This window comes from Theropithecus gelada, chromosome 11 (genome assembly GCF_003255815.1).
Source record: "Theropithecus gelada isolate Dixy chromosome 11, Tgel_1.0, whole genome shotgun sequence".
NCBI lineage: Eukaryota > Metazoa > Chordata > Mammalia > Primates > Cercopithecidae > Theropithecus > Theropithecus gelada.
In genome coordinates this window covers 113,765,776-113,837,864 of record NC_037679.1, presented here as the reverse complement: position 1 = coordinate 113,837,864, position 72,089 = coordinate 113,765,776, and the positions used below count along the sequence as shown (strand labels likewise).

Genomic DNA, 72,089 nt, shown 5'->3' with positions numbered 1-72,089 from the left:
ACATACCACTAAATAATTCAAGAAAAAAAAATAGTTCCAGTGCTATACTTTCAACTTTTCTATAAGTTTGTGCTTATTCCAAAATGTTTAAAATATAAGACTGTGTATGAAAGTCTATCCAGGCATTTCAGTAAAACTGTATTCAAAATATTTGTATAAAATATATTCAAAACCAAGTTTCTATGTCCATTTTATGAATGTACTGTTTGGAAAATTTATCACCCTATAACTATTTAGCAAGTAGTACAATTTTTTTTTTCTATTTGACATGATTCACTTAACGAAGAGTCAGTGAGTACATTTCAGAGCAGATATGGTCATAGCAGAGAATAAGGTAGATAATGCCTTCATCTTATTGGGTTTACATTCTTTTGAGGGGATGGGCAATAAACAAGTAAATAATTTCAGGCTGGGAATGATGGCTCACCTCTCTAATCTCATACTTTGGGTGGTGGAGACAGGAGGATTGCTTGAGCCCGAGAGTTTGAGACCAGCCAATGCAACATAGTGAGACCCCATATCTATAAAAAAAAAAATTTTTTTTTAAATTAGCCAGGCATGGCAGCATAAGTCTGTAGTCCCAGCTACTCAGGAGCCTGAGGTGCAAGGATCACTTGAGCCTGGGAAGTTGAGGCTGCAGTGAGTCATGATTGTGCCACAACACTCCAGCCTGGGTGATAAAGTAAGACCTTGTTTCCAAAAGAAAGAATTTCAGGTGACGTTGTGATATGAAGAAAATAAAACAGGTAATATGAGAGAAAGTAAATAGGGTAGAAGGGAAGTAAATAGGGTAAAGAGGGTGACTTCAGGGAAAGTAGTCAGAGAGGGCTTCACTGGGAAGATGATATTAAAATGATGAGAACTAGCCCTGAGAAAATCTGGACAAAGATGGCCCAGACAAGGGAAACATTGTACAAAGACCCTGAACAAGAATGAGCATGGTGCTTTGCAGGAAGAGAAGGGCAGCCATTGTGGCTGGAAAGAACAAACAATGGGAGTTGATAAGAAACGATGTATTAAAACCATCTTCATAAAATTAATAAAAGACCACAAGATCGGAATCATGGTAAGGGCCTAAATTTTGAACTATATTCCCTTCTCACTGACTTTTTCTTCCTCCATATATGATTGCTTGCACAAGTCATTTCAATAAACGGTAGTCACTAATAACTGATAATCTTCCTATCCTAGCCTCTGGGCAGGCTGCCTGCAAGATTAATGAACTTATTTTTCTTTTAAAGAACAATGATTCTTGGGTCATGCAGACCCCCTTCATGTCTTCCAGAAGTCAGATTGGCCAAGGAACCAAGCAGCTGTGACCACTAGGGATTTCACCTCTTGCAAACCTCTCTGCTAAACTACAGGCATAGTTAACAATAGCCTGTCATTGTTTCCTACCTTGCTTTTTCATAGTAATCGAGATCACAAACACTACTGTGAAACCTAAGACTGGTCTTTGAGATATTTTTCAGATTCTGCATGCAAGTGGACCAACTGACACCAACCAGACCAGTGACTTATAATCCCAACTAAGGAACTAACTCCACTGGTCTCGTGACCACCACCCCAACCCAGGAACTGACTCAGCACATGAAGACAGCTTCAACACTCCTATGATTTCATCCCCAATCTTCCCGCCAAACCATCCTTTAAAAACCTTAGCCTCTGGATTCTCAGGGAGACACATTTGAGAAATAGCTCCTGTTCTCCTCATTCAATTGCCTTGTGACAATTAAACTGTTTCTTTGTTGCAATACCTGCTGTCTCCATGTTTGGCTATATCTGCGTTGGGGGTAAGAACTTTAGTCAGACAACAACAGTCTGAGATAAGATGTAGGGGCAAAATCATACAGGGCCTTGTGGGTCATGTTGAGAAGTTACGGTTTGGTGCTAAGGGCACTGGATAACCATGAAAGGGTTTTAACCTTTAACTATCTCTCTTGCCTTTTAAAAAACCACATTGTCAATACTACTAGACAAATGACTTGAAAGAAAGGTAGCAGAGTGATAAATTAGGAAATTATCACAGTACAAATGGAATTTATTTTGTAAAAAACAAAAACATAATAGTTGTGACATAAGAAGTAGACAGATTGAGGATATAGTTTGGACTTTTATAAGATATATTTTATACTTCTATAAGATATGTATTATCTAAGATATGGATTTTTGGTTGAGAAAATTCTGTGTATTTGAACTAACTTCTTTCTATTTTAGTACTCAACTCTCTAATCTTGGCAAGAATAATGTAATTGGAGCCTGTGAGCCTAGTTAGACCAAAAACAAAAGAAATTAGGACAAAGTAAAAGTGAAAAAAGAAAGGACTTATTTTGATGTGCACTTCTTTCAACAAAAATTATCACTATATGTGGTATAAGAAGTGCTAAGTAGTATTAATTTTTATTCAAAAGACGTATTGGCCAGGCGCAGTAGCTCATGCATATAATCCCAGCACTGTGGGAGGCCAAGATGGGTGGATCACTTGAAGTCATAAGTTCAAGGTCAGCCTAGCCAACATGGTGAAACCCCACCTCTACTAAAAATACAAAAATTGGCCAGGCGCAATGGCTCACGCCTGTAATCTCAGCATTTTGGGAGGCCAAGGTGGGCAGATCACAAGGTCAGGAGTTTGAGACCAGCCTAGCCAATATAGTTAAACCCCATCTCTACTAAAAATACAAAAATTACCTAGGCATGGTGGTGGGCACCTGTAGTCCCAGCTGCTTGGGAGGCCGAGGCAGGAGAATCGCTTGAACCCGGGAAGCAGAGGTTGCAGTGAGCCGAGATTGTGCCACTGCACTCCAGCCTGGGTGACAGAGTGAGACTACATCTCTCTAAAAAAAAAAAAAAAATAGCCAGGCGTGGTAGCATATGCCTTTGGTCCCAGCTACTCAAGAGGCCAAGACATGAGAATTGCTTGAACCTGGGAGGTGGAGGTTGCAGTGAGTAGAGATCATGTCACTGCACTCCAGTCTGGTTGACAGAGCAAGACTCCATCCCCTCAACAAAAAGTATCAATTGACACAAAATAAGCACAAATTTGTCATTTGAAAGAAGAAAAAAGAACGCATTTACAGTTGAGGAAAAAACAAAACAGGAAATGAGATGCCAGGAAATACCATAACCCTGAAAGTTTAAATGGTGAGTTGGAGACAGAAAGTTTTAAGAAATCAGAATGTCAGCCCAGCACTCTGGAAATTTAATTAGGGAATACATCATTACTAACTAAGAGAAGGATGTGTCAAGCTATTAAATTTAACTAAAATTTAGAGAAATACATTTCTGGAACCCACTCTAACCCACAACCAAATTTTGCAATGTCCAGTGGTTTACCCAGATGAACGTACCCTCCCAAGAGCAGTTTCTTCAGAAATGAAGGTACCCGGAATATACCAGAGTTGGGTTTGCTTGTTTGTTTCCCCTGAACTCCCCTTATCTGCCTAAAAGAAGAACATTCCAACAGAATTTAGCTGTCATAAATGCCCTCCCTGAGGAGTTTCACAACCAGGGAAGATTGACTTCTACAACCACAAATGAGAGAAGCCAGCACAAAGATAAGAACTTGCCTAAACAGACATCGTCACAAACTGTCATATCTCCCATCTAGTCTCCTAAGTGTTCATTTATCTTTCCTAAAAATCATTTGTTTTCCCATAAGTGCCATTCTCCCTCCTCTTTCTCCTGTTAATACTGTATATAGGCCTCTAAATCTAATCTCATCTTTGAGGCACATGATTCTGTGAACTCCAGCATAGGTATAGGAATGAAAATCTGCCTTTTCATTCATTGATTGATTTTGCTAATCAGTTTTGTCAGTTTAATTCACAGGTCCCCAGTAACTAAAATTAAAAGTATAAAGAACAAGATTTTTCTCACTGACAGAAGAAGAAAAGGAATTCCTTTCATAAAAGAAGTCTGGCCTCAAAAATTTATCCAAATAAAGAACAAAACTCATTCCTTACCCGGTTGTTATTCTTGCAGCAAATTAGATCTATAGAGTGTTTTGTACCCCAACCAAATCCTACAAAGAATTTTAAGCAACATGCAACAAAAATGCACATAGCAAAATAATAAAATATCAATAATAATACATTCTTGGAAAGCTTTAAGGCATGAGTAGGCAGGGAAAAAGCAAATATTCAGATCGTAAGTGTCAATATAATTCATTTTTCTCTCTAAGGTAGTCAAAGAGAAATGGAAGTTGTGGTTGATTTATGTTGTTAAAATGAGGAATAAAGATATAATCACTTCTCAGAGAAAGCAGAACTTTTCTTATCTCTCAGAGCTACATGGAAATTTCTCACTTGGGACTTTCCTAATGGAGCACTGAGCCATGCTGTAGGAAACATCCTTGACAGCATTTCTACTGCCAATCGAGCATCAGATTTCGTAAGACTATTTCTTGTAATATTCCTCCAAAAATATAAGAATAACAGCTCAGTGGAGGCAATACTTTACAAGGAAGCAAAGTGGGGTGAATTAGCTAATTAACATTCCCATTTTCAAACCTTTCTCTTTCCTGTCTTGCTAGTGTGACTCGGCTTCTTAATCTTTATCATCCCTGGAGATACTGATCAAGAGTTCAACAGAAACCAGAGCAGGAGTTCCACAGTTCCTGAGAACATAGCAGAACTTATATTTCGTACATTTTCAAATATAGATATAAATGATAAGCCCTCAAAGAGACAGAACACTTCAAAGCACAGTTTTTGCTTGACTAGTATCTACAATGATTAAAGTGCAATTTAGATGAGAGAGGAAGATAAATTTAGCTGGAAGTGGTCTACGCTAAGAAAGTGACTCCAGCTCTGCCTTTCTAAATACATGAGCTTTGAAAAGTCATGTACCTTCTATACATTCAAAGTATCTAAAGCATCTAAAATATGCTATGGGGAAACTTAAATTTACACACAAAAAAATTTCAAAAACTAGAGGAAGTAAACTCTTCTTATCATTAGCCACTACTAATCCACTTTTTGCCCTCTGAGGAGGAGCACAGTTACATTCTAACACAGAGCCCATGAACAATGAGCAACCAATTGGAACAATTCATTTGAGAATTTGTCACTTCCTAGAGTGTTACAAGTGTGAACTAGAAAAAAAGAATGAACACATTCTTGAGACTCAATGAATTATTTTCATAAGAATGCAGTAAGGTAAAAAGTATGGGCTATGTAAAAGCTTCTTAAGCAGATAACCAACTTCAGCAAAGTCCCAAGATACAAAATCAACGTACAAAAATTACCATACACCTGTAAAAAATCCTATACACCTACAGGCAAGCCAAGAGCCAAATCATGAATGAACTCCCATTCACAATGGCCACAAAAAGAATAAAATACCTAGAAACATGGCTAAAAAGGAAAGTGAAGAACCTCTTCAGGGAGAACTACAAGCCACAGCTCAAAGAAATCAGAGATGACACAAACAAATGGAAAAATATTCCATGCTCATGGATACGAGGAAACAATATTGTGAAAATGACCATACTGCCCAAAGCAATTTATAGATTCAGTGCTCTTTCCATTAAATTACCATTGACATTCTTCACAGAATTAGACAAAACTACTTTAAAATTCATATGGAACCAAAAAAAAAGCGCAAATAGCCAAGGCAATCCTAAGCAAAAAGAACAAAGCTGGAGGCATCACTCTACCTGACTTCAGACTATACTACAGGGCTACAATAACCAAAACAGCATGGTACTGGTACAAGAACAGACACATAGACCAATGGAACAGAATAGAGAATCCAGAAAAATAAGGCCACAAACCTATAACCATCAGATCTTCAAAAAAGCTGACCAAAAAAAAAAAAAAAAAAAAAAAAAAACAGAAAAATAAAAAAAACAAGCAATGGGGAAAGGACAAGCAATGGGGAAAGGACTCCCTATTTCATAAATGGTGCTGGGAGAACTGACTAGCCATATGCAGAAAATAGAAACTGGACCCCTTCTTTACACCATATACAGAAATCAACTCAAGATGGATCAAAGACTTAAATATAAAACCAAAAACCATAAAAACCCTAGAAGAAAATCTAAGCAATACCATTCAGGACATAGGCACAGGTAAAGATTCCATGACAAAGATGCCAAAAGCAATTGCAACAAAAGCAAAAATTAACAAATGGAATCTAATTAAACTTAAAAGCTTCTAACCGCAAAAGAGACTATCAACAGAGTAAACAGACAATCTGTAGAATGGTAAAAAAAATGTTTGCAATCTCTCTGACAAAGGTCTAACATCCAGTACCTATAAGCAACTTAAACAAATTTACAAGAAAAAAACAACCCCATTAAAAAGTGGAAAAAGAACAAGAACAGACACTTCTTGAAAGAAGACAAACATGCAGCCAACAGGCATATGAAAAAAAGCTCAACATCACTGATCATTAAAGAAATGCAAATCAAAACCACAATGAGATACCATCTCACACCAGTCATAATGGCCATTATTAAAAAGTCAAAAAACTGCAGATACTGGTGAGGTTATGGAGAAAAAGAAATGCTTTATACACTGTTGGTGGGAGTATAAATTGGTTCAACCATTGTAGAAGACAGTGTGGCAATTCCTCAAAGATGTGAAAGCAGAAACACCATTTGACCCAGCAATCCCATTACTGGGTATATACCCAAAGAAATATAAATTCTTCTTCCATAAAGACACATGCACGGGTATGTTCATTGCAGCACTATTCACAATAGCAAAGACATAGAATCAACCTAAATGTCCATCAGTGAGAGACTGGATAAAGAAAACGTGGTGCGTATACACCATGGAATTTTATGCAGCCACAAAAAAATAATGAAATGGCCAGGCGCGGTGGCTCATGCCTATAATCCCAGCACTTTGGGAGGCCGAGGCAGGCAGATCACGAGGTCAGGAGATCGAGACCATCCTGGCGAACACGGTGAAATCCCGTCTCTACTAAAAATACAAAAAAATTAGCCGGGCGTGGTGGCGGGCGCCTGTAGTCCCAGCTGCTCGGGAGGCTGAGGCAGGAGAATGGCGTGAGCCCGGGAGGCGGGGCTTGCAGTGAGCCAAGATTGCGCCACTGCACTCCAGCCTGGGCGACAGAACGAGACTCCATCTCAAAAAAAAAAAAAGAATGAAATCATGCCCTTTGCAGGGACAAGGATGGAGCTGGATGCCATTATCCTTAGCAAACTAACACAGGAACAGGAAACAAAATTCTGCATGTCCTCACTTATAAGTGAGAGCTAAATGATGAAAATACATGGACACACGGAGAGGAACAACACACACTGGGGACATTTGGGGGAGGGAGAGGATCAGGAATAATAGCTAATGGATGCTGGGATTAATATCTGGGTGATGGGATGATCTGTGCTTCAAACCACCATGGCACACGTTTACCTATGTACCAAATCTGCACATCCTGCACATGTACCCCTGAACTTAAAATAAAAGCTGGAAATTTTTTTTAAAGCATGGAATATGGAATTTTCATCAGATGGCTCTATTTTTGAGCACATGCAAAGTGAAAGTGTCTCAACAAACAAGAAATGAAAGAAAAAAATCAACTGTCAATTTTGCCCACATGTTTTAAATAGAGCTACAAAACTTATTTATCTTTCTCTAATTGTTTCCAAGAAATGATTTCTTCTGGTCTGACTTTTGGTAATGAGGTAAGGAAAACAGTCATTGTCATTTGAAGGCTGGTTGACTAGTTGACCAGTTAGTTGTTGACCAGTTAGTAGGTTGATCAGTTAGTGGTTCCAAAAAAGAAGAGGTCACTTAAAGACCAATGAAACGGGTCACTTTCTTTTGAAGGATGGTAATACAGCATCAGGGTTAAAAGTATAGATCTGGAGTAACAAATCCTAGGTTTACATACTAGCTCGCTAGGTGACAACAAGCAATTTGCTCACCTCTCTATACCTTTGTCTCCTTATCCACAAAATGGGATGGTAACTATAAGCACACCATCAGGTCATCTTGAAGGCTAAATAGCGCAACTAATATAAAGCACTTGGAATAGGCTCTGCTTTAACCCAAGTGCTCATAAATGTTCATTGCAATGATTATATCTTCAGCAGAATGACTGGTGGTTACTAAGTTATACACTTACCCAATAGGTCATCTCACTAAGTAACTGCTGAGAAAAACTGGAGGGGAAGCTCCGGTGCCAACATAGCCTAAGCTAGACTCAGAAATTCAATCATTTCTATCTTCAAAGAACATTGTTTATTCTAAATAAATTTTCTCGCCAAAATGGTTCCCCTCAAAAAATTTATTTCATTTCAAATGTAGCATAAATTTATTTTAACTAGCTAAAGAACATGTCATCTTACATAAACACATTTTTTTAAAAAAAATAATTAAAAGAAACAATGAGATTCCATATGGAAAAAGAAGACAATGAAAATGTGTTCACAATCTGAACTTTATAAATTATAGTTGGAATGTTTGTCCAGCTGTGTTATTTAATTGGTTTACTATCTGCCCAGAATTATGAGCAATACAAAGGGACTACTGCTAGACTATTCTTTTTATCCTGTGGGAAGTTTGTGGAAAGCTTGTCGCAGAAGCAGTTTAGCTTGTACATGGAGGTAGTTTGTTTATCTTGAATTTAATGGACTGGGGGAAAGATCAGAAAGCTCCAGAACACAGAAGAACACTTCTGTACATTCAGTGCATATTAAGAATGTGGCTACTGTATCCAGAAAAGGATGCAACAAAATTTCATAAAAACAGACAATAAAAAATATATAGGAATAAAATAGGAGTGTGCCTTCTGCTCCCATAATTAAACCAAATTCCTATTGATGGGTAAACTTAAGCCATTTAACCCATATTAAATCTTCCCAAGCGAGAATTGCTTGGGAAGAAATTAGACTCTAATATCCCAAGACAAAACTTCCCTCCCTTGAACTCAACAATTCACAAACTTCACCTACCTTCAAGATATAAGAACAGAAACCCACAATTCCCCATATAGGTTAGATTGGCATGTATACCAAGTTGCTGTTGCTCCTAGGGATAATACCACATTATCCTCTTCTCAATCCTGTGTCTCTGTAGCCAAGTAAGAAGTAAACAATGAAATTCCAAATCAGAAAGACCATTCACAAATAGAGGTATTTCAAAAAGGACACTGGATTCTGAGCCTGACTCACTGGAATCAACTCCTACTTCTGTTACCAATTGGATAATCCTGGGCAAATAGTAAATTCTATCTAAACCTTAATCTCCTCTATTGTAAAGTAAGAATAATAATAATGCCTTACCTCAGAGTTTTTTGAGAGGATAAAATATATAATAGATGTCAAAATTCTTTGTAAACTCTAACATGCTATAAGAGTTTGTTACAATGATTGTTTGACAAGGTTTCCAAAAACTGCGTAATCTCCCTCAAAGAAATTGTGACTTCTTTGGAAGCATGTATTGCTTTCCCATTTCTTTTTTGCTCACCAATTTCTTTTTTTGTTTGTTTCTATCTATTTTTAATAAATTCTATTGTGCATATTTGAGGTTAATAATATTATATTATGGAAAACACATAAGTAGTAAAATGGTGCATTGATATTGTGGCAAATGGCAGGATCTCAGTTTTCAAGGTTGAATAATATTCAACTTTAAATCTGATTTTTAAGGTTGAACAATAACCTTAAATTCTCATTTTTTAAGATTGAATAATATTCCATTGTGTGTGTATGTATGCACACATCTCACATTTTCTTTATCTGTTCCTCCATCAATGAACACTTAGGTTCTTTTCATATTTTGGCTATTGTGAATCATCCTGCAATGAACATGGGAGCACAAAGAAAGAAAAGGTGTTCAAATCAGAAAGGATGAAGTAAAATTATCTATTTCCAGATGACATGATTCTACATGTAGAATATCCTAAAGACTCCACAAAAAAACTGTTAAAACTGATAAATTAATTTAGTAAAGTTGCAGAATACAAAATCAACATACAAAAATAGCACTTCTCTCTTTTTTTTTTAAATGAAAACAAGACTCAGTTCAATCAACAGCATTTCTATATACAAATAACAACATAGCTGAAAAAGGAATCAAGAAAACAATCTCATTTTTTTAAATAAAATTCTTAGGAATAAATTTAACCAGAGAGGTGAAAGACCTATACACAATAAAATATCGATAAAAGGGCCGGGCATGGTGGCTCACACCTGTAATCCCAGCACTTTGGGAGGCCAAGGCGGGTAGATCACAAGGTCAAGAGATCAAGACCATCCTGGCCAACAAGGTGAAACCCCATTTATACTAAAAATACAAAAATTAGCTGGGCATGGTGGCATGTGCCTGTAGTCCCAGCTACTTGGGAGGCTGAGGCAGGAGAATCGCTTGAACCCAGGAGGCGGAGGTTGCAGTGAGCCAAGATCACGCCACTGCACTCCAGTCTGGCAACAGAGCAAGACTCCATCTCAAAAAAGATAGATAGATGGATGGATGGATAGATGGATGGATGGATGGATGGATGGATGGATGGATGGATGGATGGATGGATTGATAGATAGAGAGAGAGAGATAGAGAGAGAGAGAGATAGAGAGATAGATGAAAGTTAAGAAAAAACAAATAAATGAAAGATATCCTGTGTTCACAGATTAGAAGAATTAATATGGTACAATGTCCATACTATCCAAAGCAATATACAGATTCAATGTAATCTCTATCGAATTGAAACAGCATTCTTCATAGAAACAGACAAAAATAATCCTAAAATTTACATAAAATCCCCAAAACCTAGAATAGCCAAAGCAATATTGAGAAAGAAAAAAATAAACTTAGAGGCCTCATACTTCCTAATTTAAAATTACACCACAATGCTATAGTAATCAAAACAGTATAGTACTGATATAAAACAGAAGCATAGAGCAATGGCAAAAATGGAGACCCCAGAAATAGGTCTAAACACATACGGTCAACTAGTTTTCAACAAAGGCACCAAGAGGACAAAATGGGGAAAGGATAGTCTTTCAATAAATGGTGCTAGTAGAAAACAATTTTCACATGCAAAAGAATTAAACTGGGCCCTTATCTTACACCAGACAGAAAAATCAACTTAAAATGGATAAAAGACCTAAATGTAAGATCCCAAACTACAAAACTCTTAGAAGAGAACACAGGGGGAAAAAATCCTTGACACTGGCCTTAGCAATGCTTTTTTGGATGTCACATCAAAAACTCAGGTTACAAAAGCAAAAATAAATGGGATTATATCAAACTAAAAAGATTCATCATAGCAAGAAAGCAGTCAACAAAATGAAAAGGCAACCTATGAACTGGGAAAAAAATATTTGTAAATCATGTATTTGATAAGGGGTTAATATCCAAAAATTTATAAAGATCTCTCTCAACTCAATAGCATAAAAATAAATAATTCAATTAAAAGGACTTGACAGATATTTCTCCAAAGAAGACATTAAAAAGGCCAACAGGGGTGAGAATGTAGAATAGGACAGCCATTATGGAAAATAGTGTAGAAATTCCTCAAAAATTAAAAATAGAACTACCATACAAGCCAGCAATTCCACTGCTGGGTATCCATCCAAAGGAATTGAAATCAGTATGTCAAAAACATATCTGCACTCCCACATTTACTGCAGCACTATTCACAGTAGCCAAGAGTCAACCTAAATGTCCATCAACAGATGAATATATAAGGAAAATGTGGTATAATTACACAGTGGTATACTATTCAGTTATAAAAAGGAATTAAATTCTGTCATTTGTGGCACATGGATGAACCTGAAGGTTATGATGTTAAGTGAAATAAACCAGGCAAAGAAAGACGAATGCTCTATGATCTCATTTATATGTGGATCTAGGAAAGTGGATCTCATAGAAGCAGACTTGAATGGTGGTTACCAGAGGATAGAGAGAGGTGAAAAGTTAGTCAATGGATACAAACTTACTGTTAGATAGGAAGAATAAATTCTTGTGTTTTATTGCAAAGCAGGGTGACTATAGCTAATAACAATGTATTGCAGGAAGTCCTTGCTAGAGCAGCCAGGCAAAAGAAAGAAATAAAAGGCATCCAAATTGGAAAGGAAGAAGTCAAATTATCCTTGTTGGCAGATGATATGATTTTATATTTGGCAAAACCTAAAGATGCCACCAAAAAGCTATTAGAACTGATAAATTCAGTAAAGTTGAAGGACACAAAATCAACATACAAAACTCAGCAACATTTCCATATGCCAACAGTGACACATATGAAAAAGAAATCAAGAAAGTAATCCCATTTACAGTAGCTACAAATAAAATAAAATACTAGGAATTAACTTAACCAAAGAAGTGAAAGATCTCTACAATAAAAACAGTAAAACATTGATGCAAGAAATTCAACAGCACATTAAAAAATGGAAAGATATTTTCATGTTCGTAAGTTGGAAGAATCAATATTGTTAAGATGACCATACTACCCAAAGCAATCTACAAATGTAATACAATCCCTATCAAAATACCAATGACATTCTTCACAGATAGAAGAAAAACTATCCTAAAATTTATAAGGAACCACTATAGAACCACAAAAGACCCAGAATAGCCAAAGCTATCTTGAGCAAAAAGAACAAAACTGGAGGAATCACATTACCTGACTTCAAATTATACTACAGAGATATAGTTACCAAAACGGCATGGTACCAGCATAGAAACAGACACGCAGACCAACAGAAGAGAATAGAGAACCCAGAAGTAAATCCATACATCTACAGGGAACTCACTTTAGACAAACAAGCCAAGAACATATATTGGGGAAAGGACAGTCTCTCCAATAAATAGTGTTGGGAAAATTAGATAACCCTATGCAGAAGAATGAAACTAGAATCTCTCACTGTATACAAAAATCAACTCAAAATAGATTAAACACTTAAGTCTAAGATCTCAAATTATAAAACTCCTAAAACTTTGGGGAAAATCTCAGAGACATTGGACTGGGCAAAGACTTCTTCAGTAATACCCCAGAAGCACAGGCAAACAAAGAAAAAAAAAATGGACAAATGGGATCACATCAAGTTAAAAAACTTCCACACAGCAAAAGAAACAATTCATGAAATGAAGAGACAGCCCACAGAATGGGAAAAAATATTTGAAAACTACCCATCTGACAAGGGATTAATGACCAGAATATATAAGGAGCTCAAACAACTCCATAGGAAAAAAATCTAATAATCTGATTTTAAAATGGGCAAAAGATCTAAGTAGACATTTCTTAAAAGAAGACATACTAATGGCAAAGTATATGAAAAGGTACTCAATATCACTGATCATCAGAGAAATGCAAATCAAAACTACAATGAGATATTATCTTACCCCAGTTAGAATGTCTTTTATCTAAAAGACAGGCAAAAACAACTGCTGGCAAAGATGTGGAGAAAAGGGCACCCCCATACACTGTTGGTGGTAATGCAAATTAGTACAACCACTATGGAGAACAGTTTGGAGGTTCCTCAGAAAACCAAAAATAGGGCTACCACATGATGCAGCAATCCCATTGCTAGGTATATACCCAAAAGAAAGGAAATCACTGTATTGAATTGATATCTGCAATCCCATGTTTATTACAGCATTATTCACAATAGCCAAGATTTGGAAGCAACCGAAGTGTCCACCAACAGACAAATGGATAAAGAAAATGTGGCACATATACACAATGAAGTACTATTCAGCCATTTAAAAAGAATTATATCCTATCATTTGCAACAACATGAATGAAACTGGAGGACATTATGTTAAGTGAAATGAGCCAGGCACAGAAAGACAAACTTTGCATGTTCTCATTTATGTGTAGGATCTAAAAATCAAAACAATTGAACTCATGAAGATAGAGACTAGAAAGATGGGAAGGGTAGTTGTGAGGGTCTGGGGAAATGGGGATAAATGGGTAAAAATATGCACTGAAATAGAATGAATAAGATCTAGTATCTGATAGCACAACAGGGTGACTACAGTCAACAATAATTTATTGTACATTTAAAAATAAGTAAAAGAGTATAATTGGATTGTTTGTAACACACAAAGTATAAATGCTTGAGGTGATGGATACCCCATTTACCCTGATGTGATGATTATGCATTGTATCCCTGTATCAAAATATCTCACCTACCCTACAATATATACACCTACTATGTACTCATAAAAATTAAAAATAATAAATAAAAATAAAAAGAATGGGGAAAAGCCAATGAATTGTGTATTTCAAGATAGCTAGTAAAAAGGATCTTGGAAGTTTTTACCACAAAGAAATGATAAAAGGTTTGAGGTGATGGACAGGCTAACTATCCTGATTTAATCTTCGTACAGTGTACACACATATTGAAATGTCACACTGTCCCTCATAAAAATGTGCAATTATTGTCAATTATAAATACAATTTTTAAAAATGAAAAATATTTAATTAGTGTGTACCATAAAAAAATGGCCTACAGGTATATTAAAAGGGGCTTAACCTCACCAACCGTCAGGTAAATAAAAATTAAAGCCACTATGAGATATTACCTCACACCTGTTTGGATGGCTATTATCAAAAAGATAAGTGGTAACAAAGGTTAGTGAGGATGTAAATAAAAGGGAACTCTAGTATGTTATTCTTAGGAATGTAGAATGTTAATGGCCAGTAAGAAAAACAGTATGGAGGTTCGTAAAGACATTAAAATACAATCACCATATGACTCAGCAATTCCACTTCTGGGTATATACCCAAAGCAGATGAAATCTCACCAATTTTTTTGACAGGTATCTTCATAGACTGCACAGAAACAACACTGAACTGTAAGACTTAAGTTTTAGTTTCCTCCATGTGTCATTTAATCCCTTTGATCCCAGTTTCTTCAGCTCAGAAATTTATTTTCTTAAATAACAAGAAGTCCAGAGGTAGGGCAAATTTAAAGGTTAATTGATTCAATGGCTAGAGATGTCAACAGAGAGCATTCTTTCTGCTTTCTTGTCCAAAGCATCAATTTCTTCTTAAGGATGGTCATGAGATAAGAGTCATCAGCAACTTGGACCACGTATATTCACTTTGCCCTCAAGTGTGAATGTGCATCCTTACTTAAGGAGTAAACCAATCACAGCCAGTAGGGTAATTGTCAGAGTACATTGACAGACTGAGGCGTAATGATTCTCCATTACTACTGCACTTTAGAATTGCCTAGGAAGTATTTTTTAAAACACCCAGTTCCCATACCCACAAAGACTCCAATTCAGTATGTCTGGGGTGGGCCTGGAACTTCTTTATGTTTTTAAGGCTCTCCAGATGATCTGAGTGTATAACCATGAATCAAAAATACTACTTTAAAGTAGACTGTACCCCAAAAGCTAGAGATTGGAGTGATTAGAAGGCAGCCAAGTAGTAGATGCTGTAGTAGGTGCAGCTACATAGTATATACCCATTTTAACAGTCAAAGTGTACATCTGCATGTCAAATGTTCAACAGTAAAGAAAGTTAACACTGTTTTTGCTGGCTACTTAACAAAGAAAGATCATAGAAAACAGAATAAAGGGAAGAGCTAATTGCTGAGGGGAGCACCAATGACAAAAGCTCCTTTTAGTAATGCCAGATATTCATCTAGAAATTTCTGAGATAGATTACACACAGATAAGCTACAACCAAGATAAAATGGGGTTGTTTACCATGGTTGTGGCTCATCTATAAAATAGGGTGTTTTATCCTGTTTTAAGGAGCATATAGCCCAGAGGCTAAGGTTAAGGCTATCATTCAGGAATCTGAACAGACAGGAAAGTCGATACCAGGACCTAGGGGACCATGAGGTGATCTGAGACAGAAGCTATTTCCCTTAAGAAAGTAACCAATTCCAGAAAGTAGGAAGCTCACATCCCATAGAAGAGACCATTGTGGAAATGAAATTAGCTAGAATTGGTAAAACAAAAAAAACTTCAACTGTGGATATTCAAGTCTAACTGGCTGTGTTTATTTTATAGAATAGAAGGACAGAGAAGAAAAGTGACTCTTCCCGACATAACACTGAGGGAGGGAAGTGAACTACATGAGACCTTTGGAGAGACAATATTTCTCTCATTATGGTGCCTTAAACAGAATTTTTCTTGTCAAGGTGCAACGCTTATGACCTGGCATATCAAACATTTGGGTTCTAGCCAGAAGGATTAAAAGTACAGAACACTAACAACTTGTAAAACACCGCATCAAACAAATATGTGGTAAATGAAGGATGTGGGGAAATGTAGAACAGATATTCCAATATGCGTCAAAAACAAGATATAAGAGAAGCAATGATGTAAACGTTTTATCAAAATGGCATTAATGAGGTCACTAATGATGTCTGAATGTTGGCAACTCAGTAAGTCTAGGGTGTGTAATCGGAATCACGCAGAACACAATTCTGGCAAAGTTACAAATAGGAAGCACTTGTGTAAACATTGTGTGACAATGTCCCTTTGGGAAAGGCATGAATGGATTCCAAAAAGGAGTGTATTTGTCCAGTCTAAAGAAGCAGTTAGCTGATTCCTGACCACTTACTTCTACAGACACTTCTTTTAATTCTTTCAGAGTCAAATCATCAGCAGATTCTCTCTGGCAGCCATTGATAGAACGACTATTCAATACATACCACTTAAACACAAATGAATATCAGAAAGCCCTTCTGTCTAAATTGAACCCTTCATCTTTCAAGACAGTCCCATCTCCTGTCTTAGAATTGTATCCACTGCAAGTCTTGGAAGGAATAGTTGCTAGTAATGCTTCCTACCAATCTCACTAAGAGCTCAATTTTATATATTTTCCGTGTTTGCAAGGGAAGGGATGGAGGGAGGGAGTTTGGAATGAGGTTTGATTAATGAAAATGAAGTGGCTGTGAAAACAAGAAAGACAATTGTAGACAAAAATGAAACAATCATTAGAATTTATTCAACCAATGTCTGTAAGAGCCTCTTGATAAGCCAGACATTATAAGGACTAAGATCATGAAGGTTTTCTGTTAACAGACAGAAGAGGCAACTTATATGGATTTGTAAACCTAAGCTTGGGAAGCTGATGATGGGAAGGTTTTTGAGTTGAAATGACAATTCATGAATATTTTCTCAGTGGTGTTTTGGTGGACTGGAGAGATGAAGGAATGGGAATTGGAGGTAAATTACTTGTGCTGTAAATTTAACTTAGTACATGTGGCATCTACTCCTTACAAAATTTTAACTGATTTTCAAATTTGTAAATCTATGTACTTTAAATTGTTAATATAATCTATAGCATTGAACCATAGGATCATATGTCAAAATTTGGCTCCAAATGTGCCTTTCAAGAAGTCTTTTCTCCTCAGATCATTCTGCAGCTCTTCCGTCGGTGCCCGTTTACACTATATTTTGTATAGTGTGACAGTTGTATTGTGGGGGTTAAACCCTTAGACTCAGTCCAGTTATACTAATAGGCTGACCCTAAAATTTATAAGATGTGTGATCCCAGATTTTCTTAATGAAAAATCCCTTCAAAGCCCTTATCACAGTTCCTGGCACAGGAAAAGCAGATAGTAAATGTGAGACACTTTTATTTCTAGCTTGTTTTAAATTTTTTTGTTTCATATACATATATTTGGCCCCAAGAAATGTCTATTGAATAACTCTCCTCATAAATAAACTTCAATGCATGGGCATAGCATAATCAAGCTTGAATATCTTCACTTACAAATGATCAAATGTCTAAAATTCAGAGCATTCTTTTTATAGTGTTTCAGAAATCTGGAGCATGTTTTAAATATGGTGTAGGTTTACTAAGATCAGATTTGAGGGTTATACTGACTATAGCAATGTGTGCCTACTTCCATGAACTTTAATATCTGACATGCAGAGATTCAAATCCAGTCACTCATGTGCCTCTTACCCTCAAACATCGAAAATCTCCCTCCAAATAAGAGATAAGAAATTGAGGGATAACTTCTGTATAACCATTTTAAGGCTAGAAGGCACAAGAATAGAAGACAACGAAGTAGAAACATTATGATAAATTTTCAGTACTCTAGCCAGACTCCATACCAGGCCATCTCTTCCCTTGAGGGTCAGAAGAGGGGATTCAGCCATGTCTGTAGAGGTGTGTGTTTGAGAACCAAATGCAGAGAAGTATCTCCCTCTCCGATATTGAAGCTTGGGACCCTAGTTCATCTGTGGTTCGTGATGGATCCTGAGATATCTGACAAAGTCAACGTGAGATGCTCCTAAAGTTAGAAGGCTTTATGGCTGACTTCTTGAGGGATTTGGAGGTATTGTTTTGTGATTCTACAGCTGTGTAGTTGACAATCCTTGAAGTGTGAACGTTAGCAACTGCAGAGACAACAGAATCAGCAATGATTCAGGGCTCCTTATCTTAAAGAAAGCCTCCTACCATTCGTACCTTTTTTTTTTTTTTTTTTTTTTTTTGCTTTTCAAACTAATACTTGATACCTAAGCTTCCTGAAGGCTTAACAGAATCCTTGACTTATATATAAGTTGTTTAACAATCCTGCATTGCAATATGTATGTGACAGCACTATACCAAAAATAATGTCTTTGCTATTCACCATGGTTCTAATGAAAATAAAGTCAGACTTGATACTGATAAAACATTGAGTTATACAAACAGGTTGTTCTTGTTCATGGACATGGTGATTTTGGGGGAAGAAAGGGGCTTTTTCTTCAACAACACATTTTGTAGTCACTAATATATTATTTCATTTAATCTAGTTGCTTCCCTAAGGCTTACCACAACATTCCTTGAAATCTGTGATAATTGTCAAAGTAATTTAGGTTTAACAGGAGTTATCTCTGGCAAAGCTTAGGGGTGAAGCAATGAGGGTTAAGGTACAAATAACTTCCTAAAAATATCACCTGCAATAGCATTCAGATGGTAGTCTTTATTATCTCTCCACCTACTTCTTTAAACATTAACTCAAAAGACTTTCTTGCTCATTTTCTTATATTTTTCTTTGAAGGGAGCAAAGTTGTGGCATGCTCTAAAGATATGTTATCATTGGTACACAGGCAATTAATTTTTATTAAACAAAAGTGGTGCTGGAATTTTAAAATTATAATTAATATATGATGAAGCAGAAGGAATGAATAGCCTTCCCATTATGAATGACCCAAACTCTCTCTCTAGGTATTCTCTTCATACAAAGTTGAAATGAAAATCCTTTAGGTCCTTGCAGTTGGTTTTTTTAATAAATTATTCAAAAAGCTGGTTCAAATGTGATTTTTTAGGAATAGTGTGCTGGTTTATCAACCAGCTATTATTTGTAGTCTTTGCCCCTCTTTATAAATAATTCCACCATGGCAGATTTCAAGCTACAACATGATGCCGCCAACATGCTGCTGGGGAGAGAGTCACCCAATCAGTTCTCACGAGCAGGTATGAACCCATCGGGGCGGAGTTAGAAGAGGAAGCACAAGTCCAAGTTTCAGCTGTTCTACCACCACGTGGAGAAATGGGCAGGCATGTCAGAAATAACCTTTTTCTTCTGCCTTACAAACCTGACAAGCTTTGCTCACTGGGATATTTTCTAGGAGTTTACAGTTATCTCAGGTCCTAGTCTAGGAGATACATCAAAAACAACTAAAAAAAGGTCGTTGGGTGGGGGGAGGGACATTCACTTGTCTAGACGATGCCTTAATAGCCCTGATTAGTATGATTATTGACTAGAATAAAGCACCTAGCATAAATTAACCTAGGGAATTGTCAAGGATCCCTAAGGAGTAAGTAGACAGTAAGTGTGGATTCTATTTTATAGGAAATTAAGGGTTTCTGAGAAGAAAAGAAATCAAGTTTGGCTACAGAACATTAAACAGCAACAAACATTTTTGGCTGCATAGTAGAAGAGGCCTGCTCCTCTGGGGCAGAAAAAAAAAAGAAAAAAAAAAAATCGCTGCTCTTTATTCCCCCCACGTACTCCAGTCTTTGTACTTTTAACAGTTGTTCCACTTAAAAGCAACCTACTTTCTACCCAGCAAGAGCTCAGGGACCTGGTTAGGATCAACACTTAGAAGCAGCAGCTTCTGTGAATTTGGATCTTCCTTTCACCTCCTCCTGTATTGTCACTCATCATAAAAACATATTGCTAGAATAAAGTGTAACCTTATGAAATAGGCCACATTATTGAGAAATTAAAATTTGTTCTATCCTTCCTGAAAACTCACTGTCCAAAAAAAAAAGAGAGAGAGAGATTTTTTTTTCTTCTCTCAGACTTCTTTTTGTGTTCAAAATTCCCCAGGAGAAGAGGAACCATTTTTGGCTTCAGACCCGTTGGAACAAATTAAGCAACAGAGTCCCAAAGGGCCTGGAGGGTTTTGCCCCACTAGACCCTGAAATGAGCTGGATATCCAAAGACTGGAAGCTTGGGGTGGTGGACTCTGGAGCAGTGGTGGTACGTTGGGAGTAGAAGACACGCTGATCCTCCACAGCACCTAAGAAGTAGCAGAGCTTCTGTGTGAGTGTCTAGAATTCTGCACAGCTTGAAGGTTCTGGGTCAATGCCCCATGGAGGCAGTGAATGGTAAAGGGGAAACGCCTCCAAAGGACCATACAAGCTTAAACAACGAACATCTCAGCGACTATCAACAAAGGCAGAGAATAGAGGCCCTGGTCCAATTTTCCTGGTTCATTTAAGCCCCTTGGGTCTTTTCCCATTCTGAGTGAAGTAGGGAAGTTCTCCTTAAAAAAACAAACAAAAAAAAAAACAAAACTGGAGTTTGGATGTACGGCTAGCCTGCTAGCCAGGCAAATGGAATAATCCATATTTAATTTGATTCATAACAATAAAGAAATGAGATGCTTTTTGTACACTGATATTCTTGAACACCAACTGGATACCCTATCCTACTAATCCCATACTGCTTATGAATATTCCCTGGTTCCACAAATATCTGCACTGCAAATGAAGTAACTACTCAGTTAACTAATTCAGGGATTGGACATGTTATACCTGCAACATGTAGATTACCCTAGTCTTGGTATGCCCCTTTTTTATTAAATTAAATTTTATTTAAAATGTATGCATCCCTCTTTAAATTTGTAATTACCATGAAAAAAGATTCCTACCATATGTTTTTTGCCTGATTTGGATATTTAGATACATCTGAGGGGCATTTCTGAATTCTTAGCTGCTTTGTGAAGTTTTATGAAAAAAAGCAAAAGCAGAAGAAGCATGACAAATGTATTGATCTCCACCAATAAGTCAAGAGGCCAAAGCTCCCTTGCCTTCCATGCCATCAGAGAATAACAGAGCACGATGCAATTATAAAGCAAAGGTTCTTGTGCAGCTTTGCTCTGCAGACAGTAAGTCCTGTTTTCTGCTTTTAACCAAAAGCAGGTATTTCTACCTTCAAATTGGACAAGTCATTTCACCTCTGTGGGCCTTGGTTTCCTCACCCAAAAGTTTGCATGTTCAACTAAATGATCTCCAAGGTTCTTTATAGCACTAAAATCCTGATTTCAATATATTATATGAAATCCCAGAAACAAAGGACAAGAGGAGCATTGTTCTCATTCTATTGTTCATCCAGCTGCATTTATCAGATTAAGATTCTGAGTTTATAAATAAGAAAGAAAAGACACTGATACAATATAGAACGCATTTGCAGGAATAGCAATTTTCATCCATATGGATCTTAACTATTTCACGTGCTAACAAATAATTGAACAGACTATAGAAATGGTTTTGTCTATTCATCCACTTTTCTCTATAAACATAAAAATAACCTTATTGCTTTGTTATAAAACTTTGTTTGAATAAAAATAGGAAAATGCAATTCTCAACAGTTTCTGAGATCTAGTTATGAGAGAAGTTGCCACAACCCCAAACATCTCTTTAAATGAGGACAAAGGTAAGAGTGCCATCTGCTGGCGTAAATTGTCTAATTGTGTCTTTACAACTTCATACAATAAAATACTTGTAAAACTTATCTACATTCTGCTTTGATGAAAACTCTGAGCTTTTCAATAACTTGATGTGTGGAGCTTAAAAAAAAGTAATCATTTTTCCAAGTGTCCAAAATACACAAAGCATATGAGTATACCAAAATATTACTCTACAAACTAAATAAGTACTTACTTTAAATATATCCTACAATATTTACCATATCGAAAAGCTACAAATCTACTGGGTCCAAAGGTAAGTAGATAGTGTCTTTCTTTAAAAGCTTCTGGGCCGGGCGCGGTGGCTCAAGCCTGTAATCCCAGCACTTTGGGAGGCCGAGATGGGCGGATCACGAGGTCAGGAGATCGAGACCATCCTGGCGAACACAGTGAAACCCCGTCTCTACTAAGAAATACAAAAAATAGCCGGGCGAGATGGCGGGCGCCTGTAGTCCCAGCTACTCGGGAGGCTGAGGCCGGAGAATGGCATGAACCCGGGAGGCGGAGCTTGCAGTGAGCTGAGATCCGGCCAAAAAAAAAAAAAAAAAAAAGCTTCTGAGAAAACTAGAATATGTGGAGTGTTTGTACAGCAGGAAATGGTGTCAATCATCAAAAGATCCCTCAGTTTAATAGCAGCCACCTGAAAGGTAACTCTATAAACAGGGTTTAATTAAGGAAGAAAGAATACACAGTTAACTTGGAAAATCATATATCAGATTTAAGCATAACTTCATGCCTCCACACTGACATCAATAGGCAGATGAAGGCCACAATGAAACGCTGACTCTCCTCTGTGGGATGTTGTGGTAGTAACTTCTGGGCTACTAAGAGCACTGTTATTCTTTTTAACCCTTTCTTCCCCCCAAATTCCCCTTCAGAGAAGATTCTCTTCCAACAGGATCCCCTATAGCAGTGGAGATGCTCAGAGAATGTTTCACATAAAACAAATAAAATTAAATCATATTACTTATTCAAGCAAGTCCAAGGTAAATCCCAGAAAAATTTGCTCCATTGCCTGAAATGTTGGATAACTGTATAGGGCAATGCTGAAAAGACATCTAAGGAGGAGTGTGAAACAACTGGAATATTTTTCACTCAAACAAAGTACTGGAAACTTTCCATGTATAAAGCATTTAACTAAAAAGAAAACAATTATTCTAAACAGGTGAAGTTCAATATTACCAAGAACCCAAGAGACAGACAAGCATAGCTCTTAAGGATTCTTGGCATTCCTATTAATTTTCTGTCTTATTTATAAAAATAGTCTCCTAACAATTCACTGATTATTGGCTTTAAAGGTGTTTTATTTTCTCACAATGATATACTGTGAAGTTGTATGAAAAAGACCATTATTAAAATATTAAAGTGTGGTGGTTCACGCCTGTAATCCCAGCACTTTGGGAGGTTAAGGCAGGTGGTTCATGAGGTCAGGAGTTCAAGATCAGCCTGGCCAAGATGGTGAAACCCTGTCTCTAGTAAAATTACAAAAAAAAAAAATAGCCAGGTGTGGTGGTGGGCACCTATAATCTCAGCTACTCAGGAGGCTGAGGCAGAGAATTGCTTAAACCCGGGAAGCAGAGGATGTAGTGAGCCGAGATCACGCCACTGCTCTCCAGCCTAGGTGAAAGAGTGAAACTCCGTCTCAAAAAATAATAATATTATTATTATTAAAGCAAGTAACTAGTATACTGTGAACTTACGCATAGGCAAAGACAAGATCTATATGGAAAATAACAATATGCTTTACTATTCTTTTGTTCAAAGTTGATATCAATTCTGTTATTTCCTCTGTGTATGAATGTGAATGACTACTGAGTAAGCCACCCTATACATTACTTGTGGTCTGTATGTTGAATTAAAGCTGTTTCGTGATAAAAGGGCTGTTTCAGTTAGTATTGGTGCTGTATCTTCGTACCTTTTCCATTTCTGTGTCCCAGGATGTGTGAACGCAGTTGCCTGAAACTCACATGCTGCTTCTGATCTCTGAGAGTGTCTTTAGATCATTTTGTGTGACTCCACCAATACTGCAAAAGTCCTAATAACAGAGCTCCAAAATCACACCCACAAGAATGCAGGAAACCAGTGAGTTTACAAGTCAATGACACTAGACAACTTGGAGGAAATTAGTTCACATAAAACGTGTCACTCTTCATATTTTCTCAGCATTGAAAAACAAGGCAGGTCAACTGCATTAATGACATTCAGACCAACGAGAGTAATTTATATTTGTATTACACTCCATAATATTATTTCATTTCCCCATACATTATTTTTCCATGTATTAGTTCACCTGGATACCCTTTGAAAGGCAGACCATTTTACAAACCACTTGACATCATTCATTCCATTTTTTACAGTCAGAAAACGGCTACTGGGTTTCTCCACTTGAATAATGTTCACTGTAGGACTACAAATCCAGTAGAGTTTGTCAATGAGATACTAGTAAACACTAAACCATAAACCAGAGGTTGGCATAATCCCGTGAAACACAATGCTGCTGTGTGCTAGAACTATCACATTCTCCGCTGATGAAATTCAACAGTCAGCCACATGGCTGATGCTGCCACAGATAGCAAGAGATGACTACAGATAGGTGCCAAAAACAGATGTTTCCTTCTAGACTGAGGGATGCCAGTGAGGAGTTAAGACAATGAAATGACAGAATAAAACTTGCTTCTTGAATATATCAAACTGATATCAGTACAAAATACATTTTATATTGTCTATTCATCAAGATCCCACAGTTAGCAGCAGAGTTACTAGCTAGAACCCAATTCTTCTAACATTGAGTACAGAAATTAGGGTTGCACAGTAACATCCAAACTGAGAGCCAAATCAGGAACACAATCCCATTCACAATAGTCACAAAAAAATAAAATACCTAGGAATACGGCTAACTAGGGAGGTAAAAGATCCCTATGATGAGAATTACAAAACTCTGCTGAAAATCAGAGAGGACACAAACAAATGGAAAAACATTCCATTCTCATGGATAGGAAGAATCAATATTGTTAAGATGGCCACACTACCCAAAGCAGTTTACAGATTCAACGCTATTCCTATGAAACTACCAATGTCATTTTTCGCAGAATTAGAAAAAATTATTCTGAAATTCATATGGAACTAAAAAAGAGCCTGAATAGTCATAGCAATCCTAAACAAAAAGAATAAAAACATAGGCATTACCTTGAAACTATCAGGATACAGTAAGCAAAATAGCATGGTAGTTGTACAAAAACAGACACACAGACCAATGGAACAGGTTAGAGAACCCAGAAATAAAGCAATACACCTAAAACCACGTGATCTTTAACAAAGCTGACAACAACAAGCAATGAGGAAATAATTCCCTGTTTAATATATGGTGCTGTAATAACTAGATAACCATAGGCAGAAAATTGAAACAAGACCACTACCTTTGACTATATACAAAAATCAACTGAAGGTGGATTAAAAACTTAAATGTAAAACCAAAATTATAAAAATCCTAGAAGAAAACCTAGAAAATGCCATTCTGGACATAGGCCCTGGAAAAGATTGCACAACAAAGACTCCAAAAGCAATTGCAGCAAAAACAAAAATTGACAAGTGGGACCTAATTAAACCAAAGAGCTTCTGGACAGCAGAAGAAACTATCAACAGAGTAAACAGACAACCTACAGAATGGGAGAAAATATTTGCAAACTATGCATCTGACAAATGCCTAATATCCAGCATCTATAAGGAACTTGAACAATTCAACAAGCAAAAAACAATGAACCTCATTTTTAAAATGAACTAGACATACTTCTCAAAAGATGACATACATGCAGCAAACAATCATATGAAGAAACTCTCAACATCACTGTCAGAGAAATGCAAATCACAATGAGATACCATCTCACACCAGGCAGAATGGCTATTATTAAAAAGACAAAAAGTAACAGATGCTGGCAAGGTTGCAGAGAAAAGGGAACACTTACACACTGCTAGTGGGAATGAGAATTTGTTCAGCCACTGTGAAAAGCAGTGTGGAGATTTCTCAAATAACTTGAAACAGAATTTCAACCCAGTAATCCCATTACTGAGGATATACTGAAAGGAATATAAATCGTTCTACCAAAAAGACACATGCACACATATGTTTATTGCAGCATTATTCACAATAGCAAAGACATGGAATCAACCTAGATGCCCATCAGCAGTGGACTGGATAAAGAAAATGTGGTACATATACACCATGGTATATCATGCAGCCATAAAAAATAACAAAATCATCTCTTTTACAGCAACATGGATGCAACTGGAGGCTGTTTTTCTAAGCAAGTTAAGGCAGGAACAGAAAATCGAACACCACATGTTCTCCCTTATAACGGCAAGCTAAACATTCAGTACACATGGAAACAACAGACACTGCAGCCTGCTTGGTGGTGGTGGGTGGGAGGAGGGTGAGGATTTAAAAACTGCTTATCGAGTATTATGCTCATTACCTGGGTGACAAAATAGTCTGTACACCAAACCTCAGCAACAAACAATTTATCCATGTAACAAACATGCACATGTACCCCCCACACCTAAAAGTTGGAAAGAACAAATAAATAAATAAAAATAAATTGGAGTTCCAGATGGAAACAATGTGAAAGAAAACAGGATGACTCACCTGTAAATGGTAAAAATAAAAATATATATGGCCAATAAATTAGTAAAGAATAAATTTAAACAGTGAAGTACTATATATAATTCACCAGTCTAGCATTGTTGTTGATAATTTAATTATTGAGAACATGAGGAAACAGACTACTCACATAAGCAGCTGGTAGGAAAATAGAGTGATCCAACATTTAGACAGAGATGTAGAAATAGAACTAGACATATAGATATATATTCTTAAAAATATACAAATATTCATACCATTTCACTCAGCAATCACATTTCCAGGATGAACACAGAAGTATTCAAAAGGTTATCTTAGTTACAGACAAAAAACAAATGTCTACTTACACTGAATTGATAAAATGAAAATAAATTTTTGTCTCTCGATACAATGGAATTTCATGAAGCCAAGATAATTATGTTTATTCATAGAAGAATGGTTTATTGGTTGAGAAAATGCCTTTGATACACTGTTCAGTGAAAAGAAAAGGTAGGTGATAAGTGTGATCTCAAGTCAATATTTGTGAAAACGCATATTTAGCAAGTATACAGTAACTAACATAGAAAAAGACATGGAAGAAAATGTAATATAATAATAGTTTTCTTTGGAATAGAAATCACTGATTTTTTCATCATATACTTTTCTATATTTTCTGTTGTGAATACACATTCTTTTTATCACAAAAATAGTTTTATTTAAACACAATGCAAGATGAGTCATTTGAGAATAAAGTAGAACTTATGTTTTGAGAGGATCAAAGGCTGCAGTACTTTCAGGCACCTCAGTTAAACAGGGATTAGTACTTGGGCAATTCATCTGGCTCTTAATTTCTTGAACATTGAGCCAAAAATGGAGTAACAACTTCCATTTCTGTCTGCAGAAAACATATTGAGTTACTTACATGTTTTTTTCCCAAGAACTATAGTCAAACAAGAATTATTTGAATCCTTATATAAAAGATCTCATGAAATATATTGAGCTATCACTTCGACTGTGGTCTTAAAGGTCAATTTCAGCCAGGCATGGTGGCTCACACTTGTAATCCTAGCATTTTGGGAGGCCGAGGTGGGAGGATCGCTTGGCCCCAAGGAGTTGGAGACCAGCCTAGGCAACATAGCAAAATCCTGTTTCTACAGAAATATACAAAATTATCTGGGTGGAATGCACCTGTGGTCCCAGCTATTTGGTGGGAGGATGGGTTGAGCCCAGGAGGTTGAGCTTGATCACACCACTAAACTCCAGCCTGGGCAACAGAGCAATACACTGTCTTTAAAAAAAAAAAAAAAAAAAAAAAAAAAAAAAAAAAAAAAAGGTCAATTTCTTTTGGCATCTTTTAGGCATCGACCCTGTAATAAATCATATTCCACTACATGAAATTAAGTATAAATACAATTTTATATGAGGTCACTGTAATATATGGCAATAGATGGGTCCTTGTAGCATGCATTCGGGTAACAAGTATTTTTAATAAAATCATAATTATCTAATACTACTCTATTCTGAAAGAATCATTTTGGTTGTAACAAAGGCTTAGTTAGAAGCAGAATGTTCCCTTTACTCAAAGGGTATGTTTTAATATCTGAACATCTTAGATTAAAACAAGCACTTCCATTATTTCCCAAAGGAATTACAATGGGTTATCTACGTATTTTTTTGTGTGCTACACATTGGCATTTATAACATGCTTTGATTCACATCAAAACCCATTTGCTTTAAATTTGAAAAAGACCTTATAGAAAGCATCCAGCTACATTCTTATAAATAGCATAAAAATTCCCTAAAAGGGAGGATTAAGTTGATCATGTCAACTTTATCCTAGCCTTACATACAATAACCATTTCATTAATCACACAAAGTCAAAACAGAACCAAGGAATGGGTCTTTCTCTTAACCAGTCTAGATATGTCAACCTCTCCTTTGCCTAAATGCTAGTATACAATGTAGTGAACACTCACTTGGCCTTGCTTCCAATCCATGGACAATTCACTCTCTCATCTATATTTCTCACTATGATACCCTTTCAGTATGTTTAGGAAGAACCTTGCTGGTACCTATGATACCTGTCTCAGAAAAGTTATGAGCATACCCCAGACATCGCTATTCACATTGATGTTAACTTTTTTCACATAAAGTTCACTCTGTTGCCCAGGCTGCAGTGTAGTAGCATGATCACCCCTCACACTGAGAAAATCCTCCCACCTCAGCCTCCCAAGTAGCTGAGACCACAGGCACATGCCACCATGCCCAGCTAATTTTTCAAATTTATTTTTTGTAGAAACAAGGTCTCACTATGTTGCCCAGGTTGGTCCTGAACTCCTGGGCTCAAGCAATCTGCCCAACCAGGCCTCCCAAAGTGCTGGGATTACAGGCATGAGCCACCACACCTAGAAGATACTCCTATTTTATTCAGCAAATGTCTCAATATCTTGCCATGTACCAGCACTAAACCCTATATAAAGCAGACTAGAAATACGAGGCAATATGTAGAATAAAGTGTTACAATTGCTACGATAGCATTAGGTACATGGTTCAACCAAAAGCAAGGGAGAAAACTGTCAAATTTACCAAATACGGGTAGCAAGTTTACTATTGTAAAATACGTATTCATATTTATCCTTCAATGACCTTGAAAGTGTTTTTCATTTTAATATATTGTGATTGAGGGATCAAGTGAATAGTCCAACCATTTTTCTAGCCTTGATTCTCCTTTTACTCCAGCATTTTTTGATATAACATAAAATACAGAACAGACATTCTTATTATGGTGTTTATGTTTAACTAACATGAAATAGCATTAATTAAATGACTGGTATACAAAGCTATCATAGCCTTCCTTTATGCCACTTTGGGGGGCGGTCTTGTGAATATTTGTCATGTTTTTGGCAATCCACCATCTTTTAAACACTCTTCTTATGTTGCAACATTTTTGCACATTCTCATTCCTGTCCCTTCAATGAAGAAACCAGAACCGCAGTCTTATTTGCAGCTGTATAAAAGTATGTAATGCACCCACACCCAGGACTTCAGTCTGGAAGTTAGTGACGTTACAAAGCACATGTACTCGCTCTTTCACAGCAACAGAAGTATCTGGGTTTTCAAGATCAGCAGCCCCAGAATTTTGCACTCTAGGCCCCAGTACTATCAGTGGAATTTGCAGTGTCTAGGACAAAATGCAATGTCTGTGCTAAGTGGCAGCAGCATTGGTGTCTGCTGGAGTAACCACCAAGGTCTGGTTTGGGCACTGTTTCTGGCTTGGCAGTGGCTGAGTCAGATACCCTAAATCTATTGGCAATTCTTTAATGCCAAAGATGTGTATATTTTTAAATTTTATTTACTTTTTTATAATAAAGATTTTTTTTAACTTTCATTTTAGGTTCAGGAGTGCATGTTCAGGTTTGTTATATAAGTAAATTCATGTTACAAAGGTTTTGTTATACAGATTATTTCATCACCCAGATAGTAAGTCTAGTATCCAACAGTTATTTTTTCTGCGCCTCTCCCTCCTCCCACCCTCCCCACTCAAGTAGGCCCCAGTGTCTGCTGTTCTCTTCTTTGCGTTCATGGGTTCTCATCATTTAGTTCCCCCTTATAAGTGAGAACATATAATATTTAGTTTTCTGTTCCTGCATTAGTTTGCTAAGGATAATAGCCTCCAACTCCATCCACCTTCCCACAAAAGACATGAATTTGTTCTTTTTTATGGCTGCATAGTATTCCATGGTGTATATGTACCACATTTTCTGTATCCAATCTGTCACCAATGGGCATTTAAGTTGATTCCATGTCTTTGCTATTGTGAACAGTGCTGAAATGAACATTCACATGCATGTATCTTTGTCATAGAAGGATTTATATTCCTTTGGGTATATACACCCAGTAATGGTGATGGCAGCGGTGGACTGTCTGGAGTGGCGGCTGCCACCACACCAGCTGTAGCAGGGAAGCATGGTCAGGGATACATGTTCCATGCAGCTACCAGGAGCCAGAGAAAACAGGGAGCCTGGCCCCTTCTGAGTTGGGGTGGGAGCTCCCCAGGTCCCACTGCAGCCACCCAAGCTGTGGCTGTGGACCCTGACATCCCTGTGTTCTCAGGGTCCAGGAGCAGGTGGGAGGTCTACACTTCTGGACTCAGCTGCAGCCACCGAAGTCGTGGCTGTATATCCAGGCCTCCCTCTCCACATAGCAGGCAGAAGCCCTGCCCTCCCAGGTGCAACTGCAGCTGCCTAAGTTGTGGCAGTGGACCTAGGCCTCCCTGTGCTCTTGGCGGGGGCAGAAGCAGGCAGGAGCCTCATGTTTCCAAGTGCAGCTGCAGCTACCCAAGTTGCGGCTGCAGACCCAAGCCTCCCACACCATGGAGGAAACAGGAGCCCCACACCCCCAAGGCTTGGCTGCAGTCACCCAAACGGCAGCTGTGAACCCAGGCCTCCCTGTGCTCTTGGGGCCCAGGAAGACCCACCCTGCCCTTGCAGGCTCAGAAGTGCCTTCTCCCACTGCCTGGCTTCTCCCTACTGTTGGCACCCACTCTGATCTTGGAGCAAAGTCAGGACTGAGCCCAGGCACTGTCACAGCTTAGCAAGATGTGCACATGCTCAGGGCAGTTCTGACTCACCAGCTCCCTGCTGCCTTGTCCCGCTCCAGACTTTGGGCACTGACAATCATAGGAGGGAAGCCGAAGTGGGGGCTGAGGGCAGCTCAGCACTGGCCTGTAGGCGTCCCTTGGCACAAAGATCCTGGGCACCATGAAAAGCAGTGGGAGAAAGACAGGCTCCTGGGCAGAAGGAAGTGGGTACCCAGTGAGGCTTCACCTTCCGGCCAGGGTTGGCCCGGAAGGCTGGGGGCTGGGCTGCTAGTCTCACAGACCAGAGTAGAAACTTGTGGTGTCTTTTCCAGGTCTGCCCATGCCCGCCCATAGACCAATCGGTACTCACTTCTTCCCCTTTGAGGCCCATAAAAGCCCTGGGCTCAGCCAGAGGTGAGCAAATGTGGGGACAACCAGCTGCAGAAAGGAGCAACCCACTCCAGGGCCTCCTCTCTGCTGAGAGCTTCAGAGACGATGGGACAACCTGCCTGCTGAGATGAGCTTCCCACTACAAGGTCTACCCTCTGCTAGGAGCTAAATGCTCATTGGGCCACCCTGACTGTGGAAAGGAGCTACTCACTGCTGGTCTCCTCTGAGCTGTTCTATTGCTCAACAGAGCTCCTCTTCACCTTGTTCACACTCCACTTATCTGTGTACCTCATTCTTCCTGGTCACAGGACAAGAACTCAGGACTTCTCAAATAGTGGGGATAAAAGGGCTATAACACAAACAAAGCTGAAACATGCCCCTTGCTTACCATGTCATGGGTGAAGAGGAGAGAAGAGCTGCGGCCCTTCAGGGAGCCCAGACCTGAGAGCTCCCTGAGCCAGGGCTGTGACTCTCTCTTTAGGGCCCTGTGGTTCTTGGCATCTCCAAGCTTCCAGGTGCCACCATGTTCCCAGTGTCCGCTGTGGAAGTTGCTTGCAGTGCACCTGGTCCAGTAACAGCCTCGCAGAGAGCTGGAGCTGCCCATGCCAGCACCTGGAGTCGCCCACCCCACTGCAGCAGCTGGTATGTCTGACTGCACAGTGACCAAAACCCATGCTCACTCACAAACCCCTCACTGCTCCACACCTGGCTTGCCCTTGACAGGGATGGGATCGAGGCCAGTAGCATGAGCCAAGCACAGCCTGCCAGGCTGAGTGGACAGAACAAGCCCAGTGGGCTCGATAAAACTCAGGCAAAGGCACCACAAGCCACAGAGGTTTCTGGCCAGAAAAGCAGCACCCCAAAGATCCCATGACAATGGGATTGCTGGGTCCAATGGTAGTTCCATTTTTAGCTCTTTGAGGTATCACCATACTGCTTTCTGCAATGGCTGAACTAATTTACACTCCCACCAACAGTGTATAAGTGTTCCTTTTTCTCCACATCCATATTTTTTTATTTTTTATTAATAGCCATTCTGATTGGCATGAGATGGTATCTCATTGCAGTTTTGATTTGCATTTCTCTAATGATCAGTGATGTGGAGCTTTTTCTCACATGCTCGTTGGCCACATCTAAGTCTTCTTTTGAAAAGTGTCTGTTCATGTCCTTTGCCCACTTTTTAATAGGGTCGTTTTTCTCTTGCAAATTTAAGTTTCTTACAGATGCTAGATATTAGACCTTTGTTCAAAGCATAGTTTGCAAATTTTCTCCCATTCTGTAGGTTGTCTGTTCACTCTGCTGAGAGTTTCATTTTAACTTTTAAAAATTATTTAACAGTATACACAGGGAAAGCACAAACACAGTCCAGCCCGCACCCCCCAGCCCATAACCACAAATTACGTAGTCAAGTTTCTTGCATTTGGGAAAATCACAAGGGCCAGCACACCCAGCGTGCAATAGGTGAGCCTTACTCTGGGAAAACCACCTTTGGGATCACAGTATCTCCCCTGCTAGGTAAGTAAGGTAGTTTCCTTTGCTGTACAGAAGCTCTTAAGTTTAATTAGATCCAATTTTTCAATTTTCACTTTTGTTACAATTGCTTTTGGCATTTTTGTTATGAAATCTTTGTCCGTTCCTATGTCCAGGATGGTATTGCCTAGGTTGTCTCCCGGGGTTTTTATAGTTTTAGGTTTTACATTTAAGTCTTTAACCCTCTTGAGATGATTCTGTATATGGTGTAAGGAAGGTGTCCAGCTTCAATCTTCTACATATGACTAGCCAGTTATCCCGGCACCATTTATTGACTAGGGAGTCTTTTCCCCATTGCTTATTTTTGCCAGCTTTGTTGAAAATCAAATGGTTGTAGGTGTGTGGCCTTATTTTTTGACTCTCTATTCTGTTCCACTGGTCTATGTGCCTGTTTTTGTACCACTAGCATGCTATTTTGGTTGCTGCATAGCTGAGCTAAGGTGGATTTATTGTTGGAAGCACTGACACATTTCCAATGGCTACAGATTATGGAGGGTGACTTCCCCTCAAGGTTATCTAATTCCAAATCCTCCTAATGATCACAGAGCAATACACTTGGAGTACTCCACTTTCTACCCTTCAGGAATACAGACAATGCATGAGTAGTTCCTAGTTCTCTTAGCAGCTTGCCCTCCTACTTCTCCAACTGTGAAACACTTAGCTCCAGAAGCACTGAGTCAGCCTTGGAAAAAGAGACTACCTTTCTTTGCTTCTTGATATGTACACTCTTTCATTTCCCTCCCTTTAAATCTAAGCATACCATACTATTAATCATCTAAATTATCTGTTTCTCTCTACTATTTTTCCTCTACCTCTAAGCCAGTTCTCCCTGCAGTATAAGGCATTTTTCAGTTCAACAGTCTCTGTTTTGATAGCCATGTCTAAAATATTCTCAGAGTTTTAAAAGTCTTAGATATTTAAACTTTCCCTTTTATTTCTTAATAGACCTGATAATTTCATTCAGAGAGAAATTCCCATAGGGAAATTTTATTACATTTCTCCTAATAGATTTATCCTGTTGAAGTGTTTGTTCATGGGGTCTATCCATTATTATAATAGATTCTAGAAGTCTATTTGATATCCATGTGGTTTTCTGTGGGATACTAGCTTTAGTGGTTTACTTTTTGCATGGTATATACATTTTTTTTGACACTTTAACATTTTCACTTGCAAACAGAAGTCTCTACAGGTTGTCACTTTTTTTGAGATGCAGTCTCACTCTGCTGCCCAGGCTGGAGTGCACTGGCATGATCTCGGCTCAATGCAACCTGCGTTCTTCGGGTTCAAACAATTCTCATGTCTTGGCCTCCTGAGTAGCTGGGACTACAGGCATGCACCACGACACCTGGCAATTTTTTGTATTTTTAATAGAAATGGGGTTTTACCGTGTTGGCCAGGCTGGGTTCAAACTCCTGACCTCAAGTGATCCACCTGTCTCAACCTCCCAAAGTGCTAGGATTACAGGTGTGAGCACCGCACCTGGCCAGCCGTCACTTTTTATAAGCATACGTATGCATGTGCAGAAGCATACATCATTTTTGCTCTGAACTCTTGAAATTTATAATTCATCAAGACAAGACTGAAATTTGCTTTTTCATACAATACATGAAAGAAGGCATCACTAATCAAAGTGTAGTATAAAGAAAATGGAGGAAAGGGTTATACTAGTTAAGAAAACAAATTATTCTCAAGTCCTTGAACAGCTTTCATTCATATAAAAAATACTACATCAGCTCAGGCCAGTGGTATCTCATACCACATGGAGACTATGTGTGGGATTGAAAGAGCTCATTCTGATACTCTGTATTAGGTATTATAATCTACCCACCACTTCATGGATATTTGGTCCAAAATTCTGTGGACTGACAAACCTAATTACTTCTGCTTTTTTGTTTGATGTTGCTATACATTCAAATTGAGTGAGTACAATTTATGGAAAACAATCAAGTGACACAGAAATTAAGCAGAATAGAAATGAAAGGATACACTCCTTCCTTGGCCATAGACACTCCCTTTCTTAAATGAAAGCTAAAAGTTGGATTTTAGAATGGAGGTAGAGATGACAAATATTAAGAAGCATTAATCAAAGAGTACATAGAGGATCTTGGCACTAACTATGTTTCTGGTGTGAATTATAGGACAGTGTGATTTCCACTGTACAAGGTAGGTGGGAATGAATATTTTTCATCATCTACAAAAGAAGTCAAAACTGATATTTGACCTCAGAACTATAAATGAATAATAGAATTATGACATATCAAGGATTTTTCTAAGAAATTTACAAGTATGTCACTTAATCCTACAACAACACTAAAATATATCTTTATAACCTCATTTTAAAATGAGGTACATAGGAGGGTAACTAACTTCCCCAAGGTCATACAGTAACATTGAATTTGGGATTCAAACTTCGATAGCCTGAGCCCGGAGACTGCTTTATTTGATTTATAGTATTATGTCCCTACTTTTCCTCCTAGGTCCTTAAAATTATTTGGCATTACATATCATAGACTTCTAAGTGTATGATTGAAGGAGAGGCAGGAAGAAGAGGGAAGAAGGGGGAATGCTTAGAAAAATATCTAGCATAAAGAAATTTTCCTCCTCTGGGCTTGAATGAAGCTATTACCCCAAGTACAAAATTGTGAACCAATTGTACACAAATATTGGTAAATACAGATCCTGGCAAAATCTGCTTCCAGCTGTTCAAGCTAATTGCTTTTTATTTTTTGGACTGGCTTTTTCAGACATAAGTGATATTTTTAGCTGTGTTTTTCATTTGCATCATCAACTTAGATTGAACAAGAGGCTATTCCTTTAATAGTCAGCCAAATCTCAATAATTAACCACGTGCTTCAACATAAAGTGTATTTCACCTGCAGTATATACAATTGAGAATTTCTAAATTGTGCTCCCAAGGCTCATAAACTTCCCTGTGCCCAAATCAAAAACATGCACATGCACTTGACCCTTGGTAACCTCATGTTCTGCATGTGTGTTCTCTGCAGTTAATTTCCTGATGACTAGAGTCCATAAAGCACAACTGTGAAGAAAGCACCTTGGTAAAACAGACTTCCTAAAGTAATGAAAACGATCACTTCTAGAAGTGGAGTCCCATAGCATCATTAATTCCACAAGCAGGTATTGAGTGTCTACTTTGTAATACAGGTCATGGAAATACTGCACAAATAAACCCAGAGCCTGTCATCAAGGGGCTCAGTCTACTTTATAAAGTAAACAAGAGAGTCAAATGTCATGATATGGTGATAAATATTATAATCAAGAAAGCAAAAGACACTATGAGTCCAAAGGAGGTATTCAGATGAGAGATACAGGGAGTATATGAATCATACCTTGGGGTTAGATAGGGAAAGGCTTTCAAAATAAAGGGCACTTAAACCAGATTTGAAAGAGTAAGAGAATTTAGCTAGAGTGAAGGGAATTCAAAGCTCAGAGAACGTAATCAACAATAAATAGCCCTTAGAAAACTGTCAAAACAGTAAACTACAGGTAGATTGGTGTATGAAATGATAATGTGCTTATGGAGGTGTGGGGAATGATAGAACCGGAAAGACACACCAAAGCACAAAATATTTTAATCGTACCAGAATTAATCCCTTCTCACATTGCTGATAAAGACATACCCATGACTGGGTAATTTATAAAGAAAAAGAGGTTGAATGGGCCCACAGTTTCACATGGCTGAGGAGGCCTCACAATCATGGCAGAAGATGAACGGCATGTCTGACATGGCAGCAGAAAAAAGAGAAGAAAAGAACAAAGTGAAAGGGGTTTGCCCTTATAAAACCATCAGATCCCATCAGAATTATTCACTACCATGAGAGGAGTATGAGGGAAAGCACCCCCATCATTCAATTATTTCCCACCAGCTCCCTCCCACAACACATGAGAATTAAGGGAGCTACAATTCAAGATGAGATTTGGGTGGGGACACAGTCAAAACATGTCAATACCCAAAGCCATTTGCCCTAATAAATAGAGATTGTGAATTGTTCACTGATACTCTCTGATGGTTGCATATCCCTTCAGTTAAATAAGTATATATCGAAGAGCATAAGTAGAAAACCATGGCACAAGTTTTGATGAAACATGGTAGACCGAAGAAACAGAAAATTGAATAAATGAAACCCTAATATTATAAATGGACCAAAAGAGATTAATAAATAAAACATAGTGATCCACAGGACAATAAGAACACAATGGATATAACAGCAAATGAGAAATGTTTACGAAGTTTTAGAAGATAGAAAGCAAATGGAGGGATGGTAACTGATTTAATGGGTCTAAGAGAGTTGAGTGCATTCAGAGGAAGAATGAATCTGACCCAAGATACTGCACTTCAGAATCCCAGAAAAGCCTAGGGAATAGAGGCAGAGTGTCTAGGAAAATGGTAATGAGGGTTGGAACAAGTACTACTCTTATCCTTGGAGAAAAATGGAAAGTCTGCCATGGAAAATGTGAACCGTAAAGGCTCTGAAAAGGCATGCATGCCACCACTCCCAACTCTGTGCTCACTGAAGGAGCTATTAAAGCACTCTCTATTGTTAAGCCCTTATGTGACTGCAGAAACCTCAGTAGTGCTCTCCTAGCATCTGCTACCAACCAACGAGAGTTCGCACTTGAGATAAAAATGCATTTGGCTTCCCTGATGTAAACAAGAAAAGACAATCAAGGACTGGATCCTGAGAAACAGGTTCTCAAACATCTCACAAACCATCAGCTCTGTGTGTGTGTAAGTGAACATAGATGTGAACTCGGGATGAAAGTATTGTAAATTTATCTTAAACCAACCATAAAGCATGTCCACATCCATAGTCTTTGCTAACATTCCTTCTCATCTGGACATCTATAAGAGCCTCACAACTGCTTTGCCATAAACACTCAGGACCCTCTATCATCCATCCTCCAAGTTGCATCCAGAGTAATATTTCCAAAGCAGAGACATGGTTGTATCACCCCTCATCCACCCTCACCCCTACTATTAAAATCATTTCATTGTTCTTAAAATAGACCACAAGATTTTTGCCTGGTCAACAAGCCTCAGGGTTTATCCCCTGATTCACCAGCCTATTTTTGTACCATGCACCCCATTGTGTACTGCTACCCTCCACCATGAACTTAAGATGCTACATGCCATACTTAAGGACTCTTGTTCTTACTCTTTAGCTACATAATTCCTATTCATCCTTTAGATCTCAGCTTTAACAACGTATACATGAGAAGCCTTCCATGAATGTCAGATACTGTTGTAGCACCATGTCCCTTCCCTGCATAGTACTTCCCAATGTTATCATTTTACATGTGGCCGAGTGACCCATTGCTTCAATGACTGTCTCTACTGCCAGTCATTAAGCTCCATGAGTTCAGAAAAAATTAAAGTTAGTTTTTGTTTTCCCAATACCTAGCATCATGCATGGCACCATAGGAGGTACTCATTGTCTATTTATTTAATTTGGTTGGCTTTGGTGATCTGGATTTTGATAATGTATTTTCAGTCCTAGAAAATATGTCTATGGAAAGTATTTACTAAGAGTTTATTTTCATTATAAAATGAATTAATATGGTTAGATAGACAAGAAATAACACTTGGCAAATAGTATGACATATATTTCAATAGCCACTTTAATTTCATGAAAATTATTCCATCATTTCCCAGGAAATTTGCAAAGCATTATTGAATAAATAGTCACATCACTTCCTGAAATTACATCCAGCTGGAAATCCTGCTGACTCCAAAAATAAGAAAACGAGAAATCTTTTCTCCCGTTGAATTGGATTTGCAGGCTGCTTTTCAAAAATATTACAATCCTTATTGTCCTCAGTATTGTTTCAACAGTCATTAAGAATCACATTCTCATTTAGCTAGCTATGTGAAACCCTCTTATTTTCCACCTCTAAGTAGCCCTTCTCTATACTACAATAGGTTTTAAATTAGGACCACAAAACTACTCTGGCAGTTTAAATGAAGCAAAAACATCATAAAATACGATTTGCGGCCGGGCGCGGTGGCTCAAGCCTGTAATCCCAGCACTTTGGGAGGCCGAGGCGGGTGGATCACGAGGTCAGGAGATCGAGACCATCCTGGCTAACATGGTGAAACCCCGTCTCTACTAAAAATACAAAAAACTAGCCGGGCGTGGTGGCGGGCGCCTGTAGTCCCAGCTACTCGGAGGCTGAGGCAGGAGAATGGCGTGAACCTGGGAGGCGGAGCTTGCAGTGAGCCGAGATCGCGCCACTGCACTCCAGCCTGGGTGACACAGCGCGAGACTCCGTCTCAAAAAAAAAAAAAAAAAAAAAAATACGATTTGCTTCATTTCTTCCCTTAATTCCTCTTTAGGTGAAAGATGGGCAGTATGAAGTAGTAGCTACTTTTATGAAAATACATGATTGTATTTAGGTAATGAATAACATACAGTACTGGTCTTCTAACACATTGTTGACCCAGTCTAACACAAAAACTATAATGGTATCCCATGAAATGAAAGCACCACATAAATGGTGCAGTCTTTTAAGAGCCAAATCCAAAGAGAAAGGAAGCTTAACTGAGGTGCTGTTTTCTTAGTAGTTACAAATGGCAACTCTCAGATATGAATACTGCTTCAGGCAAAACTGTGACACGCACACATACACATACACACACACACACACACATATGCAGATACACTTCCCATATATCACCCAAAGCTCCTTAGCACTTTGTCTTTGCCTTCACATACATCTCCACCCCCACTGCCCTAAACCTGGTGATTTGCCCTAATTACTTAGACCATACTCGGGTTGCCTTGCAGAAAAAAGAAATAGCCTCAGCCAGAACAAAATATCTGGACTTCTACTTTTTGGAGTATACTTCAACCTGTGCCCCTCTAGTGAAAACAGTCACTGTTACTTACCGATGAATTCATTTGTGCTGAGATATCAATGACAAGTTCCTAGATTATGGTTTCTTATACCATATTACGTTTGACACTTAGAAGGGGGAACCAGAAATTAGAGAACCTTCAGCTAAATAACCCCTGATGGGAATTTGGGGAGAAGAAAAGTCACTGGAGGAAATCAGCTTAGGAGGGGCTATCCATCTCTTCTACCCACGCATATGTATCTACCTTTTCAAACATCCAGTAAGGAGGAAACAACAGGTGGCAGATAAGAATAAATCCTAATTGCCAGAATTTCATTCAGTTCAGTAACTGAATTGATCCAGTCCATGGATATGCTCTCTACTTTCAAGGATGTTATAGTATGGGTTGCTCAATTACATGTCAGTGCTAAAGTCAAAGGCTCTGTGATGTAGATTCCACTAGAACACAAGCTCCATGAAGATAAGAACCTCTTTTTGGCAACCATAAACTCAGTGTCTTAAACTGAGCTCAATAAATATTTGGTGAATGAATGAATGCTGGTAATATGGTTTGTCAAATAATAAGATCTTTCTTAGCTCATTTTCTCCTTTACAAAATGGAAATGACAACACTCACCTCATAAGACTTTTGTGTGGATTAAATTAGATAATACATGCAGAAGTTCTTAACAAGTCTTTAGAAAATAGTTAAGTGCTCCCCTTTTTTATTAGGTAGACTATACTAATTACGATAAGAAAAAGAGATACAACAAAGGGAGAATATAGTCAACCTTCAGGCATTTATAACAAAGATGGGTTCCTTTGACACAGAGAGCTTGCAACATATAGATCATCTAAAGCCTATGTACAAGTGCATAGAACAGGAAAGGAAAACTGAGTGTGGCAGAGCAGGCTTAGAATCATCTACTTTGAGAGAACTAGAAATCAACTATGCTCTCCCTAAATAGCTAAGCAGAAAAGTGGTAAAAAGTAAAGTTAGTCTTTAACTCTAGAAATCCCACAATAATCTCAACATGGTTATTAGGCACATGCGTATTTGAATATATGTGGTATTCAGTCCCTAAAATGGGCATGATAATGTGGCTGAGGAGCCAGAACATTCTGTTTTGTCTCCAGCTTTCACGATGTCAACAAGTCATTAATCAATTCTGTGTCCAGGTTATCTTTAAAGGGATTCTTACCAATTAAAGCAGTATTTACGATCAGTAAATATGGAACATAGAAAATAGAAATTAAATGAAAAATATTTTCCTGGGCTTTGCCTAACTTTGCAAAATGTCTTCATTTCTACACATAGCGTAAGTATCCCTCCCCATTAAAAATTCAAACAAGAATTCCTTTTTAAGATAATTTAATAGTGACTTATTGAATATATTATTGTATTGAGTACTATGTCAGTTTTGACTATGCTTAACAGGGTACCTAATAAAATCACTAAATCATGTTATAACCATGATTATGACAGAGTACCTAACATAATCACTAAATGACACATGACACCATATCTAACATAATCACTAAATTATGTTATTTTGTTTGAGTCATTATTATATATAATCTAATCCTTTACAAAAAGTCCAACCATCCAAAGTAATATACAAACTTTAAATTGTTTCTCCAATAGGAGAAAAAGAATGTACTGAGTTATTACCTTCCCTCAAACATACCACAAAATAATCAGAGCTATCTATGACAAACCCACAGCCAACATCAAATTGAATGGGCCAAAGCTGGAAGCATTCCCCTTGAAAACTGGCACAAGACAAGGATGCCCTCTGTCACCACTCCTATTCAACACACTACTGGAAGTCCTGGCTGGAACAATCAGGCAAGAGAAAGAAATCAAAGAGCATCCAATTAGGAAAAGAGGAAGTCAAACAATCCCTGTTTACAGACTATACCATCCTATACCTACAAAATCCCATAGTCTGAGTCCAAAACCTCCTTAAGCCAATAAACAACTTCAACAAATTATCAGGATACAAAATCAATGTACAAAAATCACTAGCATTCCTATACACCAACAGCAGTCAAACCAAGAGCTTAATGAGGAATGTAATCCCATTCACAATTGCAACAAAAAAAGTAAAATACCTAGGATTACAGCTAACCAGAGAGGTGAATGATCTTTGAAATGAGAATTTCAAAACACTGCTGAAAGAAATCAGAGATGACACAAACAAAAGGAAAAACATTCAAGGCTCATGGATAGGAAAAATTAATATCATTAAAATGGCCATACGGTCCAAAGCAATTTATAGATTCATTGCTATTCCTATTAAACTACCAATGACATTCTTCATAAAACTAGGAAAAAATTATTTTAAAATTCATGTGGAACCAACAATGAGCCTGAATAGCCAAGGCAATCCTAAGCAAAAAGAACAAAACTGAAGGCATCACACTACCTGACATTAAACTATACTACAGGAATACAATAACCAAAACAACATGGTACTGGTACAAAAACTGACACATAGACCAATGGAACAGAATAGAGAGCCCAGAAATAAGGCCACACACCTACAGCTATCGGACGTTTGACAAAGCTGGCAAAAACAAGCAACAGGGAAAGGACTACCTATTCAATAAATGGTGCTGGCATAACTGGATAGCCATATGCAGAAAATTGAAGCTAGACCCCTTCCTTACACCATATACAAAAATCAACTCAAGATGTATTAAAGACTTAAATACAAAATCCCAAACTGTAAAAATCCTGGAAGATAAACTAGGCAATACCATTCTGGACATAGGAATGGGCAAAGATTTCATGATGAAGACACCAAATGCAACTGCAACAAAAGCAAAAATTGACAAATGGGATTTAATTAAACTTAAGAGCTTCTATACAGTGAAAGAAACTATCAACAGAGTAAAAAGACAACTTACAGAATGGGAGAAAATTTTTGTAAACTATGCATCAGTAAAAAGTCTAATATCCAAAATCTATAAGGAACTTAAACAAATTTACAAGAAAAAACTAAACAACCCATTAAAAACTGAGCAAAGGACATGAACAGACACTTTTCAAAAGAAGACTTAAATGTGGCCAACAAGCATATGAAAAAAGGCTCAATATCACTGATCATTAGAGAAACGGAAATCATCACACCTGTAATCCCAGCCCTTTGGGAGGCTGAGGTGGGTGGATCACCAGAGGTCAGGAGTTCGAGACCAGCCTGACCAACATGGTGAAACCTCGTCTCTACTAAACATACAAAAAATTAGCTGGGTGTGGTGGCGCATGCCCATGATTCCAGCTACTCGGGAGGCTGAGGCAGGAGAATTGCTTGAACCCAGGAGGTGGAGGTTGCACTGAGCCAAGATTGTGCCATTGCACTCCAGCCTGGGCAACAAAAGTGAAACTCCATCTCAAAAAAGAAAAAAGAAAAAAAAAGAGAGAAACGCAAATCAAAATCACAATGAGATACCATCTCATATCAGTCGGAATGGCTATTATTAAAAAGTCAAAAAATTACAGTTGCTGACAAGGTTGTGGAAAAAAAGGAATGTTTATACACTATTGGTGGCAATTCCTCAAAGAGCTAAAAACAGAAATATCATTTGACTCAGCAATCCCATTACTGGGTATATACCCAAAAGAAAATGGATCATTCTGTCATAAAGACACACGCACGTGTATGTTCACTGCAGCACTACTCACAATAGCAAAGACATGGAATCAACCCAAATGCCCCTCAATAACAGATTGGATAAAGAAAATAAGTTACATATGCAGGATGGGATACTATGCAGCCATAAAAAAATAACGAGATCATGTTCTATGCAGGAACATGGATAGAGTGGGAGGCTTAGCAAACTAACACAGGAACAGAAATCCAAATACCACGTTCTCACTTGTAAGTGGGAGCTAAAGTATGAGAACACATGGACACATAGAGGGGAACAACAGACACTGGGGCCTACTTGAGGATGGAAGGCAGGAGGAAGGAGAGCATCAGGAAAAATAACTAATGGGTGCTAGACTTAATACCAATGTAACAAACCTGCACATGTACCCTTGAAATTAAAATAAAAGTTTAAAAGAAGAGTTATCACCTTCTTTCAACTAGTTCATTTTAGGAATGTGTAAAATACTGAGCCAGAACTTCGTGGTGCAGTCAATATCCTCGGAAGAGAGTTGTTTTCTCCCAAATGACAGAAAGAACTTTATTAGCACCAGAGTTTAGGCTTGTGATAAGTGGTTGAGTCTAAACATTTGTAACAATGAAACATATCACTGGTTTTCATCTTGAAAACTGAAAACAAAAGGAATATTTCTTGGCCTAGTACCTGCAGTGTTTGACGTTTCACTCTTGCTTCCAGTTCTTTAGTTATAGCCCACAGAGAGAAAATGGTAAACAAATCATTAAGCTATCTGGTTCATCATAAAATACATCCATTTGATCATTCAGCACACATTAATTAAGTACCTATTACATCCAGGAACCAGACCAATACAAAGATGAATAAGGTAAGATCTTGTAAGAGAGACAGACATGGAAACAACTGCCCTACAGCACACACAATGTGAGCATTGTAGAACAAAATGGAACGGAAATGTCGGACGGTATTCTAGGCAGCAAGACACGTATGCCAAAGACATGGATTGAGATAACCAAATGAATTTGGGGAACTGTGAGCAACTTGTCTAGGTAGACATGTGGAGCTAGGGAAGATGGTTAGGAAAAGTAATTGGAAGTATAGATTAAGGCTGAATCATGTATAACTTTTATTAATTCATGAACGAGTATTACTGGGCACTTACTATATGCTAAAAGTCATGCTAGATAATGCAGTCACAACAGTGAACATAACAGACAAGATCCCTGCCCTAGATTCTGGTATATGCAAGGCTGAGACCTTAGTCTAAAGGCAACAGAGGTAAGCAGGGGAAATAGCACAAGCAGATTTAGAAAGGTAACTCTTTTAAGAATATAAAGAATAACTGAAACAGGAAAAAGTAGACATAGTAAGATGAGTTGGAAGACTACTACAATAGACCATATGAGTCCTGTTTCTAATCTCTTCCATGAAATATTATGGTCTTCTCATACATGAGTCTTCATCAGGAATTTGTAGAAGATTTTAATTCAAAATATCATTTCACTTGACTGAGTTCTCACAAAATGTTAGTCCTCAAACCTTAACAAATGTCTACACCAACAATATATTTTTGTTGGATCTACATCATGTTGCACCACTAGCAACTCTTAGTCATCCTGACTCATTTCCTGAACTTTCAGTTGCTTCAAAGGAACTTCATTTTGTCTAAGAGTTGAGACAGACAGAAGCCACCTATAAGGGCCCAATGAATTCTCAATATCAGGAGACCTTCCAAAGTAGTAGCTGAGTCAAGACTCCTACCCTTACCAAGATAATTAGAACCTCCAGGATTTATGATCTTCCAAACTCTCCTATCCATTTTGTATGTATCACGGAGTCCCCAAAACTGCCCAAAGTCCTGGAATTTGTATGAAAGGGCAGAATTTGTATGAAAGGGCCTAAGAAATTCATTCTTTTTCATATGGAACCTTACACATTTACATCCATTATTTATTTTGTTCCCTGTAACAATCAAAGGAATAAGGCAAATTTGACATAATCAGACCCATTTTAAACATAGAGAAACTAAAACCAAGAGAGATGAAAACTTTGACTCAAAGATGCATTCTGGTAAGAAGCAGAGTAAGAACTAGAATCCAGAGTTTTTGACTCCTAGACCATGTTTTTTGCTCTACCACCATGCCATCTCCTCAGCCATCAATCATTGTCTCTCTCCTACTGTGCCTGCACAGCTGCATAACAATTCCTTGCTTTCTTAAAGGTTAATGAACAACCTCTTCTATGTTAATCTACCTTCCTGAGGCAATTTCTCTTGTTTTGTAATGCTCAGGCAAAGCCATCCATGTCTACAGCAAATAAAATCTCTTCTTTCTCTTCCTGACTCCCTTCATCCTCCTCTCCAACCTCCTCAGGGTTCCAGAAACATTGACCTCTAGTCAACCCACACTGACCCTAGTAGGATTCAGGCTATTTTTAGAACAAGACTGACACACTCAGGCAGCAAAGAGAGCCAGTGAGACGCCAAACTCAGTATTCACCCTGGACATGAACAAAAATGGGAAGCAAGCTGGCCAGTTCAGTGTCCCTTCAGATTTATAATAAATTGTCTGAGAGGACTTGGTGAATTAGCAATGACTCCATGCCAGAAATTCTTTGCCTCAGCCAATCCTGGAACGTACTCTGTTAAACCTAGGCCACCTGAGGTTTTTCAAAAATATTACTTTCACATAAAGTTCACATAGCTCAGCCACTGCTGCCAAGAACAAGGCCTAGAGAACATACTGGCAAGCTTGGTGCTGGTCCCACTGGGTAGTCACGTGAGCTGAAAGGCAGCACATAAAAGACAGAAACTCTCCTAAGTAGGCGTCAGAAATCCTAGATTCCTTACCACTTCTGAGCCATGTGACATTGAGAGAGTCGCTAGGAAGATCTATGACTACAGCTGTGGAGTGTACAGCCTTTGCTGTCAGCCACTTCTGGGACTGTCTCAGTCTCAGCCATAGAGAACCCTCTCCCCTAAAAGTCATATCCTTCTAGGGGCAGCCCACAGTCAAATGACTGATGAGGGTTAAAAGGATTGGAAATGTTGGCCCAATACAAGACGTCTCTGCCAGGCCTTTTTAGCTCCAGAGCTCCGCATGGAATCAGCTAAGACTGCTGGGCTGGGTCTACATCACAGCTAGACCCCTTTCCATGCCAACCCTGCTGCTTCTACCTGTCTTCCAAGGTTTGATCCTAAGGGTACTCGTTCATGCACGACCTGAAAAATTAACACCATCTCAGAGTATGCTTCCTGGTGAACCAAACATGCAGCACCAATAAATAAATGCCACTGACACTATTAGTGAACTCCAAAAAGAAGACACCCTAAATAAGAATCTTCTATAAACAGAGTTCTTTTAATTAGGTTAAAAAATCTCCACAAACCATGCCAAGTCACACTATGTTGGAAGTTAGACAAGATCTCTGCTAAGCTCCTGAAGGACAAAACACAAATAGTAATAATAATAATACAGCTTTCTGCTTCCATTTCTTCACAGTTGAATTCCTAGATGCAATCGTGGAATCAGAGAAGAGTTTCTTCTTTCTTGGCAGTTTTACCTTTCTCTACAATCCTATTAGATGTCCTATACTCCCTCCAATGCCTAATGCCTTCCTGCTCGCTAGCTCCCTCTTTCACACGAATAAGAAAAAATTATGCAAAGGTCTGTAACTGCCTCAGACATATCATTGAAATTACATTTGTTAGTGGATAAGTATTAAGTGGGTTCTGTGATGGCTACCCAGATCCCCACTTCAGGACTGAAAGGTTTATATTCCCCAGCAGCTGAAGTGCTGCTGGCAGATAGCCCTCAGCTCTCCAAGAACTGCCCTCAGCTGAAAATAGCTGCATCACCCATGAACACAGCTCCATAAAATGAATGGTCAGTGCCCAAGACTAATGATCCCTTCATCCCAATTTAGGACAACTTTGAACAAGCCATCCCACCTTCTGAGCCCCTATGAAGTTGGCTGAGGCTATGTGAAGACTGAATCATGGCCTAACTTCTCCTTCTGCCCAGTCCTTTTTCCTATCCTTCCACAAAAATTGTTAGCCCTGAAAGTACTCCCAAATAAGTCTCCTACATACTAATCTCTATTCCAGAGTCTGCCTCAGTTGGTAGCAGTGGTCTTCCAGAAAAGCAGATGCTAAGATGGAATATTGGGGTTCAAATATCGTCTGGCTGGCAATGAAAATCTCATCACTGGTGGTGGATTCCTGATAATTCTAGGTCCACCATACACCTCTCACCTACCCAACACATACTGGAAGAAGTCAAAAGAATATGTATGAAACTGGATTCTAAGAAATCTGTATCAAAGTGGACAATACACTTGTCACTTTCACCAGTGCTAAACTAGGATGATAAACCAATAGAAAGAAATGTACTAGGACTTTGAGAATTTGAGGAAAACAAATTCTAAGAAAAATATAATTAGATGGCAATTGCCGGGGACAATTGATGTTCTGGAGAAAAAAGGCAATGAAAAGCTGATGGTTATAAATCACCAATTAAAAGCTAAGTGTGGCCAGGTGCAGTAGATGACACCTGTAATCCCAATGCTTTGAAAGACCAAGGTGGGAGGATTGCTTGAGAACAGGAGTTTGCAACCAGCCTGGGAAACATAGTGAGACCCTATCTATACAAAATATTTAAAAATAAAACTTAGCTGGGCATGGTGGTGCATGCCCATAGTCCTGGCTACTCAGGAGACCAAGGCAGGAGGATCCCATTGAGGCTGCAGTGAGCTATGATTGCGCCACTGCACTACAGCCTGAGTGACAGATCGAGACTCTATCTCCAAAAAAAAAAAAAAAAGGTAAGTTGCAGAAAGTTGACATTTGCAATGGGTATAAAATTTCAGTTATGCAAAACAAATAAGCTCTAGAGATCTGCAACACTGTGCCTGTAATTAACAATATTGTTTTGTATTGTACACTTAAAAATTTAACTGAGCAGATCTCACATTAATTGGTCTTACCACACAATTTTCTTAAACCAATGGGGGGAAAAAATCCAAATGTGAAACAAAGAGGACTTACACTTCTCAATTTCAAAACTTACTACAAAGATAAAGTAATCAGGACAATGTAGTACAAGATAGATATACAGATCAATGGGGTCCAGAAATAAACCCATACACTTCTAGCCATTGATTTTTGACCATGGTGTCAAGTCCATTCAATGGGGCAAAAATTGTGTCCTCAGCAAGTGGTGTTGGAACAACTGGATAGCCTCATGCAAAAGAATGAAGTAGATCCCCTATACCATAAACAAAAATTAACTCAAAATGGATCAAATACTTAAGTTTAAGAGCTAAAATGTTAAAACCCTTAAAAGAAAACATAGAGGTAAACATTCATAACCTTGGATTTGGAAATGGTTTCTTAAATATGGACCCAAAAGCATAACAAAAGAAAAATCGATAAATTAAACTTGATTAAAATTAAAAACTTCGTGCATCAAAGCACATTATCAAGAGCGCAAAAGGACAATTCACAGAATGAGAGAAAGTATTTGCAAATGAAATATCTGCAAAAGTTTAATATCCAAAGAATGTCTACAACTCAACAACAAAAAGACAACCCAAATAAAATATGAGCAAACGACTTGAATAGACGTTTCTCTGAGGAAGACATATAAATAGACAATAAGCACATGTTAATCATCATTAGTCATCAGGGAAATGCAAATCAAAACTCTGATGTAATACTACTTCACATCCACTAGGATGACTATGGTCAGAAAACAGACTATAACAAGTGTTGGCCATTATGTAGAAAGGTTGGAACTCTCTCATATCACTGTTGGGAATATTAAGTCATGCAATCACTTTAGAAAACATTCTAGCAGTTCCACAAAAAGTCAAACATTAAGTTACCATATGATCCAGCAGTTCTCCTATGTATATGCCCAAGAGACCTGAAAACACGTTCACCAAAACAAAAACAAAAAAAACTTGTACATCACTGTTCATAACATCATCCATAACAGCCAAAGAGTGGAAACAATCTAAATATCCATCAACTGATGAATAAAATGTGGTATGTCCATAAAGTAGAATACTATTCAATCATAAAAATAAGTAGTAATGAGAGGTGAAGCCAGCTGGACTTCCTGGGTCAAGTGGAGACTTGGAGAACTTTTCTGTCTAGCTGGAAGATTGTAAATGCACCAATCAGCACTCTGTGTCTAGCTAAAGGATTGTAAATGCACCAATCAGCACTCTGTAAAAACGCACCAATAAGCGCTCTGTGTCTAGCTAGAGGATTGTAAATGGACCAATCAGCAGGACATGACGGGGACAAATACGGGAATAAAAGCTGGCCACCCCAGCCAGCAGCGGCAACCCGCTCGGGTCCCCTTCCACACTGTGGAAGCTTTGTTCTTTTGCTCTTCACAATAAATCTTGCTGCTGCTCACTCTTTGGGCCCAAGTCACCTTTAAGAGCTGTAACACTCACCACAAAAGTCTGCGGCTTCATTCTTAAAGTCAGCGAGACCAAGAACCCACCGGAAGGAACTAACTCTGGACACACTAACACATGCTTCATGGATGAAGCTTGAAATCATTATCCTGAGTGAAAGAAGCCAAACATAAAAGACCACATATTTTATGAATACATGTATATGGAATGTCTAGAATACACAAACACATAGACACAAAACTAGATTAGTGGTTTCCAGAGACTGGGAGGAGGAGAGAATTACTGATTGCTAATGGGCTCAGGGTTTCTTTCTGGGGTAATGAAAATGTTTTGGAAATGGTTATGATGATTGTACAACTTTGTGAATATACTAAACCACAGAATTTCATACTATGAAGGGTGGGTTTATGACATATGAATTATACCTCAATTTTGTCAAATTTGTGGTTTAATGGGAAAAATTAACTAAGTGTGAAAGCCAGTGTCTCCTTGGCAGCACATAAAGAAAATCTTTATGGGTACATGTGCAAGTTTGTTATATAGGTAAATTGCCTGTCAAGGAGGTTTGGTATACAAATTATTTGGTATACAGATTTCATCACCCAGGTAATAAGCATAGTACCTGACAGGTGGATTTTTTTTATCATCACCCTCCTCCCACTTTTCACCCTCAAGTAGGCCCAGGTGTCTGTTGTTCCCATCTCTATGTCCATGTGTACTCAATATTTAGCTCCCACTTATAAGTGAGAACATGTAGTATTTGGTTTTCTGTTCCTGCATGAGTTCACTTAGGATAATGGCCTCCAGTTCCCACTTACACTTGAGAACATGTGGTATTTCCTTTTCTGTTCCCACATTAGTTCACTTAGGATAATGGCCTCCAAAAAAAATCTATATTGCTGTAAAGGACATGATCTCATTCTTTTTTATGGCTGTACAGTATTCCATTGTGCATATATATATACATGCCTGTGTAATATACCCCATTACTGGGTATATACCCTTTTAAGCTCTTTGAGAAAGGCTTAACTGCTTTCTACAACAACTGAACTACTAATAATTTACATTCCCACCAGCAGTGTATAAGCATTCCCTTTTCTCTACAACCTCACCAGCATCTGTTATTTTTTCACTTTTTAATAACAGCCATTCTCACTGGTATATAACAGTATCTCATTGTGGTTTTGATTTGCATTTTTCTAATGATTAGAGATGTTGAAGATTTTTTCATATGCTTGTTGACCACAGGTATGTCTTCTTTTGAAAAGTGTCTGTTCATGTCTTTGTCTACTTTTCAACGGGGTTGTTTTTTGCTTGCAAATTTGTTTAAGTTTCTTCTAGATTCTGGATATAACCCCTTTGTTGAATATGTCGTTTCCAAATATTTTCTCCCATTCTGTAGGTTGCCTGTTTGTTCCGTTGATAGGTTTTGCTTGTTTGTTTTTGTTTTGCAGAAGTTAGTTTATTACGTCCCACTTGTCAATTTTTGTTTTTGTTGTAATTATTTTTACCATCTTCATCTCTTCATCATGAAATCTTTGCCACGGTCTGTGTCCAGAATGGTATTTCCTAGGTTTTCTTCTAGGATTTTTGGTTTTAGATTTTACATTTAAGTCTTCAATAAATCTCAAGTTGATTTTTGTATATGGTATATAAGAAAGGAGTCTAGTTTCAATCTTCTGCATATGGCTAGCCAGTTTCCCCAGTACCATCCATTGAATACAGAGTCCTTCTCCATTGCTTGTTTCTGTAGACTTTGTCAAACATCAGATGTTTGTAGATGTGTACCTCTATTTCTGGGCTTTCTGTTCTATTCCATTGTTCTATGTGTCTATTTTTGTACCAGTACCATGCTATTTTGATTACTGTAGCATTGTGTATCGTTTCAGGTTGAGTAGTGTGATGTCTCCAGCTTTGTTCTTTTTGCTCAGGATTGCTTTGGTTATTCAGGCTCTTTTTTGGTTCCATATTAATTTTAAAATAGTTTTTTTCTAATTCTGTGAAGAATGTCATTAGTAGTTTGATAGGAATAGCACTGAATCTTTAGATTGCTTTGAGCAGTGTGGCTATTTTGACAAGATTGATTCTTCCTATCTCTGAGCATGGAATATTTTTCCATTTGTATCATCTGATTTCTTTCAGCAGTGTTTTGTAATTCTCATTGCAGAGATCTTTCACTTCTCTGGTTAGCTGTATTCCTAGGTATTTTATTCTGTTTGTGGCTTTTGTGAATGGGGTTGCATTCTTGGCCTGGCTCTCAGCTTGGATGTTGTTGGTGTATGGGAATGCTACTGATTTTCATACATTGATTTCGCATCCTGAAACTTGGCTGAAGTTTAACAGATCAAGGGACTTTTGGGCAGAGACTACGGGGTTTTCCAGGTATAGAATCAGATCATCTGTAAACAGAGAGAGTTTGATTTTTTCTCTTCCTATTTGGATGCCTTTTCTTTCTTTCTCTGGCCTGATTACTCTGACTACGACTTCCAATACTATGTTGAATAGGCATGGTGTCTTGTTGTGATTATTAAGGAGAGTGCTTCCAGCTTTTTTGTTCAGTATGATGTTGGCTGTGGGTTTGTGATGGATGGCTCTTATTTTGAGGTATACTCTTTCCATGCCTAGTTGTTTTTTTTTTTTTTTTTTTTTTAGAGTTTTTAACATGAAGTGGTGTTGAATTTTATCAAAAGTCTTTTCTGCATCTACTGAGATGATCGTTTTTCATTTTTAGTTCTGTTTATGTGATGAATGACATTTATTGATTTACATGTTGAACCAATCTTGCAACACAGGGATAAAGCCTACCTGACTTTACTGGATAAGCTTTTCTATATGCTTCTGGATTCAGTTTGCTAGTATTTTGTTGAGAATTTTTGCATTGATGTTCACCAAGGATATTTTCTTGAAGTTTTTTTGTTTGGTTGGTTGGTTGGTTGGTTGTGTCTCTGCCAGGTTTTTGGATCAGAATGATGCTGGCTTCAAACAACGAGTTACGAAGGAGTCCTCCTCAATTTTTTGAAATAGTTTCAATAGAAATGGCACCAGCTCTTCTTTATATGTCTAGTAGAATTCAGCTGTGAATATGGCTAGGCCTGGACTTTTTCTGGATGGTAGGCTTTTAATTACTGACTCAATTTTGGAACTCAGTATTAATTTGTTCAGAGATTCAGTTTCTTCCTGGTTCAATCATTGGAAGTTGTACTTTTCCAATAATTGATCCATTTCTTTGAGGTTTTGTAGTTTGTATGCATAGAAGTGCTCATAATAGTCTCTGAGGGTTTTTTGTACTTCTGTGGGATCAATGGTAATGCCCCCTTTGTCATTTCTGATCGCATTTTGGCCGGGGAGATCTTTTTCTTTTTAGTCTAGCTAGCGTCTAAAATCATTGAATTTTTTTTTTTTTTTAGTTTTAGTGTCCATATTCCTTCAGTTCAATTCTGATGTTGGTTATTTCCTGTTTTCTGCTAGCTTTGAGGTTGGTTTGCTCTTTTCTAATTCCTCCAGGTGTGATGTTAGGTTGTTGATACAAAATCTTTCTAACTTTTTGACGTGAGTGCTTATGTGTTATAAACTTTCAACAGTGCTTTAGCTGAGTCCCATAAATTCTGGTATGTTGTATCTTGCTTTCATTATTTTCAAAGAATTTCTTTATTTCTGCCTTAATTTCATTGTTTATCTAAAACTTATTCAGGAATAAGTTGTTTAATTTCCATGTAATTGTAAGGTTTTCATTGATCTTCTTAGTACTAATTTTTATTTTCATTGCGCTATGGTCTGAGAGTGTGGTTGATATAATTTCTATTTGCTAAGGCTTGTTTTATGTCTGATTGGGTGGTCAATTGTAGAGTAAGTAGCATGTACAGATAGATGACAACACAAAATTGGTTCTTGCTTCCTTATCAAACTTTCCTCTCCACGTCTTTTAATTGGGGAATTTAGCCACTTACATTCAAGGTTAATATTGATATGTGCAGATTTAATGCTGTCATCTTGTTGTCAACTGGTTATAATACAGACTTGATTGTGTGTTTTGTTGTTGTTGTTTGGTTTTATTTGTTTATTTTAGTGCTCATGTTCTAAAGTGTGTTTTCATGGTGGCCAGTAATGGTCTTTCTGTTATTTAGTACTCCCTTAAGGGCCTCTTGCAAAATAGGCCTGGTGGCAACAAATTTTCTTAGAATTTGCTTGTCTGAAAAGAATCTTATTTCTCTTTTGCTTATGAAGCTTAGTTTGGCTGGATATGAAATTCTTGGTTGGAATTTCTCTTAGGAATGACCAATCTCTTCTGGCTTGTAGGGTTTCTGTTGAAAGGTTCACTGTTAGCCTGATGGGTTTCCCTCTTTAGGTGACCTGCTGCTTTTCTCGAGCTGCCTGTAACATTTTTTTATCTTTCATTTAGATCTTGGAGAATCTGATTATGTGTCTTGGGGATGGTCACCTTGTATATATCTTGCAGGGGTTCTCTGCATTTCCTGAATTTAAATGTTGGTCTCTCTAGCAAGATTGGGGAAATTTTCAGAGATAATATCATCAAATATATTTTCCAAGTTAATTTCTCTCTCTTCTTATCTTTCAGGGACACTAAGGGGTCATGGATTTGATCTCTTTACATAATCCCGTATTTCTCTGAAGTTTTGTTTATTCTTCTTTTTGCTTTTTTATCTTTGAGTTATTTCAGAGTAGTCTTCAAGTTCTGAGATTCTTTCCTCACTCAGTAGATTCTGCTTTTAATACTTGCAATTGTATTATGAAATTCTTAAAGTGAGTTTATCAGCTTTATCAGATCAGTTTCTTTCTTAAAATGACCATTTCATCTTTCAGCTTCTGTATCATTTTATGGTATTTCTTAGATTCCCTGGATTTTCAACTCAATGATCTTTTATCTTTTCCATATTCTGAATTCAATTTCAGTCATTTTAGTCATTTCAGCCTGGTTAAGAACAATTGATGAGGAGCTAGTGCGGTTGTTTGAAGGTAAGAAGACACTCTGGCTTCTTGAGTTGCCAGAGTTCTTGAGTTCTCATATTTGTGGGCTGGTGTTCCTTCAATATTTGAAGTTATTGTCCTTTGGATGGGGTTTTTGGGGGGTTTTTTGCTTTTATCTTATTTTATATCCTTGGCTATTTGATTATGGTATAAGGTGGGTTCATTAGGGTGCGTTCATTTCTGGAAGATTTTAGGAGGCCAAGGCTCAGCTCACCATTCCTGGGCTGTGTGCTGTATCCCTAGGAGGCTGATATTGGGCCCCCAGCTTTGTTCTCCAGCCCCTCAAGGTTAGGAACCTGCTGCACCAAGGGGCAGGGGATGAAGCGTTCATGGTCCCCTGGCCACAACACTCCAATGAAGGGTGCTGGATAAAGAGCTTCATCAGGATAGTGGCAGCAGGATCTGTGCTCACTTGTACCTGCTAGCAACCACAGCAGTGCAGTGGGGTGCATCCACATTGGCTGGGGCAGGGTACCAGCAGGAGTGGGGCTGTGGCATTTCTATGGGCATTCACGCTGGCAGCAGCAGCATGTGGTGGGAGCAGCATGCTGATGGGGTTCCCAGCATTTATATTCACCCTTGCACCATCAACAGTTGTGGCAGGGGCAGGGTGCTGGTGGGGGCAGAGCTGCTGACATCCATGTACACGTTTGCACCAGTGGCAGTGGTGGTGCGAGGGGGTGCAGGGTTGCCAGCATCAGTGCACACGTTTGCACCTGTGGCAGCAGCATAACCAGGTGCCTGCACATCAGTGGGTGGGGTGGCTGGTATGATGTACCACCACCAGCAGCAGTGATGTGATGGGGTGTGCACATACACCAGCCAGGGAAGGGAGGCAAGGTCTGCCCATGCACCAGCAAAGCAGTAAGTGGTAGCCATGGGCAACTGCATGTTGGCAAAGCAGCAAGGGGAAGCTGCAGTCGGGGGAGGGTGTGTCGGCAGGTGCCACAATGTCAGCAGGTGCCACAATGCTGGAGCTCTCTAATGGTCAGGAAGGTCTGCTGGCAAAGGAGCTATGAGAAGAGACCCAAAGAAGAACCCCAGTTGGGCATCTGAGGCCACGCTGCAAGCAGGCATGGGCAGGTTGGGGCCCCAGGAGAGGTCAGCAGACAGTGAGGTGCTCAGATTGGACTGGCCCCATCTCATGAGCCAGGCTGCCCTACTCTGTCCAGGTCTGACAGTCATCCTAGGCTAAAGTGTCCTGGAGGAACATGGTGAGCATTGGATGATGGGCATCCCTGGCCTCACTCTATTGCAGACATTCCCACTTTGCCCCATGAGTGGCAACCGTCTGGGCTTCTTACTGGCTACGGTCCTGCCCCTACCACCTCTCTAAGCAGCTCTCTCTGCCAGCTCAAGTGTCCACAGGAGTAATGGGATCTCCTGCTGCCAGGATTCTGGAGGTCCATGGCAAGAGTGGGTTGCTCCTCACCTGTTCAACTCATTCCTTCACCAGGAGTTGTGGGGGTCAGGAACAAGTTCCAGTGCTCAGTAGCCTTGTGCAGAATTCCCAGCTCCTCCTCCTCTGGTCCAGCATCTGCATCTCCCTCCATCTCTTCTCAATGCCTTCCCTCTGAGGACCTGCTCGGAGTGTGCCAGTCTTCCTGAGACGTCCCAGTCACTTAATGGGAGAGCTTCCTCCTGGCTGTGTCTAGTCAGCCATCTTGGTTCCTTTACTAAAGAGAATTTTATCTCCTGAACCTGGAGGGCAGAGAAAGCTAAGAAACAGGCCCAGTACTTAGCAAAATTCCAAAGAAAGTGAAATTCTCAACCTAGGTAAATCTGCTATGTCAAGGTCAAGACCATGAATAGCCAAAAAAATGAGCATCTAAGATACAGAATTGGAGTCATCAGGGTTGATGTATTACAAATCTGAAATCTCCAGATTCCTCTGAGTTTTCCAAGACTGGAGAGGCGTGCACTCTTCCCTCTTAAGGACAAATACTTCTGCCTTGCTCAAAGACAATGTGGAGGCCTCCCTTGTGCAAGAAAACACATGTTCCTACTCCAAGATGTCTCTCCACTTTCCCCAGCTATAAAGTCAATAACTAGGATTAAGTCACAACATTTCTCATCCAGGGAAAAGCCAGACTTGCTAAAGGAGAAAAGAGGCTATATCCCAAAGGAACTGTGGAAGCTAGCCTACATGTATTGTCAGTATCAAGGAGAATAAATACAAAAGTGGGGCCAGAACATATGGAAGAGATCATCAATATTGGTATGCTTTGCTTAGGATATAGAAGTTAATATTCTGGCAGTGCTCTTGGACATGGTACTACTATGTTGCAAGTATGGTTCTCAGAAGTTTATAGAAAGTGATGACCCACACTTAGTAGATTTGTCAGAACTCCCATGTCAGATAGCAGAAGGGGCACGTGGCTCCGAGAAGTGAGGATGCAAGAGGAGATGAAGTCAGAAAACCCACCAAGTAACTATTATCTGTGGAAAGACCCAAGCATTACTCCATTTACCAAAGAAATAAAATATGTACTGGTAAGAGGGACACCAGGGTCACCGAGAAGCACAGTGGTGGCACTCATCCATAGGCCATGGCTGATGGTACAGGAAGAAGTTACAAAACTGGGTTCACTGCTAGTAATGGGAATGATATAATCTCAAAATAATAAAGGCCAGGTGGCACCGCTTATTCACCAGAGGTGAATTAGGTAATTTTAATAATTAGTGACAAGCTAGGTGGACACAGAGTTATGGAGATGGTTCATAAAACATGTATCCCTTGAAGCAAAGTAGATAGGGTGCCAAAAAGATCATTGTTCAATCTGTACAAGCAAAAAATATAAACAACTGAGATGAAGGATCAGGACACTGAGGGCAGCCAACTGAATAAAAAGGCACAATCCCTTGTCCTGTTTTCAGACTCACTATATTCACTGGAGTAGAGGCTGGGTTTCCAAGAGGAAGAACCCTGCAACATGACAATTGTAAATGGCAACAATTCTCCTAGCCTTTCTGCAAAGGAGCTTCCACCATTTATCTGGGCAATCATATGTTGAGGAAAAGGAAATACTGGAACATTTTGAGGACTGTAGGATAGAGTCTGAGACAACATCTGTACCCAGGGAATCACAATACTTTAATCGGTTAGAGGATGGTATCTGAGGCCAGGTAATAAATACAATGTTGGCCCATTCCAGTTTATACAGGTCCAGTGGGTTCACGGATCTGCACAATGGTCATTTCCCTGGTCCTCAAATATACTAAAATACAGTTGGTAGTTTGCAGAAGCCCAATGTTTGTTCCTTGGCCTATGGAGCAAGCACTATTGTAGTGAAAAGGAAGGCCAAGTGAAAGTCTCTGAAACTGCCTTGCCCACTCTCTGGCCAAGATGGCCAGTTAAAATAGTATCATGTCCCTAACAGAATGATAGAGGTTACTGCATTTTTAAAGACCTGCAGGGCTAACGCTCCCCATCCTATAGCTTCATTTAATTTGCCAGTGTAGTTTGTACAAATCCTAGAGCGATCCTGAAGGCTGTCTTTGAAGATGCTGTGTCAGATGTGATATCTGACTTTGATGTGATGAATTTATTCTTTTCCATACTTACTTGAAAGGAGAATCAGAAGTTTTACTTCACTGAGAATGGACAACAGTATACATTTGCCACCTTGTCCCAGAGTTAGATGGAAATGGTCCATCCAGGATTAGGAGAAAGCAGGGCTGGTGGAATGTTACTTGTGCCCCAGATGCTCCTTATCATCTGCTACTGTTTACTGGAGTTTCAGCTTACCCAGTGGATGACGATTGATGAAGGAATCAAACTTGAGCTTGGTTCACAGATAGCCAGCTCACTCTGTGACAGACAGTAAAAAATAGACTGCAGCTGCATAACAGGGTGATCTTAAAAGACAGCAGTGAAAGGAAATCCTAATAGACAAAGCTGCAGTCAGTGTGCCTGGTCATATACTTTGTGTGAAAAAGAGAAGTGGGCAGCAGCATATGGCTTGGCCAGTTAGTAAACAGTTACCAGTTGGTAAACAGCTGATTGCAGAAAATTTGAAGGATCAGAAAATCTTCAGAGAGGAAAAGGCATTTGGATATACTTACAGGAATGGGCATTAAGCGTAAATGTATTTGCATTATTAATGCCCTCCAAAGAGCATTCAACACAGGAAGGACAATTCAACAACCAAATAGAATCAGTCAACCAGATGGTATCAGCCTGAGTCTGTCACTGGCCCGCCCAGTATTGAATTATGGGTGTATAAATGTAGTAGCAATAGTAGAAGGAGACTATGAAGGCTCCAACAGGATGCCTCCCACTCGCCAAGGGTAACCTACGTTCTGCCACTGCAGAATGTGCTACCCTCCACCAATACTAAACTCCATTTCTCAAAGAAACCAACCAGACATCTGATAGCAAATAGAAACAATGAACCCTTTCCACTTTGAAGAGGACGGTGATTAATTTTGACTACAATAGCCACATAATATGAGTATGAGTTTGACTTCTGTGCCTACAGGGCAAGAGCTAATATCATCATATGAGGGTTTTCAGTGTATATGATCTGCCAACACCTAACTCACAGTAGACTCAGAGACCCACTTCACAGCAAAAGTGTGGCAGTGGAATTCCCTATACCACTACCAACCATACCATCCAGAAGCTGTTGGCCTAACAGAGCAACCAAGAGGCTGTTAATGTCACAGCTGAGCTTCCGGTTCAGAGACAACACCTTGCAAGGATAGGGCACCATCTGTGAGGACTCCATGTACTCCAAATCAGTGACCCTTATATGGTACTCTGTCTCCTAAGGGAGGAACTCAGTGATCTGGGAACCAAGGGGTTGAAGTAGGAGTTGTTCCACTTACCTTTAATCCTAATCCCAGTGCCCCATCTGTGGAACTTGTACTTCCCATCCTTGCAATGCTGGTTTCTGTAGGTTTAGAGGTTCCTGGATCCCAAAGGAGACCCAATTTTTTTTTTTTTTTTTTTTTTTGAGATGGAGTTTTGCTCTGCTACCTGGGCTGGAGTGCAATGGCACGATCTCAGCTCACTGCAACCTCCTTCTCCCGGGTTCAAGCGATTCTCCTGCTGCAACCTCCTGAGTAGCTGGGATCACAGGCGCCTGCCACCATGCCCAGCTAATTTTTGTATTTTTCAGTAGAGATGGGGTTTCACCATGTTGGCCAGGCTGGTCTAGAACTCCTGACCTCAGGTGATCCACCCACCTTGGCCTCCCAAAGTGCTGGGATTACAGGCATGAGCCACTGCACCTGGCCAAGACCCAGTAATTTTTAATCTATGGTTGATAATCAGGCACTTTGGAATCTTCATGCCAAGGAAGCAGTATACAAGAAGAACAAACATTGTCCTGTCAAGAATAATTGACTCTGATTATCAGAAAGAGGGTGGGAAGGAATATAATATTTGGCATCCAGCTAATCCATCTGGGCATCTCTGAATGTGTGCTTTGTCCAAATTTGAAGGTAAATTGGTGAGTCCAGCAGCTATTGCTTGAAAGGGGCATGGTAACCAGGAGCTCAGATATCTCAGAGATGAGGACCTAAGTATCCCAAAAGATAAGCCACTAAAACCAAAAGAGATGCAAGCTGAGGACAAGGGGAACCTATCATGGATAACAGAGAAAGGAGTTGATTAAAATCCATTGCCACTCAAACCCAGCTCAGTGAAAGAGACAGCAGTTCCATCCCACTAACTTTCCTCTTGTAAGCTTCTCCCATGGAAAGGAGCCCAGCACAGTCATAGAGGACCTGCTCCCAGAAGTTATATGAAAATAAAACTGGTTTTGAGTGGCAGAAGGGGTGGTCCAAAGTGTATGCTGTGATATGGAACCCAGTCCCTCCGGTGCTCAGATTTATTTTCCCTGATGCAGAAGTGTTGCCAGCTAGCAGCCCTCAACTAAGAAGAGGTTCCTTGCCAAGTCACACTTCCTTACTAGGGGCTGCCTGCATCAATGATAGATCAACATGGCTTTTAACAGGCTGGCCCACTCACCTCAACACAAGGACACCCACCCCAACCATTGGCCTGTGTTAAGAATGCATCATAACCTAATCAACTCTTTTTTGCACAATCCTGCTTCCTTCTCTTCCACCACAGGTGTTAATCCTGAGAGTACTCTCCAGTCAACTTCCTGCTTACGAATTTCTATTTCAGAGTTTTGCTCTCTGGGAGACCCGGCCTAAAATATATATAATTATACCATAATAGAAACAAATTTCAGATGACACTGCATTTCAGCTCATCACTTAATTCTGCTAAGTTGTGTTTTAATCATCCCTGATTAACTTATCATCAGACACTCCCAAAGAAAATTAGAGAAATGTTTCCTACATTTTTTAAGTCTCTAAAAGCCTACTCATGCTATCTTTAATCTCAATAAATGACCTCACTTCACAGAAATCAAGGCTAAATATTATTTCCCTTAACCTTCCTCCTCCCACTCCTAAATTTCTTTGTATGCTCACACATACTTTTCTCCTTTCTTCCTTTCTTAGAAAATAGCGTCTCTTTCCATTAAGATTAATTCATACTACTTAGTACTTTACCCTGTGGTTTCCTGACTTCTCCAAAACAATATTTTATCAAAGTCTTTAATCTCTCCATCTGAAAGCTTCCTTCCTTTTACTTTATAAATATCTAAGACTTTATTTCATTAAAATCTTTAATCTCTCCATTTAAAAAAGTTTCTTTCCTTTTAATCTATAAATACCATTGCCTGTTTCAAAAACAAAAACAAAAACAAAACCTTGAGGTCTATTTTTGTCCTTAACGTGCATCTGTTGCTCTCCTACTCTTTACCACTAAACAAGGTGAAGTCTATAATGACTGTATTTCATTTTCAGGCTATATCTCAATAAACTACAATCTGGATTCTATCCAGAGCTCTCTATTAAGACACCTCTCTGAAAAGTCACCAATAACGTCCTAATAGCCAACTTCAATGGCTTTTCCTTCGTCCTTCTCTTTCTCAACTGCTCTATGGTATTACATCATTTGGCCTTGTCTTATTCTTAAAACACTTTCCTCACTACATTTTCCAATAAGCTATACTGCCCAGGTTCTCTCTCGCCACAAGCTCTTTCACCACATTTTCTCAGTTTCTACCTACCCATTGCAGGCACTCCCAAAGTTCTGTTCTCCAGTGCTTTCTCTTCCAACTACAACCTTCCTCTCATTTAGTGATTCCATTTTTTCCCATTTTGAGCTACAAAAATTATGATTCTTAAATGAAATCACCAATTTGACATTTTTCTTTAGTTCTAAACCACATCTTACCATGAAGTAATACATTAATTATTGATTTCAAAATAAGTACATTTAATTATGCTGTGAGTGTTTCTACTCCCGGGAACTAAACAATTATGCTAAATGTGTGCTGAATATTCTCAATACCTTTTCTGGAATTATTGAGATAATATAGATTTTTATTAACATGTTGTACTATAATGTTAGATTCCCTGATTATGTTCCTGAAATAAATCCCGTTTAAAGTTGTCGTTTGTTTTAATAGATGGGCTGTCACTATGTTGATCAGGCTGAATTAAAATTCCTGGGCTCAAGTGATCCTCTCACCTCAGCCTCCTGAGCAGTTGGGACTATAGGTATACTACTGCACCCAGCCTGATGTTGTATTTATTTTTTAACATATTGCTTGACAGAATTTTGTTCAAGATTTCGAAGTCAATATGCACAAAGGAAACTGACCCAGAAATTTTATTGGAACATCTTCACTGGGTTTTGTGTTAGGATATTCTTTTCCTATGCTCTGGAAAATTTTATAGAACATGAAGAGTATCTGTTTCATAACAATTTTCTAGTACTCACTCAAAATCTTCTGAATCTAGAATTCATTTTTTAAGATAGTTCTTTAAAATATTACATTTCTTCCATGGTTTCTCATCTATTTAGATTTTTTATTTCTTCCATACCAGGTTTATCTAGATAAAATACAAAAACAACTTTTTTAAAAATTTGAAGCATGCGTTTTTAAAATTTTTTTTATTTTGATAGGTTTTTGGGGAACAGGTGGTATTTGATTACATGAGTAAGTTCTTTAGTGGTGATTTTGGAGATTTTGGTTCACCCATCATCCAAGCTGTGTACACTATACCCAATGTGTAGTCTTTTATCCCTCACCACCCCTAATTCTTTCCCCCAAGTCCCCAAAGTCCAATGTATCATTCTTACGCCTTTGCATCCTCATAGCTTAGCTCCCACCTATGAGTGAGAAAATACAATGTTTGGTTTTCCATTCCTGAGTTACTTCACTCAGAATAAGTCTCCAATTCCATCCAGGTTGTTGTGAATGTCATTGTTTCATTCCTTTTTATGGTTGAGTAGTATCTATCTATCTATCTATCTATCTCACATTTTCTTTATCTACTCATTGATTGATGGGCATTTGGGCAGGTTCCATATTTTTGCAATCAGAAATTGTGCTGCTATAAACATGCAGGTGCAAGTATCTTGTTCATCTAATGACTTATTTTCCTCTGGGTAGATATCTAGTAGTGGGATTGCTGGATCAAATGGTAGTTCTACTTTTAGTTCTTTAAGAAATGTCCATACTGTTTTCCATAGTGGTTGTACTAGTTTACATTCCCACCAGTAGTGTAGAAGTGTTCCCTTTTGACCACATCCACACCAACATCTATTATTTTTTTATTACAGCCATTCGTGCAGGAGTGACATGGCATCACATTGTCGTTTTGATTTGCATCTCCTCGATCATTAGTGATGTTCAGCATTTTTCCATATGCTCGTTGACCATTTGTACATCATCTTTTGAGAATTACCTATTCATGTCCATAGCCCACTTTTTGATGGGATTGTCTTTTATTCCTTGCTGATTTGAGTTTTTTGTAGCTTATGAATATTAGTCCTTTGTTGGATGTAGAGATTGTGAAGATTTTCTCCCACTCTGTGGGTTGTCTGTTAACTCTGCTGATTGTTTCTTTTGCTGTGCAGATTTTTAGTTTACTTAAATCCCACCTATTTATCTTTGTTTTTGTTGCATTTGCTTTTGGGTTATTGGTTATGAAGTCTTTGCCTAAGCCAATGTAGCATCTTTATGGTTTCAGCAAAAACAACTTTTAAAACATATGAGTAAGGTGGCAGAACAAAAATAGATTCTAAGAGACCAAAATTTGAAAGTGGGAATTTGAAATTCAAAAAAATGAAATTAGGAATCCAGCTGAATTGACCCCTGGTTGCCTGGAAATTGGGTTTTAATGGAACTTACACACAAGGGGAAAAGGACAACGCCTGAATTTTTTTTTTTTTTTAATTTTTTACGAAGTGGAGAATCAGATCATATAATCCTGCCTAAAGGCATAAGTGAGTGAATTAGGTGCAAAGCCTTATAGGAAGACACAATAAGTTTACTGCCATAGCCTTGACTCTGGGAGAAGAGGGATAAAAATTCTCACCTAGGATCTTATAATTACAGGCCTTCCCTTGTATGGGACCAAGAATAGAATTTCTATTGCCTCTGCCATTGGAAAAATTCCAAACTGAAAGTAAGTTTAAAATAGTCCTAGATCAGTAGTGCCCCCCAGGCACCTGGCAAAAGCAAAAGCAAACACATATTATCTCTGGAGAAACACATTTAAACTCACCTCTCAAATAATTTCCAAAAATAAAATTTCAAGGTTAGGAGCTCAACAATAAACAACACAATGGAAAAACAAGCAATCATGACTCAAAATCAGCAGAATCAAGAAGATGTAGGATCATATATGCAGCAATTACATATTTTTGAATAACCAGAGACAGAAAAATACATAAAAAATTATACGAATGTATAAATTAAGGCAGAAGAGACTATCAAAATTGATCATGCAGACTTGAAGACAGAACCAAATAGAACTTCTACAAATGAAAATACAATTGAAATTAGAAATTTAATGTCAGGTTAAATAGATAAATAAACAAATCTGAAGGGAGAATTAGAGAGCTGGGAAATATTTTTGAAGAAATTATTTAGAAATTTCTCAGATGGAAAATATGAAAAAGAAAAGATGATTAAGAAACAGGAAGAATAGAGAGAAAATAGAGTAAGAAAATGTACAGAGACATCACAGAGAAACCATGAGATGAAAAATCAAAGAATTTAATAATTACAATTTCAAGAGAGATTAGAAAGGGGAAAACAATATTTAAATAACGTAAAAGCTAATGATTTCCCAGAAATTTTTTAAGGATATTATAAGTCCTCAGAATCAAGAGACGACAAATCCAAAGAAGGTAAATAAAGGAAGAAATTCACACTATAACACATGTTGTGAATTTGTAAAACTCCAAGACAAAGAAAATTTTACAGGCCACCAGAGAGGAGAAAAAAAATCATATTACCTACAATAGGACAACATACTGAGGACTAATCTCTCAAGAGCAACAACAGAAGCTAAAAGAATAGTGAAATATCTTCAAAATGCCAAGAGAGAAACTTTCAGGTAAAACTATATTTTCCATTAACACTATCTTTCCAAAATTAAGTTGAAATAAGGGCATTTACAAAAGAACAGAAACTCAAAGGGCTTATTATCAACAGATATGACTAGAGGAATGTCTAAAATGCGAACTTCATGAAAAAGAAAACAGCATTTAAGGGAGGTCTGAGATGCAAAATATGCTAGCAATCAAAGAAAATGGTAAACATGAGATGAATCTGAAAAAGCACGTATAAATCAATAGCAATAATATCTAATTTGGGAATTCAAATATTAATATTTTACTTCTTAAGAAAACTAATATTAAAATCTTAGTTCTTAAGAAGTGAAATACAAATGCTAGACTCATTTGTAAGCAGGTTGATCACAATTTAAGCATTCTGTGTCTTTGTAATGTTCAGCAGAAGGGTAACTACAAAAAGAGTACAAGAATATGTATAATATCTTTATTAATAGAGGGGGAAATAATAAAGAAAAAGAGGTTAATCCAAAAGTAGGCAAAAATAGTGAAGAAAACAGAGAAATAAAGCAAGCTATATTAAAAACCCAAAATTAGATGATAGAAATGAATACAAATATATCAGTAATTACAATAATGACATATGGAATTGATTATTCTGTTAAAAGGCAAAGACAGCCCTTTACTGATTATAAGAGAAATACCTCCAATGTAAGGAAGGAGCAACATTAAAACTATTTTAATAATATAAAATATAATTATTAAAATTATTATAGTAACCAGGTTATGGGGTTAAAATTAAAAGAAAAAGAAAATGTGTCACAAATCAGAGTATAACTCTGAAGGGAGTTGAAAGGCTGAATGATCTTATAATCATTAAAAATATTCAATCAATAGTTAATAGTCTTTCTCATAAAAATCAAGTATTCATCCCACCTTTGCTGTAAAAATTATACCTCAGGATAATCAAGTAATTGATGAAGGGCCATTCATTTTTATAAAAATATTCTAGCTAATAAGCAAGAAATAATTTATAGAATTAAAATATCACCAGGGGCACACTTGGTTTCTCAAGGCACCTGCTTGGCCCTCTGCCACGTTTCCTTTTCTTCCTTTCCTTTTCTTACTGTTCTAAAGCTTTTTAATAAACTTCCACTTCTGCTCTGAAACTTGCCTCTGTCTCTTTTTCTGCCTATGATCCTCAGCTGAATTCTTTCTTCTGAGGAGGCAAGAATTGAGGTTGCTGCTGACGGATTTGCCACCATGTGACTTGGATACCTTCCACAGGTAAAATATTTAGTGCAACTCAATGTCATTAAACTACCAGAGATTGCCAGCTGGATACATCACACCTGAGTAAGCTGTGGAAAGGATCCAAAACACCAGTACTGGAAGTGACGCCCTCAGCTCCTGAACACATTTGTGAGGCCCTGGAAGATCTGAGGTTCCTCTTTAAGCAGAAAGTAATGTCTGTTCACCTCAAAGTTGCGCCCATCAAGCTCCAGATGGTCCTCAGTGAGGAATACCGTCCTCTCAATATTCAAGAGTCACCTGCCTACAGGGGGCCTCTAAATTGCCTCTCAGTGGGACACGACAGAGGCGAAATTCTGCCCCGTCTCCCTTGAACCTGGATGAATACTGCTTTCACCAACTCACAGAACCAACGGTGCCCTGACAGCTAGCAAGAGGACAAAAGCCACAGAACCACCACCAGCACCCGTCTGTCAACAGAAAGCAGTTATAGAAGACTGACCTTGGCCCATTTTCCCCCAAAGATTTGGGGTCTTGGAATCCCGAGGGTGGAAATGGTGCAGTGGATGGCTAGTCAGGTATGAGCAGGCCAGGAGAGGGCGCACACGCATGCGCGCACACGCGCACCAGGAGTGCTGGGTGACCATCAGGTGATGGTCAGGCAGTTGTTAACTCTCTCTGTAAAGTAATAATTGGTCACAGCCAGTGCCAGAGAAAGTCCGTCTACCAATAGATGTAGATAGGAAACACCTGAAACTGATCAGCAGCTTCCCAGTAAGATCTCAGGAGTGGAGAGGAGGAACGCAAGATCCCGGAAGTATGCCGGCGTATAAAACCCCCAGTCAAAAGGTCAAGCCGCACGCTTGGTTTCTAAAGTCACCCACTTGACTCTCTTCCAAGTGTACTTTCCCTCTTTCCTTTTCTTTCCTTACTGTTCTAAAGCTTCTTAATAAACTTCCACTCCTGCTCTAAAACAAAGGGAAAAAAAATCACTAGGCCGGGTGCTGTGGCTCATGCCAGTAATCCCAGCACTTTAGGAGGCTGAGGCGGGAGAATCACGTGAGCCCAGGAGTTTGAGGCCAGCCCGGACAAAATGGCAAAAACCCATCTCTAAAAAAAATTTTTTAAAAACACACAATAAAATACCTAGGCAATAATGATCAATGGCTGTGAAGTTCCACTGTATAGTAAGAGAGGACTTCATTGAGAAAATTGCATTTAAGCAAAGACTTGAAAACAGTGAGGGAGGTCACCATATGGATATCTGAGGGACGAATATTCCAAGCAGTGGGAACAACCAGTGCCAAGGTTGTTCAGTGGGAATCTGTCTGAGAAGAAGTACAAAAAGCAGCCCAGTGAAGCTGGAACATGATGAGGAAAATTACATGATGGAGTCAGGTTGCAACAGGAAATCAAATTATGAGTAACTGGTAGAATGGAATTGGCATCAATTGAATAGAGGAAGACTGGTTGAGGTAGGTTTGATGGGAAAAATGAGTTTTGAATATTTGATGTTTAAGATGTTTATAGTACATCCATGTGAAGTTGTCATGTAGGCAGTTGGATATATAAACCTGAAGTTCTGGGCCAGAAACCAAATGTGGAAACCATCAACATATAGATAGTACTTACATCCAGGGAATGGGAGTCAGAGCACTAAAACAAGGAAACTGATAGAAAAATGAAGACAACCAGGACTGAGTTTTGGAGAGATATCCAGGAGAAGTTGAATTCTTTCTTCTGAGGAGGCAAGAGTTGAGGTTGCTGCAGACAGATTTGCCACCATGTGACTTGGATACCTTCCACAGGTAAAATATTTAGTGCAACTCAATGTCATTAAACTACCAGAGATTGCCAGCTGGATACATCACACCTGAGTAAGCTGTGGAAAGGGTCCAAAACACCAGAGCTGGAAGTGATGCCCTCAGCTCCTGAACACACTTGTGAGGCCCTGGAAGATCTAAGATTCCTTCTTGTTTTAATTGATTGATTGATTGAGACAGGATCTTGCTCTGTTGCCCAGGCGGGAGAGCAGTGGTATGGTCATGGCTCATTGCAGCCTTGATCTTTCAGGCTCAAGCCATCCTCCTATCTCAACCTCCCAAGTAGCTAGGATTACAGGCACATGCCACTATGCCCAGCTAATTTGTGTATTTTTCATAGAGACAGGGTTTTGCCATGTTGCCCAGGCTGGTCTTAAACTCCTGAGCTCCAGTGTTCAGCCCACCCCAGGCTGCCAAAGTACTGGGGTTACAGGTATGAGCCACCACATCTGGCTTCATCTTCTTCTTATATACTATATAATTTATTACATATTATGTTTATTTTTTATAAAGCCTAATAGAAAATTACATGAGGGAAGAGATTTTTGTCTTTTCTGTTTAGTCCCCTGATATGTCAAAAGTACATAGAATAGTGTCTGGTTTAGTAGGCATTCAATAAATATTTGTTAGTGAAAATCTATGGATTATGTCTTTTATGTTTGTTTTATAAATTATTCCATTGCTTAAGTAATAAAGGTAGTCCTCTTTTCTTCTAATTGTATTACATTTTTGCCTTTCACATTTAATTCCTAATCCATATGGAATTGATATTGTGTATGAAGTAAGGTAAGAATTTAATTTCATTGTTCGCATCTCTTCATTTCTACAGAATAAAGCCCAAAAATATTAGCATAACATTCAGGGGACTTCGTGATCAAGATCCACTTTATCTCTCCTGTGTTATCTCTGACTGCCACCCTGTGAAGCCTTGATTCAACTACACCAAACCACTGACAATTCTGGAGAACATTAAGTTATTAAAAGGTAAAATCTATATTTGGGGACAATATAACTGTAGAAAATTCCAAAAAAGTCATTTGAAAAACAAATAAGCATTTAGAGCAATTGTTAAAATGTTTGCATCTATTAAAATGTATGTAAAGATACCAAATTATGTGAGATGTGCTTATACTATTAGTTCATAAAAACAGAATTTTAAATTATATCTACCATATGGTATAATCAAAGTTTTAAAAAACCTAAATATGAAATAAATGTTAAAGAAATATACTAAAATGTTAACATTAATGGCCATTATATTTGGGAGGAAAAATTTTTTCCTACTTCCTAGTTTTATTTTATACATATAAGTTAGGCTTTTTTGTTTCTGTTTTTGTTTTTTGATACAGGGTCTTTCTCTAGAGTAAGGTAATGCGATTGCCCAGGCTACAGTACAGTAATGCAATCATGGCTCACTGCAGCCTCAACCTCTGTGGCTCAAGCAATCCTCCCACCTCAGCCTCCCAAGGAGCTGGGACTACAAGCACACACTACCATGCCCAGCTAATTTTTGTATTTTTTTGTAGAGACATGATCTTGCTATGTTGCCTAGGCCAGCCTTGAACTCCTGGGCTCAAGCAATCCTCCTGCTTTGGCATCCCAAACTGCTGGCATTATAGGTGTGAGCCACTGCACCTGGCCTTAAGTTAGTTTTACAGTGAAAAAAATTTAACGAAAAACATTTCATATTTGAATATAAATACCAATACAATTTATCCATAAGAGAAGTTCCACTAAATTTCAAATAAAGCCTTGAAGAATAGGGACTTTAGCTTTAATTTTACTACAGTCATAACCACCAAAAAAAACCTGAAATGTTTAATTTGGAATATTAAGTGTTTATGCCTAGAAAGCACCTAGGTTCATTGTCACTGAGGTTATAGAACTAAATAATAAAGAGATTGGGGGGAACATTATTTACACATTTTCTATGCTATACCTAGGCACTGTGCTAATTACTCTAAATATATTATCTCATTCTTCATTTTAATGTTCAGAGTAACTCTATGATAGAGATTTCATCATTTGCACAGGTAGTTAAGAGCATGAATTCATGGATTTTCATCTACATGTAATAAGTAGAACCAGGAAAGTAGGTTTGCTGATGAGTCCTAAACTAAATTCTCAGGTAATATCAGGTTCTATTTTACAACTGAAAGTGCCCCTAAAGATTAGCTATCCTAATATTTCACAGATGCAGAATGTATAGGTCCCATCTCACATTTCTATAAAGATACTACCCAAGGCTGTGTAATTTATAAACAAAGGAGTTTTAATTGACTCACAGTCTCGCATGGCTGGGGAGGCCTCAGGAAACTTACAATTATGGCAGAAGGCAAAGGGGAAACAAAGATCTTCTTCACATGGCAGCAGGAGAGAGAAGTGCAAGCAGGGGAAATGCCAGATCCTTATAAAACCATCAGATCTCATGAGCACTCACTCACTATCACAAGAACAGCAAGCGGGAAACCACCCCCCATCCAATAACCTCCTCCCTGAACAGCGGGGGATTCCAATTCAAGATGAGATTTGGGTGGGGACAGAGCCAAACTATATCAAGAAGATTTCAGTATTCAGAGAGAAAAGAGATTAACGATCACACAACTTGTTAAAGGTAATAACATCAATTCCAGAAATATCGTTTCATTATTCTACTACAGCATGCTTTGTTTCCTGATCACCGAGTTTAGATCAAAATGATTGAATATTTGCCTTCAAAAATTACCCTGATAATGTACTTCTTCCCCAAATGGATTCTTTTCAAAAAGGAATTTTAACAAGCTCCTCTGTCCATTCACCCAACTTGAACACTGGAGACTTTAAGGACAATACCTGGAGGCCACATACTGATGCCATCTGCTTTTAGGGAATAAACATGGTATAACCTCTTGAGTAAGCATTACAGCTTTCAATATATAAATTCTGTATTAAAATGTTTATGAAGCAATTCTTTTTGTTGCTACTAAATGAAAACACTGTATCTTCTATTAAAAATTCATTAAGGAAAGCCATTCACAAAAAGATTCAATTAAGTATGTGAAACTTACCCCACTGTGACCTGTATTGAGTTGTTCTATAAGACAACATAATCCCATTTTTGTTCTGAGCTCATCTCTGGGGGAAAAACTTGAATTTCATTAAGAAAAACAGCTTTGCTCTCTCAATTAGAGTCCCAGTGGAATTTGACTATGTGAACTGTCCTGGGTAGGGGGTGGGAAAGAGACCACTCATACTGTATCTCTCACTCACACACACACACACACACACACACACACACACACACACACACACACAGAGCCTTCCTATAGTATCCTTTCCATGTAAGATTAACCAGTGTTAATTTTTTTTGAAGAACTATCACAGCACTCATTCCTTTTTCTCTATAAGCCCAGCAAAGGTCATACATACTCTCTTCCAAGATTGATGTACTAAAAATCATAGCTAAATGCTTTCAAGCCCACTTAAGCATTCCCACTGAAATTGTCCTCTCTCCTCTCTGATGATATAGATTCCCCATCTGTCTTTTGCATCATAGACTCTTCCAGACAATCTAATCTTCTTTCCCTGTGCAGAAATCCCTGCTGAAGGAACAACAGGCCATCCATATTCTGCTTGAATGGCCTTTAATGATGGAAAACTCACTAGTACTTCCTAAGGCAATCTGTGCATTGCAGGAGCAGCTTTAGTATAAGTTTTTTCCTATATTGGTCATGGAGTCGGCTAATGTTTGTCTAAATGTTCCATGGGTTATTAGACAT

At 38.4% G+C, this 72,089-nt stretch overlaps 1 pseudogene; it reads right to left on the bottom strand.

The window, feature by feature from the left end:
- Positions 1–32,773: 32,773 nt before the first annotated feature.
- On the bottom strand, positions 32,774–32,953 carry LOC112635735 (annotated as a pseudogene).
- Between the last annotated feature and the right edge of the window lie 39,136 nt (positions 32,954–72,089).